We start from the raw sequence: 72089 nt of genomic DNA, 5'->3' as shown, positions 1-72089 counted from the left end.
TCGACAGAGGTTTAAACTCGCGGAATCGGGCTGGCAAGCTAGTTAAGCTCGAGAGTTCATGAAACAGTCTCAGGGGTTAATTTTATCTGCGGCCAATTTGCAAGTCAAGTAAATGTCCGGTAGGCCATCGCGTGAAACTTGTCGACTCTGGGAGTCCGATGCAATTACGTACTTATAGGTGACTTGTCGCTAGTCACTTTTCCATGATTTCCAGAGTAAAGCTCACTTGCAGCGACACAACTTCGAAGCAAGCGAGCCCCCGTCGATCGCGTCCTTTCGATCGATCGCAAAAAGAGACAGAGGGAACGTGCTCGCGGCTCGTCGGAGTGTTCGCTTCGAGGCAGTACGTATAGTGCAGCAGCGGCAGGTCGCCACAAGCGATTTCGGCGCCCGCGGGCACGTTCATAGCTACATTACTCGTCGTTAAACTCGACTCTTTTTCTAATCTTCTGGGGGCTTAACGCCGTAACGAGTAGCATTCTCTTCTCTTTTCGGAAGTGCCTCTTCACACACTGCTATAAAATCGAGTTACGGTGCCTGTTTGCGTGTGTCGGCCTTTCAGCCTTTCAAGTAATAATTTACTAATATAGTTACCTACAATAATCCCCACTAAACATATCAAGAAACTCAGATTCATAATTATTCGATAATTCATTGACTTTCTGCGTGCAGGCAGTCTTGCGCATCGACTGCTCCGAAGAGCACACCATGTGTAACCGGGCACTCGAGTGTATGGAGATTGCCACGCGCCAAGTATCCTCTCCTAGTCCTCGTTTGAGTACTATTTTTTTACTCCTGGACCTCCCTCGTTGGAATCAATTAGTCGCGCGCGTGTAGCTCGTTAACTCGGTGGATTATCGCGACACCGTAGTCTGACCGTTCGATCTGTCAGAAGTTACGAGGCTTTTCACCTCGTCAATGTTACATAGCTTGTACAAAGTATTCAGTGACCTCGTTCGCGGTTTACGTATATGTTCGACGAGATGACGAACAAAAAATATATATGCACGACGAGGTCGAAAGTTATGCAATGAATAATTTTGTCTCTGTTAAATTTACCATAAAATTTATGTGCTTGTTTTTAAAGATAATGTAAATGGAAATATCACTTGCACTAACTAGTTGGCATGGATAAAATGTAATAGATGTTTACACTTCCGGAAATTTACGATATTACGATGTGTCATCGATTTATCGAATCTATTAGTATTCCACGTTGATTGCATGATTATAAATTTTTTTAAAGAGGTCTCCACATAAATACGAGTTTGATTCCATTAATCAATATATTACATATATTCAAACAACAGGAAATTTCTCTTCTTGATACCAATTAAGCAGCAGATTATGGTTAAGTAAATATAAATAAATAAAAAAAGCCAAATTAAAACCATGTCTGTTTTATAGCAACGAATCAAATGAAAATAGTCACATCAATTCGAAAAGCTATGTCCAATTATACGCCAAAAGTTAGGTAACATATATTTGTCAGTAACAGACATTTTATACTTGTTATTCTTCGCCTCTGATATGAAAGGTGAAAATTCTGCGAAACACTCTAGAAGCAGGCAATTGATACTTGATGGGGATGAAAAAAAAATTGGCCTGGCCATTGTAGTGACCTTAGCACGTAAGAGCTTTAGCTACCTTAGCTTGCGATAAAAGCTCTCGATGCAGTTGACGTCTTTATCGCGAAAAAAGCTCGTAGCTGCGTTAAACTCTGAAACGCGCACTGCTCGCGAGTGGCGGCACACAAACAACATCCTTGCACTGGAGTAGAGATTTTCTTGAAATTAACTGGCGACCATTTCTTTTGAAACTCTCCAGAGGACAAAGAAAAAACAATTTTTTTTTCGCGTCCTCTCTTTCTCAGTCAGAGCAAAGAGACTTTTGCAAGAAGTGCACGCGCTGAAAATAACTAACTCCAATTGCTTTTTCTCCTTCTTTTTCTTTCTCTTTGTGTACTTTAAAACATTTTTGTTATCTGTGTACTCTCGCTTGTTTACTTTTATTTAAGCCCCGATCAAGATTTCTATTGACTTTGTTACATTGCAGACTATAATAGTAATAAAGGGCTCCTTCAAGAGAGCGCCGCCCTCGTTCGTCTCGAGTTGCGGGTCAAAAAACTTCTCATACGTCAAGAGAGCAGAAAATGAAGTGCAGTCGAATCGAAAGAGATAGATAGGTGGATAGATCGACAGATAGAGAGAGTGGGGGGGGGGGGGGTGAGCGGGAAACGGTCGCATTGCAATTAATCGCAATTCGCTTTTTGCGCGTCCATCGAACAAGCACTCCCGGCAGCAAACAGCAGTTGGCAATTTAGAATTAAATCTTTGTTAATCGGTTATCGAGCGTCCTCCTCGCTGCTGCGCTTTGTTCTTCGCAATCGAACGTTCACAATGATTATTATACGCAGCCTTATCGCAATCGTTCGTTCGATAACGGCTTGAACTTTAACGAGAAAAGCGAAGGTGGGTCGAACGAAGCATTAATCTAGTTGGCGATGGTGGGCGGGGGAGGGGGGGGGGGGGGGGGGGTGCCGGGGCCTCGTTATATTGTCAAATGACGGCCGATCACGAAATCAGCGAATAGCGAGTGGCGAAACAATGGCACTAGGCTAATTGCTCGCGCGGCGCTGAAAAGCTCGGGCAAACGACAATTCAATACTGTCGAGTTATAAATTGCCGCCGAAACTCGAAATTTCGTTCTCTCGCTCTTGAACTGTTTAACGAGCCAATCGGAGTTCATGAAAACAATGCCTTTGTCGATATTAATTGAAAAGCTCGGCGGCCAAGTGATGAAGGAAGGAAATAATGAAGAAAAATTGGTCGATTTGTTCGAGGACTTAGCGGCTTAACGATATATTTCTGCTCGCGCGCAGCACTGTAGTTTAATTAGCCGCCGGCCAAAGGTTCAACGGATTATAGCCTCCTTTCTACTGTTGTTCAGATCTTAGCGAAGACTTTAGCTCCCAGCCATTTGGACCGTGCCTTTAATTCGCCGGAATTCCGCGGGCTAGCCACAATCGAATCGGTATGCTTTTGACGTCGCGCTCGTGATTGTTGTTGAGGAATTTCCTCAAGTCAGGCGCGCTAATTTTCGCCGAGACATAGGCGTCGCGCTGCTTGAATTCCCCGGGTTTCACCTTCCTTTTTCAACTATGAGCGAGCTCACGCCCCCCCCCCCCCCCCCCCCCCCCCCAAGAATGGATTTTCTCGTGCGACCGCCTCCGAATTACTCGGGACTTTTCAAGTGAAAGAACGAAAGCTCGGCTATGAAAGAAAACTGCGCTTCGCTCGCTGTACGGCCGACTTTGCCCTCCGTCGTATTCGCGATCGCGTATATATATTCTGCTGACGAACGAGAGGCAAAAGCCGTGAAACTTGTGCTCTCTTTCTCATCGTTTCTTGAAAATTAATGCTCAAATCAGTCTGGCGGCGCGAAGAAAAAGTGCTAAAATTGATCTTTGTCTGGATTGCGAGTTGTTTTTTTATTAACTGAAAAAACGAATTTCTTATTTAATAGAAAGCGAATAAGACGGCCGATATCTTGGAAGGAGATCCTATATAAGGGTTCATTGGCGGCTCTTAAAATAATTTGAAATCCAAACGCAAAAAGTAACCAGACCGATCGAATAGGTTGTAAATTAATGCCGCTATCAGACGATATATATATATCAGATAAAAATGTTATTCCAGCATATGCAGTAGCGGGATATAGAAATTCGAGTATCAAAAATTTACTGGCTATACATTCGCAGAATAATTCCAGGCGCAGTAACGGATGCTTTTCAACTTTTGGCCGAATAGCGCTGACTTTTTATTCCCAGAACCGTGGCGCCGTAGAAAAATGACTGTGTACTAGTATGTGTAAATGGCTCTGGGCGTTCAATTAGGCCGACATCCTCGATTTGTCTTTCTGGCTCGCGATCATAACCTCGCTTGGTTCTCTTTTCTCGGCCTTAACTAAGTACACCCGCGGGGTAAACAATTAGCGATGTATGTAAGCACACGTCTTCTTTGGCGAGCCGAGAATGATTTTAAAAGAGCCGCGTTAATCCGTTTGAGCATTCCTGGCTGCGGGTGCGCTCGAGCGAGATTTTTGTCCGTGGGCGAAATAGTTGGAGCTCGCGAGTGGCGCTTTGAAAAAGCAGCGCCGGTAGGCCGGGGGAGAGAGAGTTTACGGGCCCGCGGCTAAAAGCGGAAGGGAATTCCGAATGTAATTCGCCCCGAGGCGCGTACCCAACGCTTGTATCGCGGAGCGTAAGCGCTTCCATCGCGCGACGGCCGCGCGACAAACCGTATTTCGCGCGACAACCACCCCGGCTTTGAATGAGCTTGAGGGGCGCCGAATGACTTTCACAGATTTGAGCCTCTCTCGCTGCCGGCACTCCGCTATCTTGTTTCTAATCGCTGACCCCTTTCGCCCGCTCGCGCACGCGCGTCGGCTTACACGTTGGACACGAGCATCGACATACTGCTTTCACGATTACCCTTGCTGTGGGCACTTCAAGCGCGTTATTAGTTTCATTTTATATTCGCTTAGAAACTCGTTAATGTCTTGTTTGGATCAAGATTAACGAGAATACAATTTTTACGTTGCAGTCCGTTCGTAATACGATATATACGCTGCAAGGAAAAGCTGCGTATTACCTTCCGTATTTAAGAAAAAAAAAATTATATTACGCAAAAAGAGAAAATGCAGATCTATTTTTCGACGCGTGTGTTCGCCATATCATATTCATTCTACCTGCTGCTTTAGCGTAATACTCGGAGCCTTTCTGAATTACATGTCATTCCACAATGACGTACTTTATTCGCTTCTTCTGTGTTATGTTCTGGATGCCGTGCAGCGCAATTTTACTTTTCGGATGAAAACGTGAAAATGTGACGCAACAGTTTTTCACTCTGAATTTTTTTTTTCGTAAAATTAGGCTTAATTTTCAACGAGATATACGGAAATTATGTAACAGCTTGCGAGAAAAAAGGAAAGCTCGACAAGGGGGAAAATTTCGCGAGTCGAGAGAAAGGGAGAGAGAGAGAAATGCTCGAGGGAGCGTAGCTCGTTAGCGACGGGTATAAAATTTCCGTAAACAGCGAAATAAATTGCCAAGGAATGACGCTGAGGCGCGCATAAATCTGACAAATTCAGCCGTGGCAATATGAAGTGGTACGCTGCTCTTGCCCCGCCCCTCTCTCCTTCTCTCTTGCCTACCGGTAAATAAGTTTCTCGGGGTATCTTGTTCAACCACTTTTAACTAGCCTGCCGCCTCAGGCAAAAGTATATAAGTAGGGTGCACTTATGAGAAGCGAGTTGCCAAAGAAATTCCTTATTCACGCGGAAAATGTAGACGCGTCGCACGCCATATACTTCGTACTTCTTGCCAAGCGTGTACGTGATCTTAAAAAGCGATATCCGTCTTCTTTTTTCCTTTTTTTTCATTTTATTTTTTCCTTTTTTTGAAGCGCGGATGAGTTGGCCGCAGAGGAGCTGATAAAAGAGAAGCGGGATCGAGTCGTAGCAATCCGAAACCAAGCCACCGCCACAGCCGACAGCAAACATGGCTGTGATAGCCGTTGTGGAGCAGTTTGAATTTCAGACTTGTGTTCCGCTCGCGCTACGGGGCTACAACGCTGGAAATGGGAAAACTTTTAAAGTGTCACTCGAACCATAGCGCCGAGAGCTGTCCCGCGCTCTCGAGCTCGCGAACGCGCTCGAGGAATCGGTTTCACATATCATCTCCGAGATCGTTTGCAAACCGCCCCGACAACTGCGAATTTATATTCTATTTCTGTTTCCTGCTATTGCCACTCGATGACACTTTTCGTCGCGGGCTTAAGCTTTGCGACAAACCTTTCTCTGGAAAATGCTATCCCGACGGGAATTACTGTTTTATAGATTTCTAGCCTCATTCTGGCGATTATTTTTCTGAATGAAAGCGCGAATAGTAAAAATATCACGTTCTCGATAACTACTGTTTTACAAAAAAGGTAAAGACCTTTTTTCATATCATATTGACATCTTATTGATTTGTTCTCTTCCACGCATTATTTCGAGTTGAAAGAAAGTGGCCGATAATAGCTTTTATAAATCTTTATTAATAAATCCTGATGAGATTTAGAAAAGACGCGACGATGGCAGCGTAAGCAATCGATATATTATATTCTGTGCAAGCTCGAAAAGCTCGAACAGCTTAAACTATTTGGTTAGCCTGAGCGGTGATTCGTACTTTACTTACTCGATGACAACTCAAGCAAAAGTTTCGTTTTAAGCGACGGTTAGGGCTCCGCTAACAGATAAATTATTGTTCGGATAGGACTTCGAGCAAAGGGCGAGTACTTCTTTGCGATCACCGAATCTCCGTGAAAGACTTGACTGCGGTACTTGCGCCTCGTCTGCAGATCTCGGAAGAAACGTTTGAGTGTCTGGCTCCAAGGGACATATCGCGACAATGGGGAGTGTCTCATTACGACAAAACATGCGTGACGAGCGCACGGGGTTTCAGCACGTAAGCTGAAACAAAAGCGCCTCCCAATTACTCATTAAAACAATAATCTTTCATGGGACACGCGCGCCTCTGCATACGCGAGAAGCGGCACGTTCTCGCGATTCTAAATAATGCAGGCGGACCCCTCGCGCTGGCGGCGGAAAGAGCTCGGCTGTGAGTTATTGCGGACCGAAAAGGCTAATGCGCCAATTATATTCCTGCGAGAGTTGGTTTATGTATACGATGTCTCGCGTGGCGATGATTGCGAGAACTCTTACAAGCGAGCTATGTCATGAATATGGAATAGCCGCGGCCAGGTTTTATTCACAAATGCGAGCCTTTCGATTGCGTAACCACGCAGAGTTTCCGCGCTTGTATCGTAGTATTGAGGTAAAAACTTGAGTTGCCCGTAATAACAGGAAGGATACTCGAGACAAGAAAAGGTCTAGCGATCGCTCGTCGGTACTTTTTTTCTTCTTCCCTTGTAAATCCACGAGCTACACCACCACTTGTCTATTTTTCGGTTTTAGTCGTCGAGCTCACCAACCAATCGTTTCGTCAACAGGTACTGGCAATTATTTTTTCTCTTTTTCTATGAGCTTTCGCTGTAATATTAATGAACGAAAAAGAACGTTCAAATCTTATTATCGGAATTCGAAGACAGATCTTTGCAATGGATAAATGCGAATAGAAAAATTTTCATCTTGTTCAACTTATATTCTGTGAAAGCTTTGAAAATGTCAATTTTCCATGGCTTTTTGCTTAATTAATCACAGTCTTTCAATCAGTTCGTGGCTCTTCCGATAAGGTTTCGAAAATATATTTTAGTTCCAATGAATCCATTCAAATATATTGCATTTGGCTTACTTTGGTTTCATCAAAACTGAGTGTAGAAATTATTATATGCTACAGTGTTTTCTTGATTGAAATAAAAAAAAAAAACAACCGCAATTCAGTAACGCTAGGCGTTGTAATAATCGCAACAAGTTCAAATATGCGGATGACTTTGTCATGTGTGTTCCGATATTACACGCAAGGTGTTCAGATAACACAGCACGTTTTAGTTTATTTGACTAGAGGCACGCATAGTTCGCATAATTGCGCAGTGTCGGCAAAGTAATTTACGGAATTAGTTATATGAGACCTCGCGCGAGCGTGTACTTGGGGGGGGGGGGGGGGGGGGGGGCAGGAAAGAAAACTGCGCCTGTGTGGTCGGCCAGTCTCGACGAGATTGTGGCGTGCTGTTTATTAATGAAGATTGTAAACTGGAGGAGGCTAAAATCGATTTACGAGACAATATCTATCCGAGGCGAGTATAAAGGCCGAAACGAGAGAGTTCCGGTCAGTAACGAGGTCTCGTAAAAGTAAAGTCTTCTCTCATAAAAGTCTGCTGCGTGAAAAAGCTTATCTCCCGGCCCAGAAAATCTTGGCAAGCCTTATCTACCGTAGGTTCAGGACGTTATTTTTTGTTTTTTCGTCGAAAAAAATAACAGCAACAAAGTAATAATCATCGCAGCTGTTCTGTCATCAGACTCTACCCTTTCAATGAAAACAACTTGATGACGGCGTGCAAGCTTAGCAGCGCGTAAACACTCGATTTAGCGCTACGGCCATTGATTGGTACGCGCCACCGTTCCTTTTGTCTCCCAATGAGAAGCGCTCGAAATAAAAGCTCATCAAAGCGAATAATGGATCACCTAGCTTGCCGTCGATCACGCCGCGCTGGCTTGGATCAATTGCATGCTGCAATTTCATTCTCGGCCCATTGATTCTCTATACAGCCGTTTAACCCGATTTCATGCGATTTGGTGGTCGTCTAAAAAGTGTGCGTGGCAACAAACGTCATATCGTTGGCGATGATTCTTTTATAGAGGCTTTTAAGCTTCATCAGTCCACAATATCCTAATACTTTATCAAACTTTTATTGAAAAATACAGGTATAAAGTTTCTCGCCAATACCGTATGTCAATATTATTTTATTATTATTATTATTATTATTATTAGATTTCTTTGCTTCAGGGCCCCATTACAAAATAGTTGAGAAGTATTCTCAACTTGAACAGTATATAAAGTTTATAAACTAGTAGCACAGTGCGTTCACCTACAAATAAGACATAAAGTAGTACTTAAAAGTCGTTTAACTTATCAATACATTATCTCTTGTAGTCAGTATAAGTTAAGATAATCAGAACGTTAAGTATCCTTCTACAACAATTACATTTTTCATATGCTTACATTTCTGTTCACAACTCTAGTTATCCATAACCATTATATTAGTATTAAAGTTTCTGAATTTTATTATCCAAGACAAAAAGTAATAGAAGAAAGAAACAGCTTTACAACTTGAAATATTCAAAATCTCGAAGAATAGTTTCTTTCAAGTATTTTTCATGTAAATTATTGCACATAGGACACTCGTTTAATAAATGGTGTAGCATTTCTTTTATATTAAATTTGCACATGTTATAAGTTTCAATAGTATCTATTTTAAAAAGGTCACCTTTTACAAAGGAACTGAGACTGAGTTTATCGGAAAGTCTTGACGCGATCAGCAATCTTTTGAATGGCAGGGGTAAAGCGAGCGTAAAACGTTGTTCACAATGAAGTAACTGCAAGTTCTTAAATTCATATAGTAAGAGCTAAACGTGGAATGAATTTTTATTGACGTCATTCTTAGAACAAAGCCTAATCAGTTTATCATCGATAGTCGGAACAGCTAATATTATTGTTTTGATATCTTCACTTTCCAATAGGTAGCTATATCCAACTTTGTCAAAAAATAAGTGAAGCAGTGCGACCTAGTTCCGATTCGAGTTACTCGAAGTAGATTTGTCGTTCAATTTCAATTTTTCGTACATACGTCTTGGATATCTGATGGACACATAGCTGAGAATTTTCAGCCAGTAATGGATCACTCTATTGAAAATACTAGACTCGAGAGAGGAACATAGGAACATCCAGTTTCCAGACGGACCATATAGCCAGGCGTGAAACGAGGGAGGTGTAGAAAGCACTTCAGAAAGAGTGTTTGTATTAGTTTAATTTTTGGAAGTGGTTGAGACCCCAAATTCCGGATCCATATAAGACAGTGGAAGACACTATTGAGTCGAAGAGTGGGTATGTTGTAGAGAGAGATTTATTTCTTCCGGCGCAAAGAATTTTCCTAATCGCACCAAGAGCTGATTTACTTGTGGTCAACGCATTGTTGAAGGGTAATTTTGAAGTTTCCATTGATAGAAAAGTAATTCCAAGATAAATTAAAGATATGATTTGACAACTTTTAGGGGTTCATTCATGAACTTGATCGTTTTTTCTTTTTTCGGTATACTATTTATATAATGTTCATTGATAAAGTCGATATAATGTGCTTTTGTCAGGTAAACTTTATTTATTTTATTGCAATAGACTTCATATTTGTTGTCCTTCTGAATGAATTTGAAGTTTGAACTGGGTTCCTGGCAGGACATATCAAAGCTGAGAGGGATTGCGATGTTTGTGAAGGCAGCAACTGGAAGATGATTCGAAAGTTCAACATTGAGCACTAAAAAGTTGGATAATGCAGATAGACCAAGGGGGTTCGTCCAAACAAAGTCGATCGCACTCGAGTCATTTGTGTTAAAAAATGTTTCAGCACCGCATACATCAGCAGAGCTTTTGCTGTTGAGGATTATGAAGCCCAAGTTCTCAAATTTTTTGCATAGTGTGCGGCCTTGCTTATTGATAAACGGTTCCATAGTATTGCGCGTCCAAGAGCAATTTGTTCCTTCGGCGATATCCAAGGAGATTTGGTTCCGATTCAAGAATTGAAGTCTCCTCCGATCAAAATTGCCTCGTCCAATACTTGCGAGGAGAAAATAAGATATAATACTAGATTTTGTAGTTTGGTTTCAAACGTATCAATTTCTGTTGGCTTCAAATACACGTTGAGAATGTTGTATTTGATGTTATTGATGGTACACTTCAAGGCCATAAACGAGCTGGTACTTCTGTGCATTGTGAAAGAGTGAATCTTGTCGCGACTTACAAAAATAGTTAATCCTCTCATCACTCTACCCTGAGACATACTTTTGCTTGCTGGCTGGTCGAAGACATCAAATTTATTAAGAAAAGTAGGGTTTTTTTTTTATTTTCTCAAGTAATCAAGTTTCTGAAATACATAAGACGACATAATTAACAAAGTTTCCAACGAGATGATCATTAGTTAAATTATATAAGTTAGAAAACCCGCGTAAATTACAAAATATTATTGATGAAGTGTTTGAAAGAATTGGTTCGCTGGTGGGATTATAATAAGATTTGCAATGTTGACACTAAATGTAAAAATCTTAGGTGGGGTAATACTACGAAATTGACTAAAAGAACTGTTACTTATATTGTTTAAAATAGCGTTGCATCTTTCAGTAGGTACAGTCGTGGGCGACAGAGTGCATAATTGTAATTAGGTCGCAGAGCATCCATTGCGTTTGACCTCCGTTGGAGTAGCGATGAAAGGAAAAGTTGGGAGTTGAGCGTGGATTCGCGTTCATCGGACCAATGCCATCCTTCCAAATCATCGTGATACCATCTATGATAGCTTTCTGTAACCAACTTTCACTTGGCACCCTTCAGATCTTTCAGCACTAGCAAATTCGCTTATTTTTTGTTGAATTTCTCGCTTCTTTTTGATTCTATCCCGAAAGATGAAAAAGTCCGTCCCTTTAAGTAGAGCTTTTTTCTTCACAAGTAAACTTTTTTCACGAAATAGTTTCATGATGGCCAGACTCTTTCTTCGTGTTAACCAACGACACGCTAGCGATGTTGACATCAAGATCAAGTTTGTTCTTCAAGAAGCCTCCAACTTTGTCCTTTGGATCACTTTTCATCGGAAGGCCTTTTACAACAATGTTATTTTTTCTCTTGTTTTGTATTCTAACCTCTTTTTATTTTTCAAAACTTTCGAGTCTCGGTAGAACAGAGTTCATGTCTTCTTTCAATTTGTTGTCTCTTGTAAAGAGTTCCTCGGCTAAAACTTGTTTTACTGCTTTCTGTACGATTTGATAAAAACCAGACTTGCGGTCAGCCATTTGGTTACTAAGATTTTCAACCTTTTGCACAAGGGTTGGGTTTCCATTAATTTAGAGAAGTCGATTTCAGCATATTTCGTTTTAGATGCATCCTGACTCCAGAAATCTTTGATTGATTTAGAATACTGCAATGAGGCACCTGAGCACGCGTTAACGTTGGGAGAATTAACAATTTTAGGTGGCATATTCTTACTCTATGCTCTCTGGAAAATCAAGATGAGGCGGGTCCCTGCCGCGTGTTCAGTCGAGCAATCTAACCTGAAAAGCGATCGCAAATTTCGCTCGGATTCTACGGAAACTCAGGAGAAATCTAACAAAAGTTATTTACGTTAGGCAATTGTACTAGCACGCACCACTGAAAAACGGGTAATTTAAGAGTCAAAGCGCAAGTATTCTCTCTGGAGAGTAAAAAAAACAGCACCCCGTTCGCTGCAAACCGCTCGCGCTCCCTCTTGTAACCAAACTCGTACGTCAACATTAACGATGCACGCTTTTACGATGTCGTTTATGAAATTCACCGTGTAATATTTATTGCTCTACGTCCAATGGAAAAACATTAAATATATGATTTCATTTGACAGGAAAACCAACTCGTAGTATAGAACTTGCAAACTGCTGAATAAATTAGTTTCCTCCTTTCATAGCCAAAAACATTTTCCATTTATTATGTGGCGCTTTGAAACGTCAATTTACATTTGCACGTTCATGATCACTGTACATCGCCATGTCGTTGTGAAAATTTAATCCATATATATGACGTATATAAATGTAGTCCTCCATTCAAATGCTCCTATTCCCGGTGAAAAAGCGTAATATTTGCCTGGATGAATATTCATAAAAGTGTTATTCGCTGTGTCTAGTGTATATTCAGAGTAAGCATGGAAATTCATAAGCTTTTTTATTAATTTCCCACTACATATAAATGCACGTTATTCATTTAAAATCCAGCGGTATAATCCGCGAGCTTTTGATTTATTTTGATTTTGCAAAGAATCGGGGATGCTGAGGTTCTATCATACACTCGGCGTAGAGTCTACATAATATGAACAGCGCACATGATTAGTAGCGTACATCGACTGGCATTGTAGAACATTTAATGCACAACGTGCATTGACAAATTGCAGTTGTAATCTTGAGCAATGATTTCTAATCAACTCAAATGATCCTATCTAATTAATCAATTGTCCAACTTTAGATATAAAATCAACAGCCTTATATTCAATACGTACATGCAGCAAATTAAGAACGAGTCCAGTTAAATGTTTAATGTCTACGTCTTTTCTCGGATATTTATGTGCCATTCTTATATACTCATACATATTATTTTCGCAGGTTTGTCTTGCTTTATTTATGCTATCCGGATGCAAATGCAATTGAGATGTTTCGTTACTAATTTATTACGTTGATTGTTCGCTTGAAAAAGTGTTCTAGAAGACGGAACGTGTAGATTATCACTCGATCTGGAGATGAAGTCGCGGACGAATGCCGAGTATTTGCGAGATTAATTCAAACGAATGAGGATTCGTCGGGGGTTGTGGAAAGTAGCGAGCAAGCCTTTGCCGCAACGATAAAGCACTGAAATCCGCGATTGTAGCTCTGGCTGAAAGTGTGTAATGGTTTAACAGCCTATTAGAAATGGCAGATACAACCGCAGCTAAACCGCCCCCCGGAACCGTCGCCACATATTACCTCAAGCTCTGGCTCTCTTCGCTCCGAGCTTTAGAGCCCTTCAGCGCCGAAGAAATTCGTTTACGGTTGCAGCATCATACAGCCATACAGCCAGTCGGGCGCACAAGGCGCGCGGCGTGAATTTGGAGCGCGAGTTTAATGGCACTGCAAGCTCGATGTAATGGAGGTGGCGGCGCGGCGGCGGCGGCGGCGACGGCGGCGGGCCCAGCAGCGAGGAAACAGAAAATTTTCGCAGAAGAGCCGAGCACTTGGCGGAGTCTCGCGGCGGCAAGGCGCGGGATATAGTCTCGCGCGCGCAACTGACACCGCGGTCGTAAGCCGAGCGGCATTAAGGAAACTTGCTGTCGCGCCGTCCTGTGCGAGAGCTTAATATCCCATCTAAATGCTGATTGTCCGCGCGCGCGAGTTTCGTTATTTCTCTGGATGGCCGCGCTACCAACTTGGACCGCGGCGCGCTGATCCTTCCCGCGCGTCCGCCCCCGTCAGCCCGCTTATCGATACTTGTAACGCGGGGACACGGACGCGCCTTCGTGGATACACGCACCACGCTCGCATAGTTTCGTCGGCGCAGCAGAAAGTTCCGCCGTGGCTGTGCCCGAGGCGTACGCTCGCGCGCGCGCCTGCCCGTGCATAACATTAGCCGCAGACGATTTTGCGCGGGTGTAAGAGTGCCCGTGTGCACGGCAAAAGCGGAAGAGCCGCAGCTATGCGCTGACACGGCTGGTATTTTACCTGGGCTTAATGAATTATCGCGCCTGCACCGCGACCGAAACTCTCGATCTTCCGTTGGCTTCGACTTGTCGCTGAAATTTAATTAGACGTCCCCGCAGTCGATTATCAATCGTGCCACGTCATTTTTACCTCAGCTTTATTCCCATATGCAAAACAGCTGTTAGCTGTGCGCTCGAGCATCGAGCTCCCTATATCTAAATGCAAGGTAGCGAGCAAACTGGCATTGACAATAGGAAGGACCAATAAAAAATGAAAATACTAGAATAGAAGCTGTTTTCAGAAATTCACAAAAAGAAAGATATGCAAAAGCCGCAATTTTGTATTCCAGTATCGAAGAAAAATCCATTTCATCGAGTTTTCCGTATGACCAAAGGGATTAAGCTGCTTGGAATCCGTATACAGCGGAAGCCGATAAACCAAATCGCGTTTCCCGCGAGTGGCAGCGCTAGCAACGGCGTAAGGTGCCCGCAACTGAATTATAAACAAGAACCGCGCAGTTTTCATAACGCGCCCGGCGACTTTGTACCCCAACTACGTGCGCTCGCGCGCGGCGTCGAGGCTTTTAATTTTATGAATATTGCATTATGCGCCCTGCAAGTTTGCCTTCGTGAATTCATAAAGCGCCGGCAACGTTTTTTTCCCTCATCTCTCTTTTAGCCTTTTTTTTTTCTTTTCAACAGGGTGCAATTCTATCTCGCGAGACTAACATTTTTGCCGCTTCCACCTGTATAGCAATCTACTGTAAATGTTTTTCCTGCTGTTCTTATGTGCCAGAATACAAGTATTCTTTCTCGGGCTTGCAATTTTCTGTTCGGCGTTGCGGAGCTCTCGATCGATCTGTCCGCATACAAAATTTTGCAGTACTGAATTGGAAATAACCCCCTTAGTCGAATTTCGACGCGACCAAGCGCGATTTGCTAACGTGACAATGAAACTTTAAGATTTGAATTAATTATAATTCATCAACATTTCATTCGATTTGAACTCGGTGCATTTGGGGTGAGAATTGGCGAATGACCGCGATAATTATTTGACCCGCGGTAAGATTGGAAATAAAATTGGAGCGTTGACTCGACGGTGGCAAGAGGACGATAACCCGCATGCATTGTCGGCTGGAGCAAGACGCCAACTTAATGACGTCGGTAGATCACGGATTATTGGCCTGCTGTTCCCCTTTTGTGCGTGACGGGCTCTTATTGGCGCCGCTGGCGCTCGCAATTCGAACGGAAATATCGTTGGGATTAAAGTTACTCGACGCGGATTTCATCGCACTCAAGCTGACTACTAGGTGAGAGAGAGAGAGAGAGAGAGAGAGAGAGAGAGAGAGAGAGAAAGACTGAAACTCAGAGAGAGAGAGGTACAGAGTGAGATTGGAATATGTTCTACTACTCGCCGAAGCTATGCATGTGTGTGTATGTGTTTGTGTGCATCAACGCCTCGCTACGATAGTCGATGGTATAGTGCAAGCATGCAAACAAGTCCGAAGGGCATGCAAATATTTGTCTTCCCTCAAAGCAACCTGTCACTACCACCGATTCAAGGGATTTCGCGCTCGTGCCTCTAAAGGCGCTGTATCGGATCGCTATATTCTGACGCTCGTAATCACTGCATAAAACTTTCATTGATATCGCGGTATTTAATTTTTGAGTCGTAACTTGCCGTTGTTGCTGTTCGAGTACATTCATTCACGTAGGTAGTTAAATTTTGGAGTAAGTATAATGATATCGACAGAATTACAGCATTTAAATAAATAATTATAATTGCACTTCAAAAAATGATACACTGAAATGATTCACTGGTAGAAAAGAATTATCTTTCGCGAAATCAACCAATTCTTCATAAATTTCTTCGTATTAGGATCAAACCACGATATATTGCAAAGTATTATTAAAATCAGCATGAAGACTCGAAAGCACTCTAATTAGGAATTATTGTCGAAGAGTTTGGGCAAACTGAATCAAAAACTTAAAAGCTGCCGTAGACAACTGTCTGACCAAACGACTATTACTCCACTGAATCGCTTGGACAACTTGAACTACAGCGTTGCCACCGCCATCTTAGCAAAAGTTGATCGCGCGCTCAACGAAAATGAAGTTTTGCCCAAGATTTCATTCCACGCGCATCGCCGCGAGCTCGTGCGCCGTTCCACTTTTTTTTTTCTCTTTCCTGCCCGGGAGCGAGATATTTTTATCATTGAATTTTCGTCGGGAAGCACGAGAGCTCGCGGCAGGAGTGGAGCGGGTACACGATGAAGCACGTTCTTAGATAGGCAAGCGCGTAAAGTCGTAAGAATGCGGATCCTGATATTGTTCGGCGAAAGCATATCCCTTTAAAAAATGCACTATCTCAACCCGAGTTTCCACGTGCACCGCGCGCGCGGGCAACCGAGCACTACTCTTTTTATCAAGTAACAATGAAATCTCGGAGCCCGCGAGTGCTCTACGTCACGTGTATATATATCTGCGTGAATAATGCTCCGTCGCGAGATTTCTCTCTGTTGTAGTGTATTCGCGGAAGAATTGCGGTTACGTGGAGTGCATGCATTTGCGCGTTCACTAGCGAAGACACTGACGACAAATGGTCTCTGGCGCACACATCAGCCTCGTTGCGCATTTTCGTCGTTGCACTCACGGTCTCTGTCAGCCAATCAAAAGCTGATTGTCCATGCTCCTTAAGGACGAACCCCGCAAAATCCTGCGCTGTCCCGTGGGCACGGCTCTCGCGGCAATTGTTCGCAAACAAAGTTGAGATTTCAAGCGAAAAGCCGACATATCCGGAGGGATGAAGGGGGGGGGGGCGGAGGATCTCTCGTGGTATAACATCGCCACTCGTCATCTCGCGTTACAGACATCGCAGCTTCAATGCCACGATGGCAGCAGGGTCTAACGATCAATCAGCCACACGAGTATAAAGCAAACAGCAGCCACGGCAAACAACAGCGCCAAGGAACGCCTTGGTCTTAGCTTGGGTGAGCGTGTATGTATATCCCGGATCCCGTAAAAGTATAATGCAGAGTTTGGCTCGAAATGGCTCTCAGCTCAGCTCGGCAGCGTCCTCGCGGCGTCTCGGCGTCGCGGCTGTATCTCCGGAGATAAGCTCGATGTTCGGGAGCTCGTCAAGCTATCGCTGCCTCTTATCATGTCGTCGGCTTTGCCTCCCCCCTCCCTTTACCCGTCGAGCCGCAACCTTAATGTCCCACTCCCCTGCAAGTGATATCGATAGAGTGCATCTCTTGCTCGTGATTTACGCCTTGTGGTAGTGTGCAAGCGGAGTGTAGCCTAGCCGCGAACTGCTGCCTACTGTACTGGTGCGCGCGTGTGCTGAATAAATCAGCAGTCATATTTTCTTGACGACAAACATATGTACCGCACTGCTATTGCCGATCGCGCGCGCGCCAACGAAACTCGATAAACCAGTGTCTTACCTCAGTGTCTCAGCCTTATCAGAATTCAATATGCATGCATATATGCACGCGTTGCTCGGTAGCTCGAGGATTTCCATTTTTAGGAATACCTTCGTGCCGCAGTGCGACACCCATTCTTCAGTTTTTCTCTCAGCTCTTTTCAACGGTGTAACCTTTTTTCCCCTTGTCGCGCGCGCTCTCTCTCTCTCCTCTCTCTCCTTCTAGCAAGGAATGTGATTGAATTTCTCCCGTTCGGACAATCTCGCGTCGATTAGCCCCGTCCTGCGAAAGTGCCGGATGAATTTTTTTAATTGAAAATCAGCCGCTTGGAAGCGCGTACATACGTTTCTCTCGGTCTCTCTCTCTCTCTCTCTCTCTCTCCCTCTCTCTCTCTCGCTGTACGTGTGTGTACTCTGTTAAATTGGATTCTTGATGATTGCACCTTTTATTCCGAGCTCTCTGCCGACGTTGATATTTTTTTAACGAAATCGCGGACACAGGCTTGAATTTTTCTTTTTCCTTCCCGTATTTTTTTTTTTTTTTTTTTTCAATGTCGACGAGAACGAGAGCTTTACGATTTGAGAAAGTGGCGAACTTTGTTCTCCCCCACCCTGCACGCCTTTTTCCGCGCACAATTTGTGTCGCGCCAAATGAATGTTACGGACAAAAGTTTGCTTATTTTTTCGTCTGAAAGCTTGCGGCTTTGTATAGAAAACACTCTCTCTCTTTCTCCCTTACTACGGGCTAACGGTAAAGCTCCCTCATCGTGCAGTTTATTTTCCAAAAATTTCAGTTGGCTGAACGATTAATCCATTCATTTCAATTGCAAAGATTTTAACGCAGGATTTTCTTGACTCCACACAGTGTTTGTATCAAACATGTATTTTTGTGCAAATGAGCTTCATCTTCAAGAATCACGCCAACATCAATTAAATTCAATTGATAGATTTCTGATTAATATGCATAATATGTTTAATATGCACAATCAACGAAGACGCGTCTAGTTAATACACATCTTTATCACAGGAAAGAGCTTTGTTATGCATATTATTCGATATATGTGTGCGTGTGTGCGTGTCTCTGTGTGTCTGTGCCTTTGTGATTTCTATTTTTGTCATGAGGATAGTTGGTAAAACGCTATTATCGATTATTCCGTCAGGAGCCGGGTAATGCATAATTAACGTTTTGTGGAAGAAAATATGATACTCGAAAGCAGAGCTTGCACAATTCCTGGAAGTTGATTATTTCTGGGCGTCGGAGGCCGTAATTAGCACGCGCTTGCGTCCACGAAACGAGTTTTTGTAGGTGTAGGGCGACGATGACAGTACAAAGGTATAAAAAAAAAGCTCGGTCCTTTCACAATGAAGCATTGTTCTTCTGTCCTCGCTCCTTTCTTTTTTAGCTCCCGGAAAAAAGCGGTCAGCAGGCTTATTAGTTTTTACGAATCCGGCGTTCAACGATTGTCTCTGCTTTGCGCGCCCTCAAGCCAATTAAATAATTTATTCATTCGGAACGATTGCATCCTTACATCCTTCCGATAGCTTTCTCTCTCTTTCTCTCTCTCTCTCTTCTCTCTCTCTCTCTCTCTCTCTCTCTCTCTCTCTCTCTCCCTCTCTTTCATACACACACAAAGGATCGTACTCATGTTTGGTCACTGCAATAGGCGCAAATTCTTTTTATGCAATTCTTGAAATACTGATTTCGCCTGAAATTTTTTTATATGCTCGTAGAACATAGTTGATGCTGTTTTCTATAAAATTTATAATTTTCTTTTGCCTCGTTTGCGTATACAATTGGTTCTTTATTCCGCAGTCACTCAAGACTTGATATAGTACATATCATTCAAAAAGTTAGAAGCCAGTCTAGCAGTTCATTTCAGATCAGTCAGATTCAGTAAGGGAATATTGAATTTTTCAGTAAAAGAGGAACTCAATATCCGCGTGTTTCGAGTCCATCATAAAAATTCTCGAAAGAAGAAATTGGAAGTTCACACTTCAAATCCAAGCTCAATGAACGAAATATAGGAGCAGCAAAAAAAGAAATGGACAAAATATGGGCTATAGTGCGCCAACGGAAATAAGCAGCACGAGTACCGATGTGCAAATTTAGTTTAACCAGTTTTTCCCATTTGCCAAGAGCGTGACAGGCCGTGCCGCGCGGCTGCGTGGCGATGGTATATAGTAACGAAATTCCGTGATAGACTCGTCGTCGTCGTCGTTGTCGTCGTCGGAAAGTCGCTCGCAAGGAAATATATTCAACAGCGAGACATCAGCCGATCGATAAACACAACTGGCTCTCGCGCTCGTACGTGAGTCGAGGTCAAAAGTAGCGCTATGCTGTTGCCAGTAACGGAAATACTTTGAATGAGCTAAATAGGGGCGCAGAGCTCGAGTTTCGAACCGTGAAAACAAGACTGGTTGCCGGAGAGAAAGAGATAGTCGGAGTTCAACTCGTTCAGCTTGTTCACAGTTATAACTGTCTAAAGGATGTTTTTCCATTAGCCATGACTAGTTTGGTCGTAGTGCTATATGGATTGCAACGAGGGAAAGGCATGCTTGAACATTTTAATCAACCTAGTCTACGATTTAAAAAAATTCTTTGCACATCGAAAGAAAAGAAGGGATAACTGAAAAAGTTTCCTGTACGTATTTGCAAAAATGAATTTGCATTGAGTTTAGAAAATTGAATCATGAGAACTATTTGAAGGAAAAATGAAATCTTGCTTCTCTTACAATCCTCTTATAAAAATGAAGAACCTGATAAAGTAAAGCCAGTTTATTCGTGATCTGATTGGTTAAAAAATAGTTACATGATCAGCTGTTATATAATATTATATTTATCTATATATCGTGTAGATCAGATTTTCGTAGATGATTAATCGTTGGAGAAGTGTATCATTTCAGTTGGCATGAATTTAATATGAATCGATTAATTTAATCATGCTAAGTATCTCAAAATTAAAACCGGCTGATTATACCTTGATAGAAGAATTGATTTAACTTTGCTCTATCTGAAAGTTTAGTACCAACTAAAGTAGGCCAAAATAAAATATATAAATCAACAGATTATCGAGATAAAATATTGCACAAAGATTACAGCTTTATTCAGTTATATAAAATATTAAAATATTGTTTTACAAATTTACTAATTACAAGCTTGAACGTCTACCGAAGTATATCATTTACATTAAAAATATTATTTATCAATAAATAATATCATAGGCTATATCTCATATCCAATCATGAGAATATTTAACGTACATTAAATTTTCAATTTCACCAATAAAAGTGTTGACCCGTACTCGTAGAAAAGACAAAAAGGAAAAACGCGCGAAGTGTGCTAGATTTTACTGAAATTTACTTAAAATTTATTGAATAATGGTATTTCGTTTCTATCTTGGCTTTGATCGAGTTGTAAATACCAAATAATTTTTTAATTAGAAAATAACATGATAAATATTTTGTTGGTACTGCAGACAGTAATATTAAATTAATCAATAATTTAATAGGTGGTATAAGCCATTGCTACGACTTCTTTTTACAAACTGAACATGCATACAAGTTGAATAAACTCACTCGTCTCGCTATCAACAACGCTATACGGCTACTCTGAATTTTCGATTATTTTTATTCTTTTTTGTTTATTTCGCTCATGCCAGTCGAATTTCAGTAGCCAATTAAACTTGCATGTACAGTAATTTTAACTAATGTTTTCAGAGTTTGCTCGAAATTCAATTTCAATTGACCATACGTGTGCGCCTCATGCACCGCGCCCCGTATCCTAGTATACTCTGTGTGTATTCGCCCCTGAAGAGCTGCGTCGTTACGTCAAAATGAAATTTACACGAAATATTTTCATGGCGCGTAGAGCACGCTTATATAGAATCAAGTTGAGAGCCAAGTTCGGCTGCAGTAATGTAAAAAGAACGCCAGGCCGCGAATTTATTTTGAATAAGCCGAATAAAGTTTAAGTTCCTGGGGAGGATTCATCTTGCAGTATAGACAAGACTTTCGACCTTTAGAGATTCACTTTGATATTATAGGAACAGATCAACAGCAAATTTTCTACCAGAAAAATTTTAACCTCGGAAAACTTTTGGATAATAAAAGTTACCAATGGAAAGTTAGGATAAAATTTTACTGTGTGAAAATAATTTATTTCAGAAAGAACTTGAACCTTTTTAGTCGTTAAAAATTGGCTTGATATTTAAAGAAATTCTATGTATTCTAATTTCTCTTTTTATAATTTTTGAATGGTCCAATCTTTTCTAATAATGTGTTTTTTCCGATCATAAGGACTTGATCTCAGTTTTTATCATTGGTCATTAAATTACGGTAGACCTATTTCGTCAAAAATTATTAAAGATTTAAGAAGATTTCAGTTTTCAAATACACATTAAATATAGATATCTCCTTTAAGGGAACCAGCCGGTGTGTAATAGTAAAAATCGAACGTTTTGATTGTTAGCGTATAAAAGTCGTTCTAATAACGATACCATTATGAAACTTTTTACATATTAATTGACTCGATAGAAGCTTTCAATTTCTTTGTTACACAAGTACCAAAATCTTATGTAGTGGCCCTACAAAGTTTCTTTAATTATAACATCTTATTTTTTGACAAATTTGACTTTACCACGCCTTTCTAAACGTTGTTAGAGTGAATGTAAATCATTTTGAGAGGATACATAATCTTTATTAGGACTTCTACTATAGAATTAGTCAAGCCGATTTTCAAAAAAAATATTTTGTCATAGTTTTCAACTAGTTTTTTGAATTTTATGATGAAAAAACAATTTATAATTTTAGAAAAACTGGTTGACAAACATGAAAAAATAATTTTTTTGAAAATCGGCATCATTTATTCGATAGTGCAGATCCTAACGAAGATAATCAAACTTCCCAAAATAATTTCCGTTGATTCTATTGTTCAGAAAGGCTTGATAAAGTCCATTTTTCAAGAAATAAGATGCTACGATTAAGAGAACTTTCTAGGGCCTCTAAATAAGATTTTAATACTCGTGAGCAAGAAAATGAAAGCTCTTACCGAACCTATCAAGAAAAAAGTTTTCGTGACGATACCTTTATTAAAGCGATTTTTATATACTAACAGAGGAAACTTTTAATATTCACTATTTAACACCCGTTTGTCCCCTTAAGTTTTGAAAAAAATCTATGAGGTAAAATTAAAAGATGCGCGATTCTTTATTTTTACAAGGAATATTCTCTTAAAGTTTCATCAAAGATCTGGTAGATTTGATGGTCTTCTCGTCAGCGAATACTTTAGCGATTAAAAGATACAAAACTATCGTGGAAACTGGAACAGAATGAAAGTTATGTACCGAAGACCGCTATTTAGCTACTGATTTTATTATTTAGTAGGAATATCTGGCAACTATGTTATTTCTGATTTGCCGTTGAGATGAAATTCTAAGGAAACATCTAGACAACGAAATTGACGAATCAAATGATAACAATGAAAATAGAGAGAAAGGTATCTTCGTAAGTTAGTCATGTTCGTAAGTTAATAATGTGAATAATGCATCCGTGAAAGTTGATGCGTTGGAAGGCACAGCTAATGAAATATTAAGATGCGCAGCACGTCGTCGGCAGGATGAGCCCACTCGGACAAAAGATGCTCTGAAGAGGTAGACAAGCAATATGCAGCAGTGAGGGCAACATACGCTCTCGCAGTGCTTGGCCTAGATGCAACCCACTCAGGTACAGACCGTGCTCATTACGCCAAGTCGGCACACACTCCTAGCCGCGCGTTCACCGCGGAGCTCTGCCAGGTTCGGTGACTCTTTTCTTTCCTCTTTCATTTTTTTTTCTTTTCTTTTATCTTTCTCGTCCTATTTGCTCTGGCTCGCGATTATTATTTCGGCCAAGCGGCTGCGGATCATCCTATGCATATGCAAGAGTAGTTTACTTGCGGTAATCACCGTTCGCCAAAATTGCTGGGTTTTTGGACAATACATGCTTCCGAAGTAAGCTCCAGCTCGTTATCCCATTCACTCATAGCTTTATATTTTTAAATATAGATGCTATCAGAATAGCTACATGTAATATTGGGAAAATGGTCGCTTGTAAATTTCACAATTGGCTTAGATCAGCTAATTTATACTGCATCGCTTGCGATATAAATAGTTTTGCGTCCGAAGGATTATCGTTTCCTAATCCGATATTTAAGATATATAGATCGTTCGAAAATTTTGCATTGTCAATGAAATAATTTTGAGCCAGACGAAGAAAACATTTTGGATATTCGTCAAACAACTAATGAAATTTCTACTAGCACGCTCATTGAGAATTCTCGAAAATTCTACAGAAGTTTCGAGCTCAGATTTCTTAACTTTTTCTCCCAACTGCCCACCGAATTGCATTTTCGATAAATCCATTAAAGTTTCCAACTCTAAAAGAAAACCGAGCTCACATTACTGAGCACGCGCTTTAGCATGAAATAAGTACGATGAAGCGCTTTTCATATTTCAGTGCTAAACTCAAATTGAACAAGACCAGGCACAAGATAGGTACGCTTGATGTACCCAAAGTATAATACGAAAGTTCAAAATTGCCAGCTTATTTATAATCGAACACTCGAAGAGCTCCCAGAATATCAATGTTCAATTATGAAAACAAAGAAAGGTTCACTAAAAAAACGCAAATTTTGGTATAAAAACCAATCCATAAAAGTTGAAACCGCGAGAGGTCAAAGCTTTGCAGCTCTCTGAGAGCCCCACACTCGAAACTAGAAAATTTAACGCAAGGACGTCAACCGAGCGAGCGAAAGAGAGAGAGAGAGAGAGAGAGAGAGAGACGCAAACGTGTGTAAAGCGCAAAAAGCATCCCCTTGAAAACTCGACTGTGGACTGGGAGAGCTGTGAAGGGAGGCTTAGCAGTAAAGTACTGGTTGAGCTGAATCGAAAAGGCTGCCTGCGCGGCGCTCTCGTGAGTGCTTGGAGCTAGATGGAGGAAAAGCGTCGAAATTCGCCGATCACTTTGACTCGCCGCACAACGGCCGCACGGACAATGCAAGACGTGTGCGCTCAATCCGCAGAACTTGCCGCGAACTTTAGAGCCCGCGCACCACAAACCCAAGTTAGATCTAATGAAACTTGGGCGCAGAGACCGCTGCCATTGTCGGGATGCTACGGCGGAAATCAGTAATTCGCAGGGAAAACTCGAGTCTCGAGTGAGGGAGAGAGCGAGAGAGAACCTGTCGTAATTATAATTTAACCGGTAGATAGACATCTAGTGCGGCTTGCTTCGTGTAATTCATTCTTTTACGCTTTACATGCGATACATCGCGCAGAGAATAAACCGCGAGTACGCGCGGCCGAATTAATTAGCATCGCGGTATAAGCAGCCTCCCTTGCACACAGTCTCCTTCTTTCTCTTCCTCGCTCTTTCTCTCTTTTTTCTTTTGCGGGCTAACGCGAATAAAGCTACGATAATCCCCAGTGGACAGAAAAAAGGCGTGTCGCTGAGGGGGATGGCTTTAGCCAGGGATTCGCGCTTTAATTAGGGATCTGCCCCAGCAATAACCGTCTATTTGCCGAGATTATCCAGACTCTGCAGCCACAGCGAGAGAGAAGAGAGAGAGAGAGAGAGAGAGAAACTCGACGATGCGTGACTCGGCGGCGTATGAAAACGTCCACTGCATTTCCATTCTGGTCTCTAGCTTCGCTACGCTTCTGGCGAAATTGACAGCGATAATGCAGTTGCCGAATCAGGCGTGTTTGTTCGAAAAGGTCAATTCGCGATCAAGGTAGGCTGATTTTTTTCATGGCTCGTCTATATCTTTCGCTGGTGGAAACTAGAGACGCGCGCGCTCCGGCCGATCGGATTTCATCCGGACTAATTTTCTACTGCCGATCGTGATAACCTGCATACGACTTGGAATTGAATTGCCTTGGCCGGCGCGAGCAACACGTTGATTTATTTGCTTATGGCTGTCCGAACAAGAAAAAAGAAAGAAAAAATAGTGAAAAGGAAGCTCGACAAGGGAGGATAGAAGTAGCTAAACTTTGCCTGCAGAATTTGCCAAGAAAAACAGAAGGCGTCTCTGCGCTAATTTTGGTTACGTAAATATTTTATCATTTGTCTTTCTCACGGCGCTTCATCGAGTTAGAACTTGGAGTGCAATTTGAAAGTTTTCATTAGCGCAGCTAATTGAGAGTGATGCAATTTCGCTACACTCTTCATAACTTTTTCAATTCAACTTTGTATGAAAATGTGTTCGATGCGTATTCTTTTTAGCTGCTAGGCCATCATCAAAGAGCGCTCACGAGCACGTCCTTGAGCTGTTCAACGATAAGTTTTCCTTCCAATTGACCTCGGAAAACTCGATCTGTAAATATGGCTTCCATAAAGCTCGTGATTCGCGTCGCCTGTTGTCGCCCGCTTAATATAGGATGCCGAAGAAAAAGTTCATGGCGTATTCTATTTGTAAATCGGAACGCATACAAAATTAACCGAACCTCTCTTAGCAGGGAAAATTCACTTGATGGAGTTTGACAGCTCGAGCTTAAATCAGACCTCGAGTTCATTCTTGTTCACACAAGATCGAATTCCAAGAACAGAGTTGTATGCAAGTTCGGAAGTATGCGGATGGATACACGGCTTTATATATACTTTCGCCGACGGAATTTCTCGCAATGGCTTTCTATGTTTATGCGTCGGTCGGCGGCAAGGTTATTGTACGGGTTTCAATGGGACGTGCGCAGAAAGAGTCGAAATTCCACTGTTGTTATCTGCGATTGCGGACTGAGGCGGACTGCAACTATTTCCCACATTCAAGGCCCGCGCATCCATACTTTATTTCCTCGGCTTTTCCATTTTGGATTCAGCTTCTCTCGCTCTCCATTGTTTCAATTGTCTTTTTTTCAGCCGTACTCGTATCTTTCTATGAAAATTAGTTTTTATTTGTTCACCGTGAAATTTATATTTGCTGAAAAGCAAAGCATTGTAATTTCACAAAAATTTTTTTTATTTTTTTTTTCAAGCACGTGAATTACGAAACGTTGCATTGTCAAATTCAGTCTATGCACATCGGTTGCGACTGAAAAAAAGGCTTGAAAGTATTTGCTTGAAAACTGCATTACAATCAATAAAAAAAAATCGCTCTGCACGCTGCGCTCCAACTTTACCTCGATGCAATATTACGAACTAGTATATATAGAGTCTTCGGATCATTTCAAAATTTACGATTGACAGACCGAGAGGAGAGACGAACGAAGCGACAGCGAATCCAGTGCAGCGTCGGAGCCGATAAAAGTGATTTCTCGAAGGCGGCAACGTTAGAGAAATAACTTTATAAATAGCCAATCCAACGGGCCAAGCACGATCGACCTAATCCTTTTCCCTCAATGTTTCTCTCTATCTCTATTGCTGCCCATTATTTACCGCGCGAATTGGTGGCCTCGAACTGCTGACAAAGCGCTTCACGTGAGTTCGGTAAATCATTAAACAATGGCGAGAAATCTGCTTCAAATAAAAAGTGTCAAATGAATTTCAATCGATCACGCGGAATTAGCTGCGGCCAATTAGTTCTGTTTACGCGGGCCGCGAGCGAATGAACAAGGAAACGAGCAAACGAGAACGGAACAGAGAAAGGAGAGAAGAAAAAAAAACACGACGAACGCGCTGGAGCTCACGTGTGTCCGCAAACTGCCGCGTCGTGACGACACTGTATAAAGCTGCAAGCTCGCCCTCCCTCCCGGAGAGGGAGGACACTCGCTTGCGGTCAGTGCGATTGCAAGCGCGCTCCGACTATAATCAGATATGAGATTTTCTCTGTCTTCGTTTACGCGTACGACACGTTACTTATCTTCGCGCGCTTTATAAGCCAAATCTTAATAAGTGCCGACTAACTCGCTCGAGTGATTTTCTCTTTTACGAATTCTTGTACAAATTGAAAATGTGCGAGTATACGTTTCACTGTTGAACGCATCATTATTGAATCGCTGTTACTTTAAGAATCAACTTTACTATTACCTTAAGCCAGATGTAAGTTATTCTCGGTATACGATTACCATCAACATAATGTCTTTTACTTTATGACCGACATTATCATTAATTTTTTATGTTATTAGTAACAAAATTTTACGATACTTTATATCGTATCTATGCTGAATGATTATCTGGAGAAAACGCAGAAAAATCAATTATCTGTGCCTTGTGTAATAGTATTTTTGAATAAAAGCATCTCTATGAATGTTATTAGATATTGCAAAATAATACAAATTAATTTAATTATCAAAGAATTAGTGTTTGACTTTTTAGCATTAATATAAATAAATATTAAGAAATAAAGTAAACAATACTTCTTAAAATTACAAGAAAGGCCATAACGATCGCAAAACTTGGGATCCAAAACTCCATTGAGTCCATCGGGGCAATACAATAAATCAAAGTATTCCATAAGAGGACACTAAAACAAAGAAAGCAAGGCCAGCACAGAGTTCTTACTGCAGAATAATTTTTTGCTCGCGCATGCAGAGGAAAGACTAGCAGCAACAATACTAGAAATAAAAAGAAGATGAGGAGGTGGGGAGAGGAGGCGGGCGAGAGCATTTGGACGCCAGCTAGTATTTGCCCCAAGCGAGCCGTAGCCTGTAAAACAAAGATCGTTCGTGACTCGCTCGTAAAGCAGAGAGGGAGAGCGAACAGTAGGCAGCAAGCGGGTAAAACAGCAGTGGAGCGCAAAAAGAGTCGTCGACGCCGTCGGGGGAAATAGACGAGCGTAGCAAATCCAATAACTATCGGCAGCAGCTCTATAGAAGAGCCGAGAAAGAAAAAAAAAGAAAAAAATTGGAATAAAACGATTGACTGGCAAACGACACTTGTCGGCGTGCGCGCCCGCACGCGCACACACGTGCAGTTGCACACAAGAAGTGCTTACCTGCGCGGCCCCTCGACAAAAGCCTCGTTATTCAAACTTTTTGGAGATCGTGTCTTTTCCAGTGAAGCGGGGCGAGCGAGCGACGACTCATCGATTGCACTGTCGCTGCGTGTACACACTCTGCCTCGACATCGCGATAGCGCGCAACGTTGTAACGATTGAGCGCATTGTCATCGCACAATACCTCTCAGCGGCCTCGCAAACAATGCCGCGGATTTTAGACAATCGGCCGTCGATCGAAACTGTTTCCACTGCTCCCCCCCCTCACCGTATCTATCTCTCTCTCTCTCTCTCTCTATGCCGAGCTTTTGTTATATAGCTAGAGGATCGTTCATAAATGCCGCGCGAATGGCAATCGCTAACGTAAGCTGCAGTTCGCGCTCGCCCCTCCTCTCCGGCTCGTAATTGATCGGCCTTGCTTACAGTGTTATCAAATGTCCGAATTGTCCGCAAGCATCAACGGCTGGTCAATGTTTAAGCATCGTGCGCTGTTAATGTTTAATGGGCTTTATACGAACTCATCTGCTTCGCTTGGCCTTCTGTACCGACGAAATCGCCTACCTAGCTCTCGTGAAATTGCGCGTAACGCAAGTGAACGGCAATGATTTGCTGATCTCTAATTTGGCGACGCGAAAAACGCGAGGGACCGTTCCAAAGCTTGGATTTACGTTTGATCAAATCGCGGCTTGGACGCGTCTATCGCAGACGCGCTGAAACAGTCGAGTATTTGGGTGAACAAGTTAAATTCAAAAAAAAAAAAGAAAAAATGCTACGCGCTCAAACGTGAAAGCTCTGTCTTATCTGAAAAGTTTAAAGTGAATTTTCCAAAGACTACTTCATATTCGATCGGGCGTACGTCGCTTACGCTGGATCTTACAATGTCCTACGTAATAGGCAATTACCGAGGCCGCGGACGTGTATCCAATATAAAAAGCAGACATGGCTTAGGCGGCGGCCAATTCAATTACTAGGTCCACTACCAACGCCGCCGTCGACGCCATCGACGCCGCTGTGCCACGCTCGTCGTCGTCGTCGTCGTCGTCGTTGCAAGCTTCTATCGTCTTTCTCGGTAATTCGATAATCGAGGCCGTATTGTAAGTCGTAAAATTTATATCGTACCTCGAGCTAATGTGTCAAAGGGGTGGATAGGCGAAAAGCTGCTTCTCATCGAATTAGCGCTCGAACTTTGCGAACGCCAGGTGCTTTTCTTGGTAACACATTGCCCTCTTGATTTTTTCCAGCTTCTAGTGAAATATACTTTACTTTCCAGTTGACCTTTTTAAAAACGTTCACTGTCTCTGTAAGCTGATTATATGGGTATTATAGTTGGAAAATATGGAAGGAGAGAGTTAGAGAGAAAGAAAAGACTTACGCTGGACAAACTTCATTTTAAAGCTTTGGAACAATTTTGTTTGCTTTGTGTGCAATGCCAATTTGCATTCAAAACATGTTTCTACGCAGCTTTATGCTTCGAAGAATACGCACAAAGGTGGATTGTGGATTGTGAAATGTCAGGTTTGCATTGAACTGTACATGTAATTGAAAAATAAAACAATATACTAAATTTGACTCTGTAAAAATAATTTCCGTTGCCCGGAAAGCACTGTAAAAGTAAAAAGGAAATATGTACAAAGTTATGTCGTACAAATTTTTTACCAAATGATTCTTTTGCGTGAACAGGTCTCTTCATTTGCAAAAAGTTGAAAGAATTTTAATTGAAAGCGCATGGGTGGAATGAAATAATTTGATATAGATACGCATACATATATGAACATTTGAAAACAGAGCTTTCAGGGATGCGCGGCGCCCTCTGCTGCTGACAATGTGAAGATGGCGAGAAGAGAGCTTTACCAGTCGAGTGCAAGCAGAAAACTGATAGCGGTAAAGTTACCTTCGGTAAGTTCAATGAACCAACTGGGAAACTGGGAGGGGCTGAGCTTACTAAAATATTTACAGCTGGCGCTAGCTTTGAAAAATGTATAGTTGTCAGTAGGGTCAGATTGTAGATAGTCTTATAAAATGCTGACTTTTCTTCATTATTTTTTACGAGACTATAAAGTTGGATTGCTATCGAAAGAATTAACGCTTGCCAAGTCCATTTCTTACGTCCGCTAAATTACTAAAAGTTTCATTCATCACGATAGTTGATCGGATAAAATTATTCTTGGATGCAAACACGCGTGTCAAGACGTGACGAGAGCTCGCTGAGGTCCGATTGTACGTGACGACTCGGTCAACTGAATCCACCCATATATGCGCTCGATAAATATTCGTTCACGTAGTTTGGCATTTCGGAGCGCGCCGCCGCACGACGAGGGGACAAACTCACTCCCGATCCTCTCAACGTCACACCTTGCGTTAACCGAGTTACTCTCACCGCGAAATGGAATGTTTACTCGGGAAATTCGCCCTCGCGTATTCCGTTGCGTTTGGTTTTTCAATAGTTTGCGAGCTTTGCTTCTTTGTTATAACTTCGCCTTGAATTGCAAGTAACGGGCGTTAAGTTATTGAGTAACTCGACATTCAACGTCGGAATATCATGAAGCAAAGTATCGTTCTTTTCTTAGGTAGATTTTATTGCAAGGCGGCCCCTCCCCCCTCTCTGTCGCTTTCTCAGGACAAAGTTAATGCGGTAGCATCAAGGGCTCTGATTTATAAGCTTACTTTCTTCAATTTTCCATTCGGAGAAAAAACGTGCAACAAGGAAAAGGCAATTAAACGAGAAGCGGACATTAAAAAAAGGTTGGTTATTATTTCTTTCCTATTTTTGCTATTCTCCTTTTGTCCTTCTCTTTCTCCGGCTGTATTCCATTGGGCTCTCAATTTAATACGTGGCCCGGTTACGCGACAGCGACGAGGTTTTCATTGTGAGTAACTGGTGTAGATCCTTTATATAAATGAATTATAGAGCCGGCACGTTCAGCGATTCTACCGTAATCTTCGGATTACAAGCCAGCGCTGCTCGTCGCATCTCGTCGTCTTCGTCCCCGAAAAGAAAGCTGCGCAAAAGCAGTTGCAGCGCTATACGTCACACTGCCATCCGTTCGCTATTTTTCCGCGTATGCTAGCAGGATTCGTTTTTTCAGTATTTATTGGTTCTGCGCTCAATGTAGCTTAATGCACGGCTATATTGCCAAGTATAAGCCGCTGTACGATTTGTCGGCTAATTGAGCTGGATATATATATATCAGTCGATAACTAGTTGTTTTCCCATTATTTTAAAGCTTGCCGATATTACTTTTTCAACATTGTCGCATTCTATTCGTTGCATGCTCTCAAATGGATTCGATTAAAATTGCTTTCATTTTCACGGATAGGTTTTTTTCATAACATCAAAGTGAGAGGGATTGGAAACTTTTCATTTAAAGTGATATTATCTGTCTGTCATTTTACGTTTTTTTCATAATAGTAGATAGACTGGTGCGTTTAAATTGATTTCAAACTATAAATAATAAAATATGAAGGTCTCAATAAATATTCCATATGAAGGAGTTATAAATCTGAATAATTAGAAATATATTTTTACCGAGTTAAATTATCAGCCAGCCTACATCGAAAAATAATTGAAGTAGCCATATGACTTTCTTAATGTACAAGTAAACGCGAAATGAAAGACTGCTGTTTTGGTAAAGTCTTGAAAAATGTACAAAACTCAGTCAGCTTGAAAGAGTGATAATTTCAAAGATGATAACTCGTACAAATGCAGATTTACTTGACGACGACATCGACTTTAGAGGCTTTGCCATTACACTTTCACGGTCTTATCGCGTCAAAACGAAAAGAAAATATCAGTTGCACAACGAAACGAAAGAGTTGGCTCTTCTCCTTCTGCCTCTCGCTCACGATCGAGTACGTTTTGCTCGTGCCGCGGCAGCCCTTCTTTTGTGCCGAGACATAAAGCCGCACACCCCATTTACTCGCCGTCTCCTTTTCCTGCAAGCGCGCGTTGCACTATGTAAACGCGACGTCGTCTTTTATTATTATTATTATTATTATTATTATTATTATTATTATTATTATTATTATTATTATTATTATTATTATTTGTTCACAATCGCCACCTGCATGCGTTCGCGCAATATCTTTCTGCGTGAATTTTCAATTTTCCCGAGAGAGGCTCGTTCGAAGCGCAATTGTAATTGTATGCTGTGCATTTCATCCGTCGTGCATGTGCGTGCAGCCCGTGCTCACGATGAGCGGATAACTCCCTCTCTCTGAAATTGAAGTGGAAGGCTTGGATTTTTTTTTACGCTCACTTGGAAGAAAATATTTTAATTAATGCCCAAGCCCGGCTCATTGAAACAGAGAACAAAGAACTTGCAAGCTTTTATTTGGGCATTCTTTCCAATGGAATGTGACTTAAAATCTGCTTACACTTGTCGGAGCTTTCGTTCAAGTTTTTGTCTGATTTTAATCAGATTTCGCAAATGAAAAAAATGTAATGCTACTTTTGCTAAGTGATCATCTTTAAAATTGCGCATCGATAGTCTGCGAAAGTCTTTCAAGATTATAAGATAATCTTTTAAAAAGTCTCCATTGTATTTTACTGCATTGTTTCATGTTAGAAATGAAAATGGCTCATTTAAGAAAAAAGGCTTTATTGATTTTACACTTTATTTTTTAGCTTTTGAAAAGAATAATATAAAATATTGCAGCTTGCTTTGAAATGACTTCATCGATTAAGTGTTCACAAGAATTTTCGGGCAACAGCATCACTTTGCAAAATTTGTTTCATTGAATCTTCAATAACCTCGACCGATGGCGGTTCACCAACAATTGAAAAATTTGCAATGAGCGCATCGCCAATAGTATGGCGTGGACGTAATTCATCGGTCCAGCAGGACAATTGAAATTCTCCCCTTTTTCCCTTCACGATCGAGGGACAAAAAGCTGCTTCGCATCGCTTTCATCTCCGCAAATAAATATTAATCGTTCGTTTTATAAAACCGGGGAATTCGCTGGACGCATTGTTCTATCCCCCGCGCAATAATGCCACGCGTGTGGTTTGTGCGCGTCCCGTTTTTTTTCTTTTTTCTTTTTCTGATTTAGCGAAAAAAATTTCGTTCTACAATCGTGCGCGAACCAGCATTAACGCTCTTTGATGTATCTCTCCCTCTTTTCAATCTCGTCGCGCGACCCGCTCTTTTCTCCCTTTTATCGCACAACAGCCTGTCGCCTCCTCCCTCTCTGTCTGTCTGCCTGTCTGTCTCTCTCTCTCTCTCTCTCTCTCTCTCTCTCTCTCTCTCTCTCTCTCTCTCTCTCTCTTCTCAGGAGAGTAGCTATCCGACAGACAGAGAATGGATTCATTTCGAACAAGATTATACAAGTCCCCGAGCTTTTAGACTGCTAGGTTTTTCTTACGCCCAGGAAGACAACTTTAACCAGAGAACTGAAATCAATCGTGCCGCTTTTGCTCGGTCTCCCGTGTAATTGATACATTTGGAAAACAAAAAAAATCTGAGCAGCTTATTTTTCATTACATCTAGAATCGAGCAATCGACGAGAAAACAGTTCGCAGGTGGCATCTTCTGATACAGCCAGGCCTCAAGTATTCTCTAGTACTTTCCCTCTTGAATCTAATACAATTGTAAGAGTTCTCGTGTGTGCAACTGTTCTCTCTCTTTCGCTCGTAGTGGCCATTATGGGAAGGCCCCAGTTTCGAGCGCACTCTGCCATATTAATGGTTATTCGCGCGGAATGCGCCGCTCCTTCCGCCGCCGCGTTGCTGGCTAATGTCGCGATGAAAGCTTCGGGCGGGCAACGGCGCGCACACTCCATGAGCTTCGTAACGCGACGGATTATCTTCACTGCGCCTCTTCCCGGCCTGCTCTAGTCTTCCCGTTTTTATGGCGCTTCTTCGCTAACTTCTCCTTTCCCAGTTACGATTTTACGAATTAAATACTCCAAAGTTTTGTTCACTTGGTCTCAGAGTTGCGCGCCGATTCAGCAGGCTAGAGGCGGGTTCCATAGGCTTTAGCAGGACAAAAGAAATGTTTTCTAATTAAAAAAGATTCGAGTTTTTGTTTCGCTGCAGCTGCTCGAACATTGGAAATGTCGAGGTACAGGTAGAAGACATTGAACAAGAAAGAACAAAAAAAGACTAGGAGCCTCGGGTTGCGTTGAATTTCCAACAGCAGTAACGCCTGAAAGTCAAACTGAACAAAGGCCTTTCAAAGTCTTGTGCTTTAGCGTAAATGCATTTGATCAATTCGTGCAGGTCGAAAAGTTCATTTAAGACTCGTGTGATGTACAACTAGAAAGCGTAGGCTATAGCGTACGCGAGGATAGAGCTGTATAGTTAAAACGTTCTACTTGCGCTTCTCGACGGACGAAGCTCTAAGAATTAATTATAGCCCTGATGCTGCTGCCGCGGCAGCAGGTCCCCTTTGTCGGTGTAATTACATCGCGTACGTGTTACGTATTTTGCTTTGCCGTAATAGCAGGAACTTGTGCAGTTTTCGAGAGGAGAAATTTGAAACCGATTAGAATCTTATTAATCAAGCTGAGTTATTGACACGCTCAACAGATTAACTGCGTCGAGACTGGGGAGTCTTTTGGAGAGTTGCGCGCACGAGGCTCCACTCTCTAAACCCCGATTATAATTAATTCGTTCATTTATTAAGCGAGATTAAACTGCGCGCGGCACTTGCCCCCGAGCCAAAGAGGATTTACGAGGGATGCTTTGGGAGAAAAGCTATTGCTGGGATGAAAAGTACTGAAAAAGAGAGATTTATAGAGAGTCAAAGAAAAACATTCTGTTTACCATCACTGCTTTTATTATCGAGATTCCTATATTGATTTCTTTTTTATGCCTTATACCCTTCTCCACGTTCGGCTAACTATGTACACAAATCGTTCGTTCGTTTGATTTTTCTTTCCTTTTTTCATTATTTATTTATTTATGTATTTATTTTTTTGAATCGGATGCACTGCTCCGTGGGCTTACAACACCTTAAACTCGTAGTCTAACTTTATTCGTTATGACTGGCTTGGCAGGAATAGATTACATCGCCGGACTTTCACGGATAGCCCGCTTATCGTATAACCGTAACAATTTAATTTTTATTTTCGAATTCATAATACCAACTACGTCTAACTGTACATACTTATATTCTCTTTGTTCGTCGCGCATTAAATACGTACAAAAACTTGAACTTTTATTATTATTATTTTATACAATAAAAAACCGACGTTATAAGCTCGAGGCAGCTTCACAACGACTGCCTCAACAAATCAGTCTTGAATTTATCCACAATGAAAGTAGATGTAATCACGCACGCGTATCGCACACTTGCACAATGTAAATACATGCTCTCGCACACAGGATAATATCATTGTCAGTTTTCCACTAGCACACGAGCACATTAGGCAAACAAGTCCGTTGCGCCGACGTTTTTGAGCTCGATGTCGGTATCGGGGGCCTTATGCTACGAGTTGAGCGGCGTATTGCCGATAAAGCTCGGGCACGACGAGTTATCCAGTCGATCGCCACTCTGCAGCGAGAAGTGCCGGTAAGACAAGTACTCGGGTGGATTTGGCGCCAAGGGCTGCTCGCGCTTGGCCGCCGCGCGTTGCTTCTTCATCTTCAGATAGCCGAGCACGGAAATCAACACGACGAACACTACAAAGCCCATGCAGCTGCCAACGATTAGACCGAGTCGTCGAGTGAGAATATTGGCGATGCCACTGCGATCGGCGATACTTCCTTCTCCAACAATGGCATTTGGCGAGTCGAGAGTTCGTACCTCGGTGCAACGACTCATGGGAGAGTTCAACATTACGGGGTGTGCCGGACCCTCGATCAACTCGTCGGTAGAGCTGTTGGAATTCAGATTCTCTGGAATGGGAGTTCCCCAGCTACCCAGACCTAGAACACAAATCCGGTAACGGGTGTCTGGGTTGAGTTTACCCAGACGCACTGAGCGAGACTTGGGATCGAGCAGCTTGCCTCGAACCTGTGAAACATGTTATTAAAAATTTTCTGTTATTCGTTTACGTCTTCCTTCGATTGGTTTAGATAGTCAGACACTAGTAGAGACATAACTCATACCAAACAAAAACATTGAATCATTCAAGCATTAGTACTTCAAGGATAAATAATAATACAATCTTTCAATTTAACATAGCTAATCTAAAAACACATAAGCAGAGAAACTTACTTCGTTGACGTTGGTGTTGAGAGTATGATATGCTACTTGATATCCGTGCAAGCCAGAGTGATTCCTACTCTGCCAGGAAACGAGTACGGAGAATGGCTGAATGTCTTGTATGGCGAGCTTCAGTACTAATGGTGAAGAGCAGAAAGCATGTGGATCGAGATCCAGAAAGACGAGGCCCCTCAGTTCGGGAGGTTGTTCGCAGCGAAGCAGTCCCCCCTCTACTTCGTTCATACCAACTCGTCTGTCACGGCTCACACCGCCCACAAGTTTCTGGTGATCGCGCAACCACTCCCACAGTTCTTGGGATTCGCATCCACAATTTAGCGGATTTTCTACAAATTAGAAAAAATTGATAGGCATTAGTATGCAGAATGATGAAATATTTTTAAACAATTTTACAATGAAATGAAAAATACTTGAAAAATCTATCGTAGATATTGAATGTGTAGCAGAGAAGCGTTTGATAGAGATGATGGACACTTACCCTCTGCTCGCAGACTCCTTATTTGTGTTTCAAGCGGTCGAAAAGCATTGAGAGGTAAGTTCTCTAAATAATTTCTGCTAAGGTCCAATAGCCTCAGTTTTTTCAATGGTCGGAAAGCCTCACTAGATATTGTGTTTATCCAGTTGCCGTATAGATGCAATTCTACCAAGTTGACCAGATTCTTGAACGTAACTTTGCCTACGACGCCAATTTGATTAAATGAAAGGTCAAGTATTTGCAAAGTTTTGAGATCTTCTGGAAACTCTTCAAGTTCCTTGAGCCTATTGTGCGTGAGGTTGAGTATTCGAAGATGTTGTAAGCCTTTCAATCTCTCCTGCGGCAGAATATCCAGACTATTCATGCCCAAGTGAAGAGTAAGTAAATTCGGTAAAGTACGGAAGGCGCCAGGTGAGACCCGAGATATGCTATTCTGGCTAACAAAAAGGTATTGAAGGGCGGGGAAGGCCTCAAAGTCCTGAGATGTGAGAATCGTGAGATTCGTACCGGATATGTGTATCTCCTGAAGCAATGGATACATCGATTCCGAGGGTACCTCGTGTATCCTGCTCAAGGGATTACGTGTCAGATTCAGCCAATTCAGACCAGGTAAATTCTGTCCTGATAGCGCCACTGCCGGTATCTGTCGGAACTTGTTCTCCGAGAGATCGACTTTGCGTAACATCGGCGAATGGGTGAAGAAGTTCACCGGCAGAGCGTTCAAATTGTTGTGGCTCAAATCGACGGAGAAGAGCCTTGAGAGATTGGCTAAGGCGAAACCCGACATCGACTCGATGCGATTATGACTTAAGTCGAGCTCCCGCAGATATTTTAGTCCGGACATACTAGCCACGTCGACAGTGTTGATTTTGTTATACGATAGAGATAGAATTTCTAGATTTTTAGCACTCGTGAGAGCTGAATAAGGAATGCCGATAAGTTTGTTTTGATCGATGCGGAGCTCACGAAGAGACAGTAAATTGTCAAAAACACCCGGTGGCAAAGTTCGCAAGTGATTGTAATTCAGGTGGATTTTAACCAAATTAACGTTCAGTACGAATATACTTTCTGGCATTTGCGAGATGTGCACATTATCGAGCGTGAGTTGTTGCAACGAAGGCAACCCATTGAAACTGTATTCCGATAATTGGCTGAAATTATTGCCGGACGCTGACAAAATTTGTAAACCAGAAATCTGTAATCTTCTTAGTGCTGGAGCCATGAGTTGATTATTTTCAAGATTCAAGTCGATCAATTCGGTTAGGCCTAAAAATGCGCCGTTTTCGATAGAATTAATCGAGCAGTTCTTCAAATTCAACTTTCTAATTGGCAAAGACTCCTGAAAAATGGCATCGTGCAGCAGCTCCAAGTGGTTATTAGCTAAATCCAACACTTTGAGCTTTTTCAATGCCGTTAGTGCGTAAGGGTCGAGTTGCCTCAATCCGTTGTCCTGCAGGTAGAGTTCCTCGAGCTCGTGTAACTCGGAAAAGGTTCTATCAGTCACGTGACTCAGTCTGTTCATGCTGAGCTCGAGAAATTGTAAGGCCTGCATGGGTTCGAATGCTCCGTCATCGATCTTGGATATGGAATTGTTGGTCAAATACAATCGTTCCACGAGCAGCAGGTCACGAAAGACCGATGCTTGCAAATGAGTGAGTCTATTGTGACCTAACCACATGATCCTCACACTAGACTGGCCCCTAAGTGAATTATTGTGCAGCGTTGCTAGGCCGTTACTATCCAACTGAATGGAAACCAGCGAGCTGCTGGGTCCTGGGTACTCAGACGACAGTTGAAACACGTCATCGAGCTCAGCAAGTTGATTGTCTTGAAGGTTTACGTGCTGCAAATTGTACAGAGTACTGAGAGAGCCTGCCTCTATGCTGACGATAGCGTTGTTCTGAAGATGAAGTTCCTGGAGAGATGGTAGAGTAGCAAAGACCCCTCGTTTAACCTCTCCTATTCTGTTGTCTTGGAGCCTTAGTTCGCGTAATCGGTGCAGTCTGGAGAATGTACCGATGTGCAATTCGCGAATCTTGTTACCGTCCATAGACAACGAGGTCAGATTGCCGCATTGATCGAGGAACTCGACAGGCACTCGTTCAATGTAATTGTTTGTCATGTGCAGTTGCTCCAGTTGATAAAGACTCGCAAGTGCGCGGCCGTCTATTCGGCGAATTGCGTTCTGCTGGAAGTAAGCGACGCTCAGGCTTACGCTGCCAATGAAGGCATCGGCCGGTATCTCCAGGATGTTGTTTTCAGCGAGATACAGTTCCCTGAGCTCGGGTAGACCTGCGAATACGCCACCGATGTAATGTATGTGATTGTGACTGAGCTCGATTGTGCGTAGTCGCTCGTTCGCCTTAAAAGTAGCTGCGTCTAAAAAGACGATCTTGTTGTGGCTGAGGTCTATCGACTCTAAATCCTTCAACGATACGAATGCATTCTTGTCGACGTCTTCGATGCTGTTGTAGTAAAGCGAGAGAGTTTGCAAAATAGGACAGGGCCTGAAGCAGTCCTCGGTGAGTTTGTCGAAATTGTTGCTGCTCAAGTCGAGGATCAGAAGCGAGCTCAGGAGGGAGTGGCCGTCGTCGGGTATGGCGGATATCTCGTTCCACGCAAGTCTCAACGAGTCCAAGCTCTCCAGCCTGCGGAGCGAGGTCATGGGAAACAGCTTAAGTTTGTTTTCCGTCAAATCGAGATCCGTCAGGTATTCTTCCAATCCTGCGAAGGCGTATTCGGAGATCTTGCTGATTTGATTGCCCTTCAAGCTCAGCTTCATCAATTTGATTCCGAAGAAGCAGTAGGACGACAGGTCTTGGATGAGGTTCGCCTCGAGGTCCAACGCGGCGAGCTTGTGCAGCTCGGACATTGGCTTCTGGGGGACCTGAGCCAATCGGCCGGAGACCAGGGCGAGTGATTCAAGGCTATCCTTGAGATTTCTGAAGGCTGACTCGGCGATATCTCGCAGCGACGAGTGCGATATCTGCAGGTGGCGGATCTGCGAGCCCGCCGGAAAAGCGCTTCCCCTCAGCTCCTCGATCGTCTTATCCAGCTCGTAGACGCTGAGCGATTGGACTACCGCATCTTCGCCTGGAATAATGCATTACTCGCATTTAGATCGACTGGGATAATGCCGCGAGAAAGACTCTCGACGCTTGATCTCCTGGCTCGCTTGCTCGCTGTTTCAATGAAAAATCACTGCGATAAGATCGAGAGACGAGAATCTTTCGGGACTTTATTCCGGTGGCGTTATACAGCCGCCGAGTTTCGTTTGATATAGTGCTGTACTTCATCGATACGAGAGATTCAGTACTGATATGTATCTTAAGGCATTGTAGAGCCAATGAAAGCTTCATGAGATAACTTTTGACGTTAAACACAGTTTTGGTGGTTCTTGCCATACAGTTTCTCTCTCTCTCTCTCTCTTCCTCCCCCCCCCCCTCCCCCTATCTACCGAATTCATAAAGCCCTAGATACAACAAAGATTTGGGCACCGAAAATCTCATTAGCGATTATATCCACTTGGTTGAAAGTTCAGCTCTTACATGTATGTATATATAAAGTAGAGAGAAGGAAAGCAAGCAAGCCGGGATAAACTTACCAGCGGAGTTCATGACGCCGAGAAGGGTAGAGCGTAGCGTATCCTCGGTAGCGCCGGCGCACTCCAGGAACAAGCCGTCTTCGAAGTTGTAGCATGGGCAGCCGGGGATGAGCTCGGAGGGTGGGCATTCTGCCGCTTGGCCGTGTACGCCGCGTCGCTCGAGCTGCGCGATAACGAGGACGCGGAGGAGGACGAGGAGGATGCGCAGGCAGTTTGTACCCATCTTGCCGCCCGCGGAGCGTGCGCGCGCGTCACTACATCACATCAGACGTCCCAACCTGCAACGGAAAATTGCATTAGCGAACAATGCCGATACGAGTCGGCCGCGCGCGGCCGGTAAATATCCGAGCGGCAGGCACATGGGGCACGCTCGAGAGCTACATTATTCAGCCTATTCAGCCGCGCTTTCTCTCGCGCTCTCCGCCCCGACGATTGGGGGCTGTCGAGAGATTCAATCAAGCTTTCATCGGCTTGACGTGTGCCCCAGCTCTCTCAGTCTCTGCGTCGTTGCAATACGCGCTGCCGCTTGGATATTCAATCTTCATTTCTTGCGGTTATCAGCCAGTGCCGTGTCTACGAGTTATCCAACGCGTTCTACATATCAAACATGAGCGCCTGTCACAGCGTCGAGCCGATCCTCCAATTGGAGAGAAAAAAAATCAGGATGAATTGCCGACGCCCATCGATAACGTAGGAACAGCGTACTTGGAAAACTTGGTTCGGTTTACTGCACGATAGACATTCCGAATGCTTCGATCACAATGAAAATACCGTTAAAAGTTAAGTTTCAATTCGACTTCTTATCTCGGCGCGACATTGATTTTTCGCAGCAAGCGCACCACGTAGAGGATAGCGCAAGTCGAAAGAACGAAAGAGCAGCGAGTCTCCTGTTTTAAAAAGGACTTTAGGCCAGAGTCGTACGGCGCTCGGCAACAAATTCGCCGAGTACGAGCGCACCTTGGCTTGTTTACGCAGGTAACTAAAAAAAAAGCGCGAGTTAAAGGAACGAATTCTTACGCGACTCGTATCTCTAAAGCTCTTTGTCTTCTCGCCGAGGGCCAACGGCGACGAATACGACGACGCTCCAGGAATTCCAACCATTAATAACGAGCGCTTTTCGCACTCTCGAGTTATACCATCGGGGGGATCCACGACTAATTGGCAAAGTGCTTTCCCGTCCGCCAAATGGAAAGCTCTTTTTTATTTACGATCGCTCTGGCTCGCACCGCGCCTCGCCACGTGACCCTTCCGCAAAACGAGCGCTACGTGCCGCCATTCCTTGATAGTCTCTCTTCGCGAGCAATCACTCTTCCTTTACCTCTCTACCACTTGAAGTAAGTTTTTCTTGTCTTTTCAACTTTTCAACGAGCTCAAAGGCCAAATACGCCTTTGATGACACTTCTAGTTTCGCGCGTCACTCGCAAACACCTTTAAATTATTTCGATTACACCGACGGCTTTTCACCGGCGCGATGGCGCGTGCTTTCAGAATAGACGCCGAATGAGATGCTCTTTGACAGTAGAATTATTAATCTGCAATCGAAGAGGTCTAGGCTCCGTTCGCGTCGTCGTTGAGTAATATGCGCGCGACGTCGCCGAGGAATTCGGCCTGTCCCACATACAGCCGTGTGATTTGAATACGAAAGTTTTCTCCGGAGGAAAGCGTCGCGCGACGGATATCCGACCGAAATTCTGAGCTCCCGGAGCTCTTTGGATAATTCTGTTAGTCGCGACTAGCTGCGAAATCAAAGCTGCTGCCGACTGAAGAAGACGCGGAAGAAAAAAGGAAAACTTGTCTACACGCGTCACCGCGGGAAGTGAACGTGGCTGCGGCTCCGAGTTTTCGCATCGAGAGAGAAGGAAAAGAAAAGGAGAAAGAGAAAGCGCAGAAGGGAATTGATTTAACGAGAGACCGTGGATTCTTTTTCGAGCATGACGTCGAGAGCTAGCTAACTCAATACCGGCCGATCATAGTTCTAAACTCAGTTATGAAGTTGCGCCGGCGAGCCTCGTTACACGGCCAATGAGATGTTTATTGCCTCCTGACGCTACTTCTTTCTTTCCCTTTTATCTGCTCGGCTCCCGACTTATTTTGCTCCTCCCAGTTAATTTCACGCTGTTATCCAGGTTGATACTTTGGACCCAATTTTACGAGATTAATGTATTTTTATAACTTTGCGCCGCGAGGCCGAAAGAAAAATTTCTCGAGGATGAACGCGGCGAAAATATGTACGCGAAGCCCGGCAGCAGCGCTCGGCTGCCAGAGTAAGCCCTAGGAAGTTGTGATAAATAGCCGAGAACAGTGTGCTTCTGCCGAGAGTCATTACCGTCTGTTTACTATATTTCATTTTTCTCTGATTTCTCGCTAATAAGATACAAGGTAAAACGCCATTCATCGACGGAACTTTCATTGCGGAGTTTTGACCTGCGAATGCCCCCGACTGAAATTTGGCTTAAGCTCGCAAGTTTACCCGACGAAAAATCCAGCGCGACTAACGCACAAAGAAGCGCACTGCGCGTCTGGCGCACGATAGAGCAGGAGGGGGGGCGATGTGTAGACTTGGCTAGCGCGTGAAAGGGGGCGCCTCTCTTAATGGAGTTATACAAATACGCAGGAGAGTGCGAGAGGGGCTGGGCTGCTTGCGAGCCTGGAATCGAATCATGCGCGCGAGACGATTCTCATTACGGTCTCGCGCCCCTGAATTGCGCGCAGGGGCTGAAAATCCAGCGGCACCAAAGGCCGGGATGTATCGATTCTCTCGCACGAATTTCCGAAAAAGCTCTCTGCATTTCACTCGAGAGAGGGAAACACCGCGCGCAACTTCTAACGATGTTTACCGGATGTCGCGGCGAATGTTTGCGCTGCCTCAATTTGTGTTGCAAAACTACGCCGTGTCTTCGATAAATATTAGCCGCGCCGCGTGCAGCGGCTGCATTGGATTATTTGCTGGAATCGAACGTAGCGCGTATTCATGTAGCTTTCGGCTCGTTCAGTCACTCGACATCATTAGCCAATAGGAGCTGCGACGTTCGCTCTCTCGGCTGCGTCGGTTGGAAATTCGCTCTTTCGCCACTGCCGTTGCGAATTCTTTGCGAACTATTTTCCAAGCGAGGCAGACAGTCCTCGCGAGCGGAATACTTTTTCGTTCGGGAAAGGCGCGTTAAGTTGTTTTTTTTTTTTTTTTTTTTTTCATGTTGAAAAAGCCGCGCTTCCGGGCTCCGCGATACGCGCGACAGAATGACCGGTGGCCGGTGCTGCGTGTTATTGTTTATTCATCGAGCTGACTCGTTCGGCGCGCGTAGCACTGCCTTTTTTTTATCGATTGCGTCGCGCGCAAGTCGATTTTTGCGGTAGCCAACGCGCAAATGCAAGTTTTCGCGGCGTTAATTAGACGCCAGCTAACAAGATTGAGGACCGCTTGATGAAACGAGCGACGACCAAAGATGTATAGAGCGGCCGACTGCAATGAGGACGCGCGCGCCGCGCCCGACAACGGGCTTTGTTTTTCGTTCCTCCCAGTCTGATGATATATGGATGCGTGGCTCTCATGCGAGCCTCTTCGTGTACGAAACTTTTCGCGTAAAATGATTTGCGCAAAATCAAGGGACTGATTGATTTCCACAGTATTATTGTCACTACGCAAGCTCTGGTTTACGTGGTCTGGTCGATGAGCGCTCCATCGTAAGTTGCATTTCCGAGAGAAGAATCTCTTATCCTCGTGTTGGCGCATCGATCCTCATGGAAAACTATCTTATCCGTTTTCTCACTCGCAACCACTCACACTCTTTTTTCTCCCTTTCTTCTTACTCCTTTATCGGATTTTTCGCATTCCTCCTCGACACGCCGTTAGAAGCCTCGTCGTCTATTGTACTTAACGCCTTCCCCGGAACGAGATTTTTTTTTCCCAGTAGTGTTTTTATCACGTTTTTCTATCTCGGTTCGTTTCTTTTTCCAATAACGCCTCCCTCGCTCTCATTTTTATCCTTGTAAAATTCATGCCCCCTAGCAGCGGAATACTTTGCAAACTATCCGTCGAAGCTTTAATCTGCCTGGGCGGAGGAAAGTTTGGCGGCGATGAAATTTGGCGTGTGTGTACGCGTACGTGTGCGAGCGAGCGCGCGCGCTCACACAAAAGGAAACATATTGAAATGCTAGGCGTGCGCATACATAGTTGTCACACTCGACTTTCAGGAAGGTCTGAGAGCAAAGAGAAATCAGCGAGAGCAAGTAGAAGAGAAGTTACGGGGGTTGAGGCATTACACACGAGAGAGCTTTTCCTCGGCGCCGAGCCCGCGATGCGTTCGGTAAAGAGACAAAGGAATTTAGGTTAGCCGCCTGAGGATATGCAGATTGAAGAGGAGGAGGATGAGGAGGAGGAGGCGCGCTCGGGCAGTGCCTGTATAAGGCACTCAGGCAGACTTATATAACTCGCGGAACGAAACTTAGCCATTATTACTGGGCAAAAATCGCACCGACAGTAGCTGCCTGTAATTAACGGCAAACTTGCGGTCCGCCGCCGCGCCGCTCGCTACGAGGCCTGCTGTGAAATCAGTCTAAATTTTCGCAGCCACGCGCTCTCCGTCCCCGATCTTTCAATATTTTAGCGTCGCGTTGTTTACATTCACGCAGCTTAACGCACATCCGCGTATTTAAGCATTAACGCGCGCCCGCGTAAGCTGGACAGAGAGGATTCAGAGCGGACCGGCGCGCGAAAGCCCGCTGAGTGAATTTCCAAAACTATTGACATACACGCGCACGTGCGCACTCACGCGTCCTATATATAAAGCATCCCGGCGCGACTGTATGGTCTATGTGCGAGTGAGCTGCGTGTCAGCAGCAATCGCTTCTTCCTCTCATACCTCTCCTGTGTATACACGCCACTCATACAACTGCGGTACACGTATACGCGATATACAGTAGAACGAAACACAAGACACACGCGCGCGCAAACACTGTTTATTTCGTGTTGCTCGCTCGTCGCTTTATCTCAGCGTTCCCACGACTGCACACCAATGTAAGGGGATTAATCTGCTTTAATCTCATTTTGGAAATGTTTGATTAGTCGAGTGTACTTGCGACAACGTTTTCATTTGTATTTTCATATCTTTACCGTTTTATGCGGAGTACATTTTTTTTTGTAAAAAAAAAGACTGTCAGCGTAAGAGAGTGACATGGATATCAATGGCTCTTGTATAAAACAAAAAATTTCGAATGAACTTTGATTCCCTCTGTATTTATTCACGTAGAAACGCTTTTAACAAATTTTGAATGATTGTATTTTTTTCAAATTTTCCAGTTAAACGAACACGTATCAAATGGCCCATTCAAACGATTTATGTCGTTAACAAATTACTCTTTTTATAAAGAAAAGCAGTATTCTATACACATACATGACTTCCACATTTGAAAAATTTGCAAACGATCAATAACTGTCTTAGCATAAAATGTTTCATTGACATATGCCGAATCGCTACGGGTAAGAGGCCCCTCTTCAATTTCAGAATCCCTGTAAGATATGGCGATGAGAGAGAGAGAGAGAGAGAGAGAGAGAGAGAGAGAGAGAGAGAGAGAAGTACAGAGGCAAGAACGCGTAGCAATAGGAATATAGTTTCTCTCCCTGGAATTATATCCAAACAGAGTATGATTTTCCGACGTCGTCGTCTACGAAAGACCTTCTAAAATATTTTTATTCCCTTGAGGTTTCGGTCGAAAGCTTCCTTCTTCATTTATCCGCAGCTCTGTCTCGCTTTCTCTCTCTCTCTTCCTCTCTTTGACGAGTTTTCCCAAAACTCATCTTTTTTTCCTTCGTTGGCAGTCTTTTCCTTCTTCTCTGCTTGCTTGATTCCGTTTAAATTTTAAATAAGAAAAAAAACTGCAAGATTTTATTTGTGAAAAAATGAGCGAGTTAAGATAGTTTGGAAATTCCACTGAAAAAACGACAAGAAGATGAGCTACTTGAATTCACTTGGCTGAGCGAAAATTAGCAGAAAAAAAAGAGAGAGAGAGAGAGAGGAGACGACGAAGAAGAAGAAGTGGGAGGAAGGATCCTATCGTAGTGCACAAAGGAGACCTCGGGATTACGCAGGAAACGAGCTAGACGAGGACCGAGCAAGCTCCAGTCACTTTCAGCGCGCGCATGACAAAGGACTGGCCGCAAAGAGGTCTTTTTCCACGGCGATGAGAAAAAACGAAGCGCGGGTAAGCCCCCGAGTCTAATCGAAAAGCTAATACCATGGTAATCAGCTGCTTCGTCGCCGTGCGCGCGACATTGAAAATTTACCTTACAGCCTTTGCAGTCTCACTCGCCGGAATTAAAAAGAAAAAATACATTTCCGCTGGTACTTGTAGTTGAGCTCCTTATCTTGCCGAAAACCGAATAAGAATGAAGGCGAGGGATGAACAAAATCTCGATCTCGAAGCAACTAGCATCCCTTTTTTCCCGCCTTTTGCCCCTCCACCCCCCCCCCCCCCCCACCCGCACCTCGTCGTCGGAAGTCATTTTGCCGTACTGCGCGCGTAAAACGATAAGATTTCCAGTCTCCTGTGTTTTGTCCCACACGAAATTCCGCGGTGCTCTCCGCGCTCGCGCCGTTTGATGAAAGCCTTGATTTATCAAGAAACGAGGCCCTCGAGCCGCGCGCAAATGCACACGACAATGCTCGCTGTCGTCAGTACGGCGCCGAGCGGGAGTGTTTATAATGAAAGCGCGCGTGAGATTTGCGTTAATGACGCGTCCTCGGGCGTCTCTTAGGCATTATCTTCGTCCCGTCGAGTGGATATGCAGGTCATGCGACACCTCTCCACGTAATCGCCGGCTGTTCTCGGCCCCCCACTTGCTATAACTGCAATTGCATACGACGCGGCGGCCGAGTTTACTCGCACCCAAGTACATAATATACTCGGCAGCTTTGGTTCAGCGGGCGTTCTTTTTTGGAGCTGCTCTCGCTGATACGAATAGCGGACTTTTATTTTTGTTGCGCTACGAATTGACGAAAGGGAAGAGAAAAAAAAATATTTACATTGGCATCTATTAAAAACAAACTCGAAAATCCGAGACTACAATAACTATGGATATCCGCAATAGTTTGGTCACGGTGGATCCAGTCGGCGTAAAAAGCAGATCTCTTCAAAGCAAATAACCACAAAGGATCAATCGGTAAATGTACACATGCCTCGGGAAATTGCGCAATTTCAATCACAGGCGGACGATCAGTGCTGGCTTTAGTGAGGCACAGGCTCAAAGAGCACAAGTGGTCCTTAATATTACCAGATGGCCCTCAGAGCTTGGTAATTAGCGAATTCCGCACGGGAAATGAAAGCTACGGGACTTTGAGGCTGCGAGCGCGTGCTCAACATGTGCGCGCCACACGCCTCTAACACTTCAGTCATCTGCTTCCGCTCTTGTGAATCTGGAGAAATTCTCTTCTCTCGCGACACCAGTTTCTATTTATTTTTCGCTTTAAAGGGCTTCCTTTGCAAAAAAAAAAAGAAAAAAGAAACAAACGCTATGCCGTAACTGCTGTTTAGTTCCGTTCTAGTGGAAACTTTTTTCTCGGTGCGCAGCGGCAAAAGTATTAAAAGCACCCGCGTAAAAGCTGCGGAAATTGGAAATTTGTGAAGCAAGAGAACGCCAGGTGAATTCTGCGTGCTTGCGCGCGTGTGCTTTTGTCATACCTGCGGCCTACATACGAGAAACGCATTGTTGAGCGAATTCTTGCATTCATGGTTGTATTTTTCAATGCTACTTCAATTGAAAAGACTATGTTTCTCTTTTAATGCAGCTCTAGGAACGAAACAGCAAATAAAATTGTATGAGGGAAAAGAATGAAAACTGGCTTTACATATCTGAAAGTAAAATTGCGCATCGTAGATGGGATTCCGTTCCAAGTCACAAGCCTCCCCTCAATTGTATGAAGACAAATGGGCGAAGCTCCCTCTTGAGAAAGTGCGAGGTTTCTCATCGATAAATAATACTCTCAAGTGCAACAAAGCTCAATGGAGCTTGTCACACTCTATCGGAGTCTGTGCCGTCCAAATCAATTGTTCGGCTATCTTCGCGTCATTGGCCGCAAACAAGAACATCCTGCCATTACTGTCATTGGACGCGCGGTACGAGAGAGAAAGAGAGAGAGAGAGAGAGAGACAGGGTCGATTTCCCGTGAGCAAAGAGACAAAGATACTCTCTTCCCCCTCCCTTTCGCCATTTCTCTCTCCCTTGCGGTAGAAGCCTCCAAATTGGGTCATTAATTCCTCAGCAAGCAATAAATCGTTGCCGCTCTGGTGCGTCACTTACCGCTTCTTCGCAACTTTTTTTCAATTTTTTGTTTTCTTTAATTTTCGTTGTTGTCAAGGGCTTTGGCCTTGAACGTTCGCTCGCGTACGCCTGCTAATGCACCGATCGATTTTTCATGATGCGCTGCTCGAGCAGAGCATGCGTGAGCGTGGGCGATCTGCGTGAATAATTGCAACGAGGCCACAGATGGGTCGACGACGCTGGCTTTTATCCCGTTGACCTTTCGAAACTTCCAGTGGCAAGCGAACGACAATTGCTGTTCGTTTAATTTTAACGCTATAATAAAAATTGAATCGAATGAGAGGGAACGCTTTCCAAGTACGTGTGATTATTCGATACGGCCTACCTCGCTGGAACTCGATACCGCAAGTTTGTCACCGGACTAAGTTGCAAGAGAAATTATTTATTTGTATAAAATAATCTGACGGTATGAACTTGTAATTTTCAATGATCGATCCTTATAGTTGTTACTACAAACAGTGCCGTTTTAGCTTGCCCATTTGAACGTCAAACAACGTCGCCTCAATTGTAAATACTTGGAGCAACTAGGTCATTCTATTTTACTTTCATCAATGAAACTTTACAGTTTGAAATGTGTGCAATACCCAGGAGATTATGGCACGAAGCGGTGCGTAACATTTTGCAATTGATGATAAATGTTAAAGTATTTTTTTTATGACAGCATTTTCAATCGAGGAACCGTAAGTTTGCAACACAGCAAAGCAATAAATAAAGTTCAAGACTGTAGGTCTGCTGAAAGATGAATACGCCCGCGAAATTGAATTGTTGAGCTCAGAGCTGCGTAAGCATAACTTGTGTACTGCGTACAAAACAGTTATCTCGGACAAGAACTTTGGCGAATGAGTTTTCCGACTATTTCCTTCTACTACGAGGAGTTTCCGAAAGGAAGCGTACGCCGAAATATTTTCTACCACGCTCTGACTATCCACGCAATCGAGTTCCTCGTCGATCAATTAATAAACTGCACTTTGGACTGCAGTTATATGCTCATTTTTAGTTTGCACTTATCGAAGCTGAGAAGAAGCAAAGTTTTCGCTTCGACAGAAACTCATCAGCGTTGAATAAGATTGCCTTGACTTTGCAGTCTCAACGCCTTTTCGTCTTGTCGATTTTTGCAGAAACCAATAGTTTACTCGCAAAGAGCCAAAGGCACGGATGATTCACTCTTATCGATTTGTTCGAGTGGAAACCGCCACTCATCGCTTCCCTCCTTTGTCTCTCTCGCAGATCTTGAAATTCATGCGACAGCGCGTATCATGCGTTGCCTCTGACAATATTATTTTCGCACGTTTCAGTTGTGGTTCGCATATTTTGCAGAAATTTTCCGTTGATTAAGTGCATAATTGCCTTTTTGAGGATACGGCAGTTGCCTTTACTCTGACGGATAATGACGTGAAAAAAAGACAAAGAGACAGCGAGACAGAGGGACCTCTTTTTGCTGAACCGTTTGACTAAATGCCATTTTTCGTTTCAAGAACTATTCAGAGAGTCGCCAAAGAAATGAAAAATCCAGCGTAATTAAAACGAAGTAACGCGACGATCTCGATATAATCAAATATTTGATCGTGTCTGACCTAAAGTGAGATATTCTAAAATAAATATAAATCTCACGACAGTTGATTCGGTGACGTTGTCAGCGTAAACATGCGTGTGTCGCACGGTTACGCCCAAACATCGCCGAAGCAAAGCATATACAAACAAATGCGAATGCATGGATATGCATGTACGAACCTCGGTCGAATTTTCCAGGTGAAACCCAGTGAACCGCATGCATTCGGATCTCCGTGCAGACTGACTCGTTATCCCTTCTCTCTAAGTAGCTTGCGAGAGCTGAAACACGAAACGGAACGTGAACATTTGCGTAAGTTGAAGATAAAACGCGTCGCGTCATATATGCGTCTTGAGATATACACAAGGGGATGCACGTCTCTCTCTCTCTCTCTCTCTCTCTCTCTCTTTCTCCCTTTCCAGGGTCATAAATAACGACGACCCCGAGAATAGCCCAAGCTAAATTATAGATTTTTACGTACTCGGCAAGAAAAGAGCTATTCTGCAAAAGTTTGCCGTTGCCGCCGTGAATCATGTATCCTTCGGCCATATAAAGTCAACAAAAGAATGACCCAAGCATTATTATTATCATTGGCGTGCACTGTATAGACTTGACTGCTTAATTCGCCGCTACGTGCCTCCTTACCACCGTTCGATTTCTCTATTCCCACGCGTTGATACACCACAATCATCTATACGTCATTCTCTTCTTTTCCCTTTTGGCTGCCAAGATATGTACGTTTGGAAATATTACTCTGCGGGCTGCCACGCGCGCAGGTGTCGGATCGAGAATGATGTATGGAACTCGCACAAGTCGTAATTTTCTTGAAAACTTGGATAAACTTATGTATTACAGCATCTTTCCTTTCGTGTAAGATGACTTTATAGCTTGTTTCGCTGATCCCGCGCAGACGGACAAGCATATATATCGTCTATTTCGCTGATGCCAAAAGCTGGAGGGTTGGCTATACGCGCCATCGAATGATAACAAAACACTCTGCTCGCTTGTGTGTGCGTGTATGTGTGTGTGTATCAATTAAACCGCAATGAAATTCGAAGAATTTTATGGCTTACATAGCGACGAATATATCGTTCGATTTATTTCTGTTCGATTCGATGGAGTGCTGGCGGAAATGGGCCGACTTATTTTGTAAAAGCCCGTATCCATAGTAATTATTCAAAATGCTGTCAATATTCGCAGTATTGTACTTTGTGAAATCCTTCGAAACGGGCAATTATCGTGTGTTGTTATTGAACGAACATTATTATAGAACGAGTAACCAATGAATCGCGCATGTCGCCATTTTCAGGCGTCGGCTCGCGTTAAACGAAAACAATGAGCGGTAGCGAGGCATCGCTCTAGTTTTCTTTTGGAACGTTAACGAAGCCGCTCGTTATCGATTGCCGCGCCGAAATAATCTCGCTCTCGCAGGCCGTCCCGAAAATCAGCGGCAATCTCACGCCCATGGCAACGAATCTCGTCCCGCGCGCGCCCAGAAATAAGTATATAGACGGTCGACATTGTGCTAGCGCGAGGGGCCATAAAGGTCGCGTGCAGAACTAGTAGCTATACAGCCCCGAAGCTCCATATATCCTCGGCGCATTGTGTACAAAGAAAATAAATTATCGCGCGAGCGCAGCTACCAAGCGCACGTACCGAGACAGAGATATACGTATAATGGGCATGAGCATGTAGTTCATCTCCCTTCTCGCGACTCCCTTTCTCGACGCACGCACACACACATGCGCGCGCGCCCACGGGCAGGAAGTCACCAAAAGTTTCGGCCGTCAGCGCCACGCGACCAGCGCGATCTATTTTTATACCTATCTTGTCGACGCGCGACTGTCGTATCGACGTTCCGTGCAAACGCACACTTACTGTCTCGTCGTAAAAGCTATATTGCTATATAGCCTCGTCTGATGTCATTCTTACGAAGCGGACTTGGATGCAAGAAGGGACCGCGGTTTAGTGCCTGCCTTACTGGTTTATTCTTTATTAGCGCGACGACGGATCATCCGCTGCAGTTTTTGCTTTAATAAACCAGTCCTCCTCGCGTGGCGTCAATTATTGCCACGAGCGCGAAAGCAGCAGCGTATGCTCGCCAAGTCTTCGCCCAGTCCCTTTCCTCTTGCGTTGTCTAGCGAAAAATCGCGCGCTGTAGGCTGCAAATATGCTAATCCTTTTATTTTCGGACGCATATCCTCTCTGGTTTTCGGTTCTTTTACCGCGTCGTTCCGGAGCGCCACCTGCACCATCGGATGGAAATTCGCCGATGAGAAAAAGCTCAACGAAGCGCATCAAATCGCAGCGTTGCCGGCGATTCTCCTATGAATGATCGGCTTCGAATGCAGCTTTCGGTGTGTATCCGTGTGTGCTTGTGAAAAGACTTGACGGAAAGCAAGTCATTCGGGAAATGTAATGGATCGCTGTGCGGCGGCTAGTGGATTGCGCGATTTGCATGATTTCCAAGTGGTTCTCAAGAGCCGAAGTTCGATTGCTTTTCTAGGCTTTTTATCACTTAAATAAATTTGATTGGATCAACCTGCAGCAAGTAGTACAAACGTATGAAAACGAAGTAGCTACGCCCGGCTTCAAAGTACTATTACTAGCGCTGTCTCACGAGCTCACACGCTGACGGTCATTCGATATTGAATATCAATTAACCTCTCTTCCTTTTTGTGGATTCATCAGTGACAGTAGCACGCGATAGTGCGCGCACGTGGAATATTGTACGGACAATTTTTCGATTTCCATTTTCATAAAATTCACGAGATCCCATATTCATTTATGTATCGAGTGCGCGTACTTTTGTTTTTCTCTTTACGGCTCTGTGGTTTCTACATTAAAACGAAACATTTGCAGTCCTACACAGATCAAACACTAATGGAATCGTACAATAAAATTCAATCGGATGAAACAATTGACACGGGAATTCAACGCAGTGTAGCATTGCTTGACAGGTGATGGATGAGCATTGACAAAATAAAAATTTCTTTGGGAATCGCAGTTTAATAAGTGACGAGACTGCTGATCAAAGCGAATCGTCGACCTGCTCGTGCAACGAGTAAAGGGTCACTTGAAAGTGGAGCAGAAGTGAGCGTAGTCCAGAGCTCCAGGTATCTGGAAAATTGGAAGAGCTCCTTGCCTTGCCGACCAATTTGAATTGAAATGCCTTGGTAATGGGACGCCCGTGTTGAAGTTTCGCGATTTTTTTAGCCAACAAGCGACAGATATCTCGCCGTTCCTCTCCCGTCTCTCGCAGTTCGTTCTTGAGAACTCAGGGAACTTTCCTCGTGAGTATTTTTAATTTTCAGATGCCTCGGGACCAAATGCGGGGAAACATGATTGTTTTACCGTGAATACTCGCTGTAAGATATTGATAACTCGGATTTTTTTCTTGAGACGTTAAACTCCTCGCCGAATTGCTGGCTGCGCTTTCGTTTTTTCTACGCCACATTTTATAATTTGTTTTTTTTTTCAGCTCGATTGAACGAGTTGAAGTTAAACTTTGACAGTTTTAAATCGATTAGTGGAATCGATAGACTTTGATATACATTTATTATAGTTATCAATTAAAACGTCAGAAACATAGCTGTTTATACTTGTTTTATCAATTGAAAGTGTACATGTTTTTAAATCGATTACAAAGTTAAAAAAAATTTATACATTAAATTCCATAGGGGATTTTGTGGCTTTATAGAAGTGCGTTCAGTTAAAAAAACAAATCCAATCAATGTATTTGATAAACTCAACAGAATCAGCTCGCAAAAAGATGAGAAAGCCATTGAACGACTTCGATTATGAAAATATCGTAAAACTTTATTCAACAGTTTCTAGGACACATTGTAAATAATGACACGAGTGATAAGTTTGACGTGTAGTCGTGGTTGAAAGCAGTGTCGTCGACATTACCCGCCATTATCGTGTAATCGTTTCTCATCGTGCAAAGTTCTTTCACTAGCGTCTAGCGATCGACGTCTGTATCTCGGGTATTCATACTTTTTTCAGAGACTTTTTTCACGCGTCGTTTTGTGCCGAGTGTGCGCATCCTATTTTTTCACCAATAGTCGAAAAGCTGCCATAGCTAGATGGGAATGGAAATACAGAAAGAGACCATTCCATGAAACAAAAGAAGAGAAATTCTATCGAATGATTCTGGCGTGAAATATCAAAAGCTGAAAGCTCTTCGGCGAGGTACTTGATTATGGCGTTCAAACATGCAAACGCGTGGCAATCACGCATGCAAGAATGTTCGCCACTATCACTGATTTCAGCCAGCTCGTTTTTCCAACGACTAAACTCGTGTATTTGATTGGAACTTTATTATGCAGAGGCGTGCAAGCTCAATACTTGTCGACTCGACATCGCCAGTAGAGAAACTGCACGGCAAAATCACTGAACAGCGCGTATTTGTTCGTAGCAAATAAACGGTGAAAAATTGATTAACTAAGATACGAAATACGCGTTTAATTCTTACGTCGTCATTCATTTAAGCGTAACTTTTATTTGTTATCAATTAAGAGTAGAGTACAGACGAAATGCAGATAGGCTACAGTCATAGACATACAAAATTGTTTTGCAATAAATAGTTGTCTGATAAATCTAATACATTATATTGCATGTCCTGTAATGGACAATCTGTTTAACATCCGTGTATAGGTACTAAATTGAACGAAAGAACGTACAGCCCTAAAACCATATCGACGTATTCGAATTTCGACTGACAGGAAGGGATGGAGCCGCAATTTCAATCTCACGAGCGAAAAATAAAACAAATGACGATGGCGCCGATATCTGGGAATTGCCTGATTGAGAAATATAATTGCGGCTGCAATGTTCTCTTCCTCTCCGCGATTTCGGGGGCGCAATTCGTTTCCGATAAAGCACCCCGTCTGCCGCCGTAAAACTTCTAACAGAACAAGAAGTAACTCACTTATCTTCCACGATAAGTGTTTGTTCTATGTCCCAATTAATCTCACTTTAAACTTACTATGCACTCGTTGAGCAATGTCCTACAAATGTTCGTTTGACTACATCGACACAGCGATGCAAGGCATTCCATTTCACTTGTAAAACTGTTATTTTCCACACACGATTTATTTGATTGCTTTGTAAATATTACACGGACGAGCGATTTCATAATAGAAGCCATCAAATTACAGCGTCAAGATAAATATTTACAACGAAGTATTTGATAATATAAAGTTATTCAATATTTACTGCTTCATCCCCATATAAAATAGTCATGACCGGATGTTGTGAAGTTAAGATAAACGCTAACTGATTGGCTCATGTACGCATATTTCTAATTGAATCCTAATTTAACCTAATCTAATTTAAAACTGTTTCATCAAAATTCTGCTGATTTCTTTTTTAGTTTAAATATAAATTTTTCATTAATAAGTTTTCAGAAAAATGTCATCTCCTCTACTCTTATTATTATTAGAAAACAGAAAATTTAGAAGGTCTGTACAAATGTCCTGAAAATTGCAAGAAAGCCAGATGCATTGTTTACTTTTAAAAAGTGGAATTTATGTATCTTTTTCGTATAACTTTATATTATGACGTATTTCCTATCACTTTCAAACAGGGATAGTTTCCAGTTAAATTAGCCTTTACGATCATATTAAATAAAGTGCCAGGTAAAACTTTTCATGTAATGGGTATAGATCTACCAAGAAATATTTTTAATCACGAACAGCCTTATGTAGCTATATCTCAGATTCGATCTTGGGGTCCTCTTATAATTTACCTTGATGATCATCGAAGAGAAAATACAAATGTCAAAAATTATGTTTATAAAGAGCTATATTCATGATTATCATATTTTGTAAATTTATTCTATTAATATTTTACAAACGTAAAATTTCTTTCACTGATAAAATATTTCATGACATCAACTAAACAATTCATCAATAATTATTAATCGAGTTTGATTTCATTAACTTGATTGTGAAAAACAAAAATGCAAGTTGATTCGCGCGAAGCGCGCTGTACAAATTCTAGTGTGCTAAAAAAATTTGGGCTATTAAACGCAACCTTAGGGTATGTTTTAATAATAATAAGGAAACATTAAAATTGGAGTATTTCACGCTGAAAATCCACCTGGAAACACACCAACAAACGATTAAATAACAACGACTACTAAAGGTAAATTTTACTTTCGAAAGTCATTCATCGAAGCTCGTAATTCACGAAAATGACAGTTCAAAATACAAGTTATCACTTTACTGACGAATTATATCACCCTTACTTCCTATAAATTCACGCGACAACTGACACGTGTGAAACGCTCATCAGTACAAGCGAATTGTCGCTCCATCGAGCACGATAATTTCCATCAATTTAGTCCCACGCAAAATTTGACAACGTAAGCCTCTCGAATCTCAATAATTTTACTTGGCGATTAGCATTGGCGTCGCTATTTCTGAAGGAAAAAAAATATGATGGAAGCGCGGACGTAAGCAAAAAGAAGAAGTCGAGCGTGAAAGTCGAAAGGAGAAAGAGAAGCACGCGGATAACGAATCTCGTTAGATGGAGTTTACTATTGGCACACGTGCAACAGCTTAATGGATGTGGACCAAAGCTAGGCTTATGAAACAAAACAGTTACCACTTGAAATACGTATACTTTTTGGTCGTTTACCATCTAAATTGGACATTCTTGGTGGGAGAAATCGATGATTGAATTTTCCATTTGGTACGATCGAAGTTGGCAATTCATTGGGGATAATGTTGAATGCAAGCTGCGGAATTATACGATGTGCCTCGGCCTATCGCTTGCGCTTCGCTTTACTCGGTTCATTTGCGCGATTACGAAATTATTTGAGCAACACTGCTGAGCGTCGCTCATAGTACTCTATGTCAAACAGGCTGTTTATGTTAAATATTCCCACAATTCTGCAAATTGACGTCGTCAAATTGGCTACAAATTGCTGCAGTACACTTGTGCTTTGTTCCCATATCTGTGTTTGTGTCAAGAGAGCTTTTGTCAATTTAGCAGTCCTTTGTAAATATATATATCGATCATTTCCAATCGTACTGAAATGAAGTATCGACTCGACCAATCCTGGTGAAAGTTACTTTGATCTGTCGACTTCAAAGCAGGTGGATGAGAAAAGAAAACCCTCTTGTAAAACTCCAGCGACTCGACTTGATTACAGAAACCCTCAAGGCTATGTCACCGAGCTTCTTTTTTCTTCGCGCTGTGCAAAAGCACTTATCGCGCGAGCTTTTCCATGAAACGATCTATCGATGTCTTTGAGTGTCCCTTCTCTAATGTTCTCTGGTGGAAAGTGACGAAGAGAGAGAGAGAGAGAGAGAGAGAGAGAGAGAGAGAGAGAGAGTGGAGTTGGCTCGAACGTAGTCGGTCGACTTAGCTCTCCATAGTTTTCATCGAGCAGTGTGAAAACGCACGCGTCGCGCGATAGACTCTGGCAATTGCGTTTCTCCCCTCGGAGTTGCAAAATTTTCTCCGAAGTCGAAGCGAGAAATATTTCCCAAAGAGCGAGATCACGTCTTTATTCATTTTGTTTTATCTCCGCTCGTACGCTCGAGGCAATGCGGTGTGTATTTCCGTACTCTTTCTGAAAAGTTTATTTTGAGATAGCGCGCTTTTATTTCGCAGTGAGCGGCGCAAGCCGTGCGTTATTTTGTGCATTTTCATTGATTACGAATAATTCTACTGAAAGCTCGAATATAACACGGTGTGGTGGTCATAACAAAAAATAATTACTCATTCATTTCAAAATGTTGCTCGTACAATATGCATTTCTCGTCAATAAGTAATATAGTCTTGTGTGATCCCAAAGGTTGCTATTCGGATGGGAAAATGCTGCTTTTATACCTTTTACTATTACCATTGTTGCGCAGCATTAAAAGTGAATTCGAATAATTAAATCCGCAGAGAGAAAAAGAAAGGGGCTCGGCGAAAATCCTTGATGAAAATCCGAGGATTCCTCGTTAAGAGTATAATCATTTGGGCAGGTCCGAGCTTGGAATCACGGCGAAAAGAACGGGAAGAAAGTAAATTGAGCACGTGTGGTTCGCAAGTTTTAATATTAATGCTTTGGAGAGGTTTGTGGGCGTTGGTGGCGGCGTGGTCCGAGGTGAAACGAACTTCCACTTGAAATTCCGGCGGTGGAAAGCGCTCTTTGAGCGCCGGCCCTTGGCACACGCTTATTAAATGCCCCCGTTTCTTTGTTCTCTCTCTCTCTCTCTCCCTCTCCCTCTCTCCCTGGAGCTGCGAAAAGCTTTTATCGTGCAAAGCGCAAAGGCCTCCTCTCTCTGTCCTGCGTCGTCTGAATTAATAAAACGTTGACTTTCGATGTGCCGCGACGTTTCAATTGGCAACCATATAGCGATTGGCGCCGCTGCTGATTTTAATCCGACGCGGTAATTACAGCTCAACAACGCGAGCGAGCAAGAGAGAAAGAGAGAGGATTTATCGTTGCTCGCTTATTGTTTGCTTGGCGCTTGAGCTGTGAGCTGCGAGCGCTTGTTGCCGGAGCGTGACATAAATATCTTCATTATTTTAATTAACTGCCGCTTCTCCGCGCAACGCGCCTCATGTTTTTTCATTAACGCCTTCGCTTCTTTATTTATCATTCGTTACGGCGCATTAGCTCACTGTTACGTCCAGTAGCGCCATTTTACCTCGTCTTTGTCTTTCTCGCTCCTCTCCTCAAGCCGCGTTCATTTATTTGTTTATCGACCTCGTCAAAGGCATCCGCTCAGTGTACTTTTATTTTCATATTGATCTCGAATCGCGCGTACCTTTGCTTTGAGGCAGTTGGAGCGAATGGCGGAACCATAGCAATGGAGAATCAGCTTTTCCTTGCCTCCGCGGCGAAGAACTTTCGAGGGGAACCAATCGAAAAGTTGGCCGCGAATCGCTGCCGAGAGGCAGCAGTCTCGCTCTCATTCGGAAGTGCAACAAACAAATTCGAAAGCCCGCGCCAAAGGCTGCTCAGGCGCCATTCGAATTTTCTTCGCGAAGAATGATCATGCAACCGTTCGCACTTGAGGCCGTGCGGTGCTTTTGAAGTTTTGAAATCGAAGAATAGCCATTGTGCGCAGAGTATTCGATTTCGAACGCCCATGAAAGAAATAGAAAACTCTCGGACGAGAGATTCGCAAGAAGCGACGAAATGCAACGACAAAATTAATCGATATCGAGCGAAAGGAAAATGACACGTCGGCAACGGGCTCGATAAAAAGAAAAAAGCCGGGATGTCGCCGAAAAGTCGACGTCTACCAACGAACAAACAAATGAAGCTAACGAGTGTTATCCATGGCGTGGACTTGAAAAGGAAGAAAAGAGGGAGGGAGTATAAAAAAGCGCCATCAGCAGACCACTCTTCTCGCGGCCTCTTAATTTGCAGAAAAGCGCGCGGGGCGTCGTCGTCGTCGGCAAAAGCCGGCGCGCGCGACGTAATTTTCTGCGCGCAGGGTAGCCGAAAGCGAGTGCAGTGGCCCCAACGACGACGACGACGTCGTCTCTCCCTTTTCGAGGATATTCATAGAAGAGCCGGCTGCCGTATAGCGTTCGTTCACGGAACACACAGACTGAGCGAAAGAGAGAAAGAGAGAAAGGAAGAGAGAGAGAGAGAGAACGCTATTTGTGCCTTTCCCCCCATAAAGGTCGCTGGAATCGCGACGGAAGCGCGCGCTCGGGGCTTTATTTTTAACCCGACGTCACTCGCAAAAAGGCCCACGACGCCCAACTATTTATAGGCCTTTTAACTGCAGGCGCGTGCGTAGCCGTGGCCCCAGATTTCTCTCCTCGGTGAGTTTTCGATAAGTCAGCCGAGTTTTCAATATTTCGACGAGAAATCGGTCGGCGCGTCGCGTGGGAACACAAGGCGACACTTTTCCCGATGGTGCGCGGCTTTTAATCGAGCGCGACAGGCCGGCACTCACGGCGCGCGCGCACGGCGGGGAAAAAAGTTGAAAATAGGTAAGGCCGAAAAAGGAGAGGGGAGGGAAGGGCATATTCTTTGTGAATACGTAAATATCTCTTGGAAGATTAGAGTGCAGTAAGCTTTCAACGATTTAAGGAGTTCCACATTACTAAAGCGACTTGATACATTCGCCTCTACACCAAGTGTATTTTTCATTTTTAGCCCCATCAGCGATGTTCTGAAAAGGATTTTAGAGGGAGATTAACGTCAACCTGGGACTATACGCTCATTTAATGGAGCATATATTTGCCGAATAAATATTAATAGATAAAAGTAGAAATAGGATAAGATGATTAATATTCCAGTCGCAGTGTAAACTGGAAATTTAGTAAACCAGACCGTCCATCTTTATACACACACGCACGCACACGCACGCACATACACACACATACATACACATAATCGTGTATATATATATATGTACAATCAGTTTTTAGAATGAAAAATTTATTCCATCAAAATGGAAATTCAAAGGAAGAAGAAAAATAGGAGGCTACCAGAAGAATTAGCGTTGAGCAAGTCGCGAGAACGGTTAATGAAGGAATTCGTAATCAAGCTCATAAACAAGAAAGTAAATTAAACGCAAGCACAAAGCTAACTGCAAACAAAGACGCTCAGTTTCTACCCAAATCCTGAGAGAAAGTAGTCTATATGTATATATGGAGAGTGTGCGTGGCGTGTCGTGTAAATATCGCCGCAACAGCTGTAAAACTCGACTCGACTCGCTCTCTGGCCGGAAGAGATGGTCTAATCCGGTTGCACATTGAGCGTTTCATTGTCGCATCCGTGCGCTTGCCCGAGCTTTCGCCTAGTAGAAACGGCCAACTTTACCTACTTAGTTACTCGCCACTTTCCTTCCACGGATTATATATATACGTATACATGCTCACTTATATACGCAGATATATATATATATATATATATATATATATATATACACATATATATGTAACTAAAGCAAAAAGGAAAATGTCTTCTCGTGGCGAATAAGAAACTTTGTATTTTTCTTGGGGACACTTTAACCTTCTCGCCAGAAAGTAAACTTGTTAACTGCAGGATCATTCTCGCGTGGGCGACTCAGTCTACGAAGTTGACTCGAAGAAAAAAAATTGAGTTCTCGCCTCTCTCTCCCCCTCTCTCTCTCTCTCTCTCTCTCTCTCTCTCTCTTTCGAGCGCGCACGGGCGCAGAGTTAGTTTGAGCGCAGCAGCTTTTTGCTTACGGGTGAGAGGGGAAAGGCAGGGGAAAAAGGTGCGAGAGCGAGCGACTTTAATGAAATTTCCTTCTGTCGGCGAGAGCTCCGCGCGCCTAATTGAGCTCCCCCGGTAATTATACGAATGTATTCGCTATTCGACGCGGCTTTAATGAAGGAATACCGCGCCACTTTCATTCGCACAGAGGGAGAGAGAGAGAGACGGTTGCGCCAGCTACGCGATTGTACAGCTCTGCAAGGAGTGCTGTATTTTTTTACTCTTTCGACTCGACTTCGTGACGTTCTAATTATCACTAGCTGCGTGTCATTATACATCGGCCAGCTTGTCAAAAATTACAAACTCTACTTTTTCTCCGTCTCTCATTGACGTAATCAAGCGCATCTATTTTCGCTGGATCGAAATACACTTCATTAAGACAAAGGTGTCAGTCGTCGCTTAAACTGACAGCCAAGTATTTTTGCAAACTTAAGCACAGCGCGTTCTCGTAGGTCATGTTCCTACATTCTTTGCTTTATAATTATATAACTACAATATATCGATTCCCAATCAAAAGTCTCGTAGGCATTCTTCGAGTCGCTATTGCCAGCAAGATGCGTTCGAATATTGTAAATAACTGTTATAATCGCTTTTATTTCGGCTTCTCGTAAACTTCCAGCAAATTGTTGCTCGCTTTGAAACGAACGTCCGAACAATCAAAAACACTGTACATCTTCTGTAAGTGGACTACGTTAATTCGTATTCGACCGACAGCCGACGAGGAAACGAAGAGAACAACGGACAAAACTCAGCTAATGGAGACGTAAGAGGCGATATAAAAGTGGCCTCGTACGTGCGCTCGGATGTGAAAAATGAAATTAGCCCAAGGGAGTTAGGCTCGATGCGCAGCGTCGCGCGCTCAAGTAAAGAACATTCAATTAGGCCGGTTAGCTAATTGGCTTTATCATCGGTCGGACCTATATCCAATTGTCTCGCAGTGCGAAGAAAAGAAAAGGCCACGGAAATTCTCAGCGCCTTACTCGCAATTATTGTCCGCGCATGGCTTGCCGGCGTAGGAAGTGTTTCTTTGGCGTTTGTTCGTTGTTGTTTGGGATATTGTTCGATTCGACATTCGAAGCGCTGGATATACGTTTGGTCAAGTCGTGCGAGGCACCTAGCGCGATTCTTCATTTATAAAATCTCATTTCAAAGCTCGAGTGCGATGTTTCCGTTGAGGGGCGGGGGATCGCTCGTGAAATCGCGTAGCTCTGATCCGTGGGCAAATCATCTATTTGCCTCGAGTTGCACAACAGCCAGTAATCTCTGGGTATTTGGTGTCGAAGAGTCTCGCGAAAACAATGAACAGCGACGAGCAGGGCTTATACGCGGCCATTGAATAATCCTAATTTCTCGCAAAGCAGGATAGAGAGAGAGAGAGAGAATATCTTCGAAATGGCTTGCAGCAAGCACTTACCATTAATTACCCGCAGTTGGCGTAAGAGCAAGCCGCGGTAGGCAGGGCAGGCAGGCCGGGACCGCTACAAAGGACTCGGCTGAAATTTTTATCCGACGAACGAGAGTAGGCCCGCAAGAGTCTAAACAAGGAGCTTGTAAAATTAATAGTTAAGCCTAGGGCGGCGCCGAGAGAGAGAGAGAGAGAGAGAGAGAGAGAGAGAGAGAGAGAGAGAGAGAGAGAGAGAGAGAGAAAGCAGCGGAAAAGTTGGGCACTGCCAAATTGGGGGGGCTCATCATAGAACTCTATGTCTGCGCGTATACGCTGCTGCTGGCGCGGCGCTGGTGCTGCTAGCGGCGGCGTCGGCGCTACTGCTGCACAGCTACTCGTCTATAAATCTCAGCTTGCGGTCGGGAGGCAATCTCATCTAGCCGCTCGCTCGCGCGCCCTTCTACATTCAATCTGCTCCTCGTAAATCCGCGGCGCCCTTATCTATCAGGCGAGCCTCCTCTGTTTACCGTCGACGGCTATGCCTTCCTTTTTCTATCTCTCGATGCGCCAATTCTAATGCGGCGATCTCAGAGTTTTCATCCCCCTCCCAAAACTCCTCCGCCAACAACCCCGCCATCCGTACTATCCCGAGCTAAAACTATTTCCCTTGAACTCCGAGCTAGGACTGTATTGATTGCTATTGGCCATAGAAAATTCGAGCACGTATACAGTCCACGGAATTGATTAATAAATCTCGTAGCTCATCTACCATTGCAAAAAATCCAGCCACTGCTTTCATTTGCACAAGCAATTAATTTACGCGCGCGCGACTGTGTTTATCAGCCGCGACGCGCTATGTTTGCTAAACGAGCCCTATCGTTGTCGCGAGATGTCGAAATTGCAGTTAGTACGGCAATGGTTTATTGCCCTGCTACGGAGCCTAAGTGGCCCTCGCGCTCGCGCTCTCATTTCATTCCCATGAAGTGCGAAAATTGAAATACAAATATCCGCAATTGTAATGTCGATTCGTGCAAAAGTTGCTAATGAGCTTTTAACGTGTGTTCGTTTATGTAAAGCAAATGTCGTTCGTACGCTCGAGTTCCAAGGCAAATATTACAAGCCGAAGCGCGCCCTATCTCGGCGAAACGGCGAAACTGACGTGCCAAGGGGCAATGTAGTAGTGGTAGTACTAACGGCACTGAAATTCGACTACGCGCGACTATTGTTTTCGTTACGCCAAGTCGAACAAGCAGCGAGCCGAGAGTCAAAGTTTGCGTCGCGATCGCTGCACCGTACAATGTGTTCCGCAGGTACACCTCCGAATTTTGACGAAGGGGAATGCTGTTGGTGATCCGACCGAGCGATATGACTATAATTGTATTAAACCCAGTATGCTTATATAATGAAATCAGAGAATAGCATTGACAATTGTTATCGGTTCTCGGAGCTCGCGAAAAGGACCAAATCAAAAAAAATGATGGATACGATGGTGGTTTTCACGGCTCATCGACGGCTTACGGCGCGCGACGCATATTCTAAACTTTTCCAATAAAAGTTGGCGTGCTCGCACAAAGGCACAGCGGGGCTGCAGCCTCTCCGCAACGAATGATAATTGAGAGAGGAAACAATGAGGGCAGCTTTTCGGGCAATTTGTTCGCACAGTAGTATTCGCACCTGACATCTCTTTCTCTCTCTCTCGCTCTCTCTCTCTCTCTCTCTCTCTTTCTGGGATGAAATGCTGCAATTAAAGTCGTAATCGACGGTAATTAGCCGCAAAGCTGAGTTGGTGGAACGAAAAATCGACGGCATAATTTGACGACGATGAAGAGGGGACAATTATCTTAATGCGCGCGCGAGCTTCGTCGCAAATTGATGCTGTGCGAAGAGAAAAAGAAATCTCGTTTTTTTTTACTTTCTCACTTATTTTCTTATCTCTCTCTCTGCGTTTGAACAATCACGGACAGATGCTCATACAACTGAGGTGTTTTAATTTACCAGACCGCACTGAATAGTCGATTCATTTGTGGAGAATTGTTCTATTGTACAACTGCTACTCGACCTCGGAAAGCGTTATAATTGTTTAATTTTTCCCTTTTCAAATGCAACGACGCAAACGCCGGGCGTCTGCTTTTTGAAGTTGAAAATAACTGCGACGACGCAGCAGTCTGGCTGGGCACGGATTTCCTTCTTATATACACGTCACTCGCGCGCACGCTCTACAACAGGCGCGCATTTACCACTTGGACATTTATTTAACTCGAAAATTGCGAGTCGTTCAACGCTTGGATTCGTAAGCAGCGTATCAAGTGCAAGATTTTAGTCAATCTTCTTTTAATCTATTTATGCAACGACTCATCGTTCTGATTTTCTGCTGCAGGATATTTGAACTAAACATGCTTTTGATTTCGTTTTTCGTTCAAATGTCTCTATATTAAAAAATTTACATTTCAGTACTTGAGCGAACCCAAAACGATTCTCAATTTATCAATTAAATCGATATGATGTTGTTAATCATCTAACGTATACTCATCACCTTAATCATCGGATATAGTTTATCCAACGAAAAAACAAGCCTGCCGATACCAAAACCACTAAATCACGCGAGCTGTCATATCTCATAATCCTCTCCTGAACAAAACACCGGCCAACAACGTGTCCCCGTGACAATCCATCAATTATCTCATTTTCACGAGTACGATTATAGGTATATGTATATCTTATACGTGCGGATAACCGAAAAATCACGAGAGCCAGAGCAGAATCGCAGCTCGAGCGAGCTATCCATCAAAATCAACCGACGTACTTCGTTATTTTTCGCGAGAAAATCTCGACACTTCTTCTTCGTATTTGCGGGTATTCGTTATGATTGCTGCAGCGAAGCTCTTTTCTCTCTCGCCGCTTTCGTTTGGTTATTAATGATCGCATTTCCGTTTTTGGATTTCGCGAATTGATGAAACTCTTACGAATTGGTTAACAATGCAGGCAATGTCGTTATTTTTGCTAACAATGTCTCTGTCAGGCGTAGGTGAACTACTGCTTGTTATCTCTCGCCATAGACTGCTAATCATAAGAAAGTTAGTAACCAAAATAACAGAAATAAAAATCATCGATTCCCGTGATATTACTTACATTTATGTAACTGTTTGAAAGGCGTGGAGTTGGCTGAAAAAGTTCATCAAACTTGCAAATTTAGAGCTTTTGAAAATTCAAAGTTGAGTAGCCGAATGCAGAGCCGGTATATTGCGTTTTTAGCTTTATAACTAAAAGAGCAAAATTACCTTTATCGTCCGCTCTTCACCTCGCGAATGTACCGCTTGATCCAATAATTAAGTGGAGTTATTAACTGACCCAGTTTAAATAGCATGTAGAATAACTGCAATTTGAAGTATAATTGAATTTTCCTCCTTAAATATACAGTTTATGCACCCTACAACGGCGCAACTTCCATTTCCTTTCTTTCCTCGCGTAAAAACATTTATTCAAATTAAATAAAACTATTTAATTTGACACGCAGATGGAACCCACGTTGGTTTGTTAAATAAAAACTGCACCATCTATCTATATTATAATTATTCTTTGTTTTAGATATATCCCGAAACAATCCCGAAACAAAACGAAAAAGAAAATATGTGACTCGAAAAAATAGCAGCAACAGAAAGCGTATCAAAGAGAGCGAGAGAGTAAAGCCATGAAATCCGATAAATCAGCTGAAGGGCGAATGAGCTTGAAAAAATATTCGAGCGCACGTAGCAGACGACAAAAAATTCGAGCTTGATATGCATAACCATACGTTGGAAGGCACCACAAGAGAGGGAGAGACAGAAAGAGAGAGAGAGAGAGAGAGAGAGAGAGAGAGAGAGAGAGCATCGAAAGGGCTGGTACAATAGTGTGTGCGTGCTCGCACGTATGCGTAAGCGGATGGCTAATATACGGCAGTGTCAGGAGCAACGCTCGTAGCCCTGTTAATCAAAGAGAGAGAGAGAGTGGGCGGGGGAGGAGTGAGAGAGGGGGGGGGGGAGTTACAAGGCACTAGCTGCCCCCTATTGTCGCGCGAGCGCGTAATTCGCGTATTGTCGCGGACGATCGATCGGGTCACAAAATGCTCGCTTCGGCTCACTCTCTGTTTCAGTTTTTTCTTTTTTTTTTTTTATTTTACACGCGTGATTGCGAGAGAAATCTCTAGAGTACGCGCACACGAGCTACCTGCGCGAGGCTCCCTCGGCGCCGATTTGTTTTTCAGCTCGCGCGCGCTGAGTTTCCCCTCTCGGCTGGTTTCCGCCAACAGCCACGCACGCTCGTATGCACCATGGCACAGTTGCGCTTCGTACTTTGTAATATTTCACGTGAATTGTTCTTTTTCTTATCGGCGACTTCGTTTAGGTCGCACTCCGCGAAATCCGCGTTTGATGCGGCGAGCGCTGCTTTCCATTGCACGCACAACGCAGATGGGACTACGAGCAAAGTTGTGAATACATTGAATATTATAAAATGTTAATTCGAGATTTGGTTTTCATATTTTAAAGTCAATAATAATGCGATGCACATATTCCGGGTGAAAGAGAAAATCAAGTTTGAACTTGAAGCGGATTTGGGTGAAGATTATAAATTTATGTACGTATACCGTCGGATGTATAGTTACGATAAAATATTAAAATTTGTTGCAGACATTAATTTTCAATCCGGTTTAGCAAATCAGATTCATGAAACAATCATGAAACAATAATGATTTCACTTCGAGCGCATCACGCATGAAAAATCTGATTTATCAAAATGAAATAATGTTTGCATTTGAAATGATAATCAATCTAAGGGAAAAATCCATAAGATGAAAAGGAAAGAAAATAAAGTATCGCTTTCCCACTCTCTCTCTCTCTCTCTCTCTCTCTCTCTCTCTCTCTCTCTCTCTCTCTCTCTCTTTCTCGTCTGTCTTTCACGCTCGACTGGATCAAAGCTCCTCTGCCAAAGAAGAGCGCGTGCATGGCATACAGAGTTGCGTCAGACAGACGCGAAGCGTAAGTAGTTATTGCGAACGTCGGCGTCCCGTGCACTGGATTTAATCTGCGTAACCGCAGGCGTCTATGCGTGCACGTAAATTCCCCAACGATAAGCGTGCGGCCGGCAATGCTAACGAGCTTTTTATACGCGCGTGCTTTTTCACGCTTCTCCTTAATGTTCAGCGTACACCTTCACGCGAGCTAGTCACACCCTTGTACATCCTACCGCGCATTAAAAGCGTTATTAGCAGCGAGCGCTTTTACGCTTCCGGTGAATCGATTGCCTTTAACACTCCGCAACGTTCACTCGATTATTACACACGTGGCTGCGCGCTTACGGCAGACTTCCCCTCTTACTTATATCGAACTAACTTGATTTATTTTTATATTTCTTTGTTATGGCTGCCTGATGAGCTTTGTTCGACGATTGACTTTTATTAGCCTCAAGCTCGCTTTTTCACATCTCAGCTATATTGGCATTTTGCTAATGATCATACGAGCGGCGATTTATCGATTTTTACTGTGACTTACGACGCCTTCTCCTGCTACGGAATTTCATTTGACGAATCAAAATTGTGTATGATCATGCTCGAGTGTAATTCCATTCATAAGAACTACTTAACGAGGATGATTTTCAAAAATCAACACGTTTGACCATGGCTGTGATACACTTCATTACGCGTGATAATCATGCATTTCAATTCACTCAAATATATAACTTTTCGGTGATCCAACAAAGACCATTCTATTTTCCTCGACGTAACATTAATTTTTTTTAGTAAAAAGCACAAAACGAATTTCTCATTTGATGTTTGTTCTATTAGCAAAAGTGATTTTACACCCAACTTATTTTATTCAGAAATCATACTGGCGGCATTTACGCTTTATTAATTATACCAGTGAAGTATGAAAAAATCTGCAACAGTCCGAGCAACTGCGTTTCCATCCAAGCGAATTATCAAAAATATCCGTTCAATTAAATTGTCAAACGTCGCACGTCAATACCAACGGAATGATCAAGGGAGCAGTAATGCAGCATAATTGATACGAGCCCAAGTTGAAATAAAAAACAGAGCGAAAATAAACGCTACGGACGTCGGACGAGCGCTCGGTGACCCGCATCGCCGGTCGCGCAATTTCAAATCCAATTCCTAATATACCCGGGAGCCGTTTGAAGTAAGCATACGCTGTTTCTGTCCTTCTCTCTCTCTTTCTCCCTTTGCAGCACAAGACTACTAGAGAAAGAGAGAGAGAGAGAGAGAGAGAGAGAGAGAGAGAGAGAGCGTACGTCGCAAACTAATTTCCTCATCCTGTCAAGAGCAGAAACATCTGTGGCCTTCTGTAACTGTTTCTCAGAAAAAGAATAAACGTCCGCGCACTGCCATAGTGAACGCGGGTGTATACAGAAGCGTGTATGGAAAGCAGACTCGACCGCGTGAGCTCTTTCTACGCCTGGCCGGCCATTCGTGAAATGTCTTTAAATAATATATAATAAAGGCCTGTGCAATGCGCACGAGGGAGGCGATCGAGATACCGGGACTAAGTACTAATTATTTCCAGTGACTTTTATCGCGGCGTCGTGTACGTGCCATCGGACTGAAACTTTTGTCATTTCAAAAAAGGGGAGCTAAAGTCGCGTGCCACACATGTACTCACGCGCGCGCACACCACTAGATTCTTCTTTATCTCGGATGTCACGAACCTCCCGGAAATTCGCGAATAATTTTTTTTCTTAGACTGCCGAGTTTCATTGCAGCGTGAAATCCGACCTTTTCGACTCTTTCATTGGCGAGTTATGAGGCTGCAGCACGATGACGCGACGCGACAAATGAGTGTTTGCACTCGTCGATCGAACCAACGATTCCCGCGGGAAGCTTTGCTTTTTTGATGAATTTGTAAAGCTTTCCCCTCGCTCTCATCGCACCAATTTCGTGATTTCGCGCGTCGCGTTGGGGTAGAACGGCGAGAGGAAAAGTTTATCGATGCTCGCATCCCAACGATATTTAAAAAAAAAGAAAAAAGAGGAAAAAAAACAGAAGAAGCGTATACGTTGCATTTGCGATGGAAATTATGCCGTTTGTTACAAGTTCGCGCCATTGAAATTGATTGCATTGAGCGTTTGAAAATTGTCCGGACCGCGCCAACGATTGGGAATTCTTTCTCGATTGTGAAACATTCGCTGTTCAATGCATTGAGATTAATTGGAACAGTACATCAAAATGAAAATAATTTTACGAGGTGTTTGCTTGATTGATTGTAATGAATCTTCAGACTGTAACACATCGCGCGAAATTGTCAAAATCTACGTATGGCGCGCATTGAAATGGATGGTGAAGAGTTTGCGAGAATTTTCTTTCAATATTCATTATACGTAGCCCGGTTATGCCTCGATTATTACGTCGTCTTTATGAGATAAAATAGTCAATATTCGATTGCCGACAGACTGCTCTTCATTAAACCCAGTCTCTATAGAAGCGTTTATCGATGAATGAAGCTTTACGGAGGTATATCTATACAGCAACGCGCCACTTCAGCGCATGAGATATATAGAGAGCAGAACGCGCAACGTAATACTCACTTGGAGTCTGCTCGTTTCAGAAAAACGGCAGCAGCAGCCACGTAATAGTTCACCAGAAAACGAAAAAAACACTCAAAACCAAGAGTGTTGACTTTTCACTGCATTTCACAGGCACACTTTGCGGGGCGCGGAAAGTGGGAGAAAAAGGAAAACTGCTCTCTTTGCCGCCACTGTATATATGTTTGGCACACAAGTGAAATGGCACGCACGTGAGTCGCGTATTGATACGTGGCGACCGCGGGCTCCTCGCTCGATGCTCGCCGGCGCAGAACTGACGACTGCCTGCGCGCCACAACGTATCTGAGCTGCCGGGGCGGCACCGAGGGGGCGCAGCATCTCTCACTCACACTCTCCGACCAGACCATCTCTCGCTCGCTCCACTCGGACACTGGCGAATGGGGGGAGACTGATCTCCAACGCCACCATGCTTTTTGTCTTTTTGCAGTTGCGAAGGGTTGCTGCGCGTTTCACTTTGCTCCTTTTTTCTCCTGCCTTTTTTTACCAGGCCGCATGATGTTTGATGGATTATGCAACATCTTTCAAAAAGAGCACAAATTAATCGCGAGGTTGAACATTTGCGCGATTTCAAACGCTTACTTTGTTTGTTCTCTCTGCTGGAAAGCTCGAGAAATAGTTCGTATGTCTTCGACTTGCAATAATGTGACTTTGATGAAACTGTCATTGGCCTCAATTTTTTAGTATTTTTATTGGACTTACAAATACTATTTCAAGTATTGCAAAAGTTGAATTAAATTTGTGTCAGCACACGATTCTAAATTTTTTCTAATCAACTAAGTCACAGCACTTGAAATCGCACTGTAAGTTCTCATTAAATTCCATAAAATAATTTTCTAAATAAGAGAATTAATTTAATATCTTTGGGTTTTGAAGGGGATACTAATCGTAGTTGCATAAATTACAATTCCAGAGAACGTATACACACAATTCATATTTTTACCACATAGTAAAAGCGCACGCAATAACCAGCAATGGAAGCAAACAAAGTAACAAATGGCCTCTTACGACTAAAAATTATACATATGTATAATCTTTATCACACACAGACGTATATACACGAGGTCGCTCTGAAAACAAAGCATTCGTCCACTTCGCCATTTCAACAAGAAGCATGTGTTCGTCCCCGTGGAAAATCAATCTCCATGGAACAATTACAGAGCGAGAAGTAAAGTGTCGAGCGGTAATGATAACAGCGTGTACTTTTAATCTAGAACAATAATCACTTGGCAGCGGCAGCAGGCAACGAGGAAGTAAATAGCCAATGGGAATTTTGTTTTTCTTCCTCTGGGCACGAAGTATGAGAGGGAAGGGTGGCAGCAAGGCGCAGCATATAGTGTCCAGAAGCACGCAAGCCACCGGTAATTTTTCACGCAGACACACAAGCACAGACGCACACGTGACGACAGGTCTACGTCGTCAGTTAGCCTGCTGCTACTGCTGCTGCTCTTGGCTTCTGGTTAAGCTCGGCCGGCAGCAAATCCTATTTGGACGTACACCACGTCCGATAATCCGTGGACGACGTT

The 72089-nt window shown here is 43.3% G+C and overlaps 1 protein-coding gene across 1 annotated transcript; it reads right to left on the bottom strand.

The window, feature by feature from the left end:
- Positions 1-35042: 35042 nt before the first annotated feature.
- On the bottom strand, positions 35043-70820 carry LOC131664200 (protein artichoke). Its single transcript, XM_058935104.1, has 6 exons — positions 70549-70820; positions 50566-50664; positions 40521-40798; positions 36920-40009; positions 36436-36767; positions 35043-36231 (listed from the first exon to the last, which is right to left on the bottom strand). Exons 3-6 carry the CDS (start codon positions 40741-40743, stop codon positions 35704-35706), a joined length of 4173 nt encoding a protein of 1390 aa, XP_058791087.1. The 5' UTR covers positions 40744-40798; positions 50566-50664; positions 70549-70820; the 3' UTR covers positions 35043-35703.
- Between the last annotated feature and the right edge of the window lie 1269 nt (positions 70821-72089).

This window comes from Phymastichus coffea, unplaced genomic scaffold, assembly GCF_024137745.1.
Source record: "Phymastichus coffea isolate CEN01 unplaced genomic scaffold, Cenicafe_Pcof_1.1 PCOF00043, whole genome shotgun sequence".
Classification (NCBI taxonomy): domain Eukaryota; kingdom Metazoa; phylum Arthropoda; class Insecta; order Hymenoptera; family Eulophidae; genus Phymastichus; species Phymastichus coffea.
The sequence above is the reverse complement of the archived record's forward strand: the minus strand, read 5'-3'. Positions and strand labels throughout refer to the sequence as shown.

Coding starts and splice junctions, on each gene's coding strand:
- LOC131664200 (XM_058935104.1), bottom strand. CDS start 40,743: ATGGGTACAAACTGCCTGCGCATCCTCCTCGTCCTCCTCCGCGTCCTC. Junction 36,768..36,919: donor AAGGAGTCTGCGAGCAGAGG/GTAAGTGTCCAT, acceptor TCTAATTTGTAG/AAAATCCGCTAAATTGTGGA. Junction 36,232..36,435: donor TCAACACCAACGTCAACGAA/GTAAGTTTCTCT, acceptor CATGTTTCACAG/GTTCGAGGCAAGCTGCTCGA.